General features: G+C 44.2%; 5 protein-coding genes, 1 long non-coding RNA gene and 1 pseudogene across 11 annotated transcripts in view; 5 read left to right on the top strand and 2 right to left on the bottom strand.

Moving 5' to 3' along the window:
* Positions 1-71, top strand: part of LOC123442797 (pentatricopeptide repeat-containing protein At1g66345, mitochondrial) — a 2369-nt gene extending 2298 nt beyond the window's left edge. The window contains exon 1 of the mRNA XM_045118943.1: positions 1-71. This exon is cut by the window's left edge and continues 2298 nt beyond it. The gene's annotated coding sequence lies outside the window, so the exon portion shown is untranslated.
* A 497-nt stretch (positions 72-568) lies between these two features.
* On the top strand, positions 569-2772 carry LOC123442796. The gene is made up of 3 exons (XR_006630530.1): positions 569-1014; positions 1109-1268; positions 2246-2772. It is a non-coding gene; the product is annotated as an uncharacterized LOC123442796 (long non-coding RNA).
* A 620-nt stretch (positions 2773-3392) lies between these two features.
* LOC123439422 lies at positions 3393-6301 on the top strand (annotated as a pseudogene).
* An 18647-nt stretch (positions 6302-24948) lies between these two features.
* On the top strand, positions 24949-26776 carry LOC123439421 (LOB domain-containing protein 41-like). Its single transcript, XM_045116138.1, has one exon. The coding sequence runs from the start codon at positions 25665-25667 to the stop codon at positions 26511-26513; it is 849 nt and encodes a 282-aa protein (XP_044972073.1). The 5' UTR covers positions 24949-25664; the 3' UTR covers positions 26514-26776.
* A 4652-nt stretch (positions 26777-31428) lies between these two features.
* LOC123442795 (tRNA pseudouridine(38/39) synthase) lies at positions 31429-38209 on the bottom strand. Of its 6 annotated transcripts, none has more exons than XM_045118938.1 (17): positions 38066-38209; positions 37897-37959; positions 37246-37389; positions 36982-37048; positions 36726-36798; positions 36496-36541; positions 36303-36413; positions 34644-34710; positions 34145-34235; positions 33874-33934; positions 33664-33794; positions 33445-33562; positions 33176-33299; positions 32597-32698; positions 32453-32533; positions 32051-32193; positions 31429-31930 (listed from the first exon to the last, which is right to left on the bottom strand). In XM_045118938.1, the coding sequence occupies exons 1-16, from the start codon at positions 38135-38137 to the stop codon at positions 32138-32140; spliced, it is 1407 nt and encodes a 468-aa protein (XP_044974873.1). In that variant the 5' UTR covers positions 38138-38209; the 3' UTR covers positions 31429-31930; positions 32051-32137. The 6 variants fall into 6 exon arrangements, with proteins under 6 accessions (XP_044974873.1, XP_044974872.1, XP_044974876.1 ...); XM_045118937.1 differs by having other exon boundaries at positions 31429-31869; XM_045118941.1 differs by having other exon boundaries at positions 31429-31869; positions 32453-32521.
* Positions 38210-41333: 3124 nt separating this feature from the next.
* On the bottom strand, positions 41334-43828 carry LOC123441436. The gene is made up of 3 exons (XM_045117874.1): positions 43713-43828; positions 41699-42623; positions 41334-41562 (listed from the first exon to the last, which is right to left on the bottom strand). The coding sequence occupies exons 1-3, from the start codon at positions 43826-43828 to the stop codon at positions 41557-41559; spliced, it is 1047 nt and encodes a 348-aa protein (XP_044973809.1). The 3' UTR covers positions 41334-41556.
* A 727-nt stretch (positions 43829-44555) lies between these two features.
* On the top strand, positions 44556-48056 carry LOC123442794. Its single transcript, XM_045118935.1, has 5 exons — positions 44556-44723; positions 45481-46406; positions 46496-46696; positions 47228-47423; positions 47643-48056. Exons 2-5 carry the CDS (start codon positions 45507-45509, stop codon positions 47825-47827), a joined length of 1482 nt encoding a protein of 493 aa, XP_044974870.1. The 5' UTR covers positions 44556-44723; positions 45481-45506; the 3' UTR covers positions 47828-48056.
* Positions 48057-71633: the final 23577 nt, after the last annotated feature.

Below are 71633 nucleotides of genomic sequence, written 5' to 3'. Positions count from 1 at the left end.
AATGTCATTCACATGTCTAGCATCGTACAGTATCAACTATCAAACTGACTTTGAATTCACTTATTGATTCACATCTTGCTGATGTTCAGTGTTTTTATGCTTGTTACTCCCCCCGTCCCATATTAATTGACGCTCAAACGGATGTATCTAGATGTATTTCAGTGCTAGATACATCTGTTTGAGCGTCGATTAATATGGGATGGAGGAAGTAGTATGCAAAACCATATCTTTGCATGCCACTCAGTTGCTCTCATTCTTTAGGACGTTGAATAGCCTGCATTTTCATATTCTGACCGGAAGGCCTCATTTCAGTCCACAGTTAACTTCCTATATTTCTGCCTGACCTAATTATAGCTTGCCCTCTTGCTTTTGGCATGTTATATCTGTGTCTGTATTTATGCATGCATGCAGTCAACTTCTAAAATCCCCTTGTATTCTACTCCCTCCGTTCCTAAATATAAGTCTTTTTAGGGATTTCACTAAAAGACTACATACGGAGCAAAATGAATGAATCTACGTTCTAAAGTATGTCTATATACATCCGTATATAGTCTTGTAGTGAAACATCTACAAGGACTTATATTTAGGAACGGAGGGAGTAGTTCTCTACTTAAATACGTGCAGCCTGCAAGTGATATGGGGCTGCATGACTGTTGAAGGTTGGCAGTAGGATTCTGTACGGCATATGACCGATAGCATCTGTGTATCTTTCGGCGATGGAACATTAGCTAGTTTTGTTTGCTTGACTGGTTATTGAAAACTGGGGGCTTCTTGTTTTCAAAATCAGGCTGTTTGTAATAATGAACATGCTGCTGTCATGTGATATCTCTTAAAAAGATATTTGTCCTTGTTCAAGAAATACAAAGTCTGCTGCAATTTAGTTTGCAGTTCTTGGGTCTCTTGTCTAATTGCACATGTGTGTAGGTTCTGGGATATGACCCGGCATCACACCTCAGCGGCACACAGTTTTTACCGCGTTGGTTTCTACTGCAACAACCAATGTATCTCCTGCAGGTTTGTCACCAGCCAGACTAGTGCTTGATTTTCCACTTATGCTGCCACTCTGTGCTAGATGGCCACGAATCTTGGCTCTTAACCACTTAAACAGTTGGTGTGTGAAGAAAATTAAGCTGATCGTGCTCCGGTAGCGCTCGGCGCCGAGAGAGGGGGATTGAGCCGAGCAGGGGAGCGCCTTGTGGGAACTTGCACGCAGGAGGCGATGGCAGGCTGTGGCATATGCAAGGACACGTGGCGGCTGATGGATTCAGGTACGAAGTGGTCAGCATAACCAAAACCTATATAGGAATAAAAGTCTTCATTAACTTGCCTGCTTTTCATGTTACCTGTTACTAGCAAAAGGGCCCGTGCGTTGCAACGGGAGAAAAATAACTATAATCTTCAAGGATGCTGATCATATTATGTCCTTAAAATTTTAGGACATTTCTTGAAATGCATGAACATTTTTTAAATTAGCAAACATTTTTTTCAATTGCACTCAAAAAATAATACACAAACTTTTTCCTCAAAATCATGGACTTTTATTGTTTTCACCAACATTGTTCTCAAAATTATGAACATTTTTCTGAATATGGGAATACTTTTACAAATATCCCGAGCATTTTTTGAATTCACAAACATTTTATGTTTTCTTCAAAATTCTATTTCAAAATTCTCAGTTTTATAAGTTGCAAAAGTTTTTCAAAAGTCGATATTATTTAAATTTTAAAAAATGGAACAGAAAATGAAAATAAAAAATGAGACTATAAACAGAGGCACGAACTGTTTTTAAGATTTTTACACGGACTTTTGTTTAAAATTATTGACTTTTTTCATTTCACAGATATTTTCTAAAAATTTAAACATTTTTGTATGTGCAAACATTTTTCAAAACTCCTGAGTAGTTTTTATTTTATTATTATTATTTTATTTCAAAATTCTCAGTTTCTTAAATTTAAGAAAATTTATTTGAAGTTCTAAATTATTTAAAGTAGAAAAAAAGGAACTGAAAAGTAAAATAAAAAAACTAAACTAAAAGAACAGGCGGCCACGCATGGGCCGGCCCAAATAGGTGTGCTGCATCTTTTTCCAATGCCCAGAGCGTAATATAGGAGGTGCCTACATGGGCCGGCCCAGTCCGGAGATAACGTTTTCTATGACTTATAAGTGGCAATTGTGGGTAATTTTCATCAACTTTATGGGCAATGTTAATGACGGACGACAGAAACACTAATTGCTTTATTAATAGGTAAAGATAAAGATTTGGATCACCAATACTGGTTTACTTCTATCGTTGGGACTTTTAGAAGGCCAAGATGAAATTTCATCCTAGCTAAAAAAAAGACTTTCACCAGTGGTCCAGCGCCGATGGTGTTTGGCTAGACACCTTGGTTGGCAACTTGGCATGGTCCAGCAACGCGTCATCTCTTTGATCCAGATTTAGAGACTTCAACCTGGTCGCGACGACCATCTTCTTAGCGGCTAGCTAGGGCTTATGGGATAGTGAATGTTCATTGTAAGATAGTCATGAGCCGAGCTAAAGCTCAACCTGGTGTACGTCGCCACCGACTACCCCAATGGGTATCGCTCCCACCTCGGTTTGGCTCCACCCCTTGACCCCTTCAGGCTCCGGGTGAAAGTTTTGATCTGCAGCAGCGTTCAGGATATGTTTTTGTAATAAGATTTTATCAACACCTTGTACTGACCTCGACTGCTTTGGCATTTATAGTCGTGATGTAAAGCCATTCATCTAGAAAATGATTGCACTCTAGGAAATCTGAATTCTAGTAGTAGTGACTGGGCACTCATAATTAACAAACTCTCATTTATAAAAATAAAAATAAAAATGTACGTCCATTGTATCGAAGCACTCTTATTATCATCCATGGTATGGCATAAAGAGATCCCCAACAATTAATGGGCATGTGCCAAACATGGGCCATGGTCATATGAAAATGCACAAGGAAACTGATAATACAGTGGAATTGGTTGGTGCAGATACCAGCAGCATGCGTGCTTAGGTGTCAAACTGAATTTCCGATAAGGACACGTCTCAGCAAAATGTGACTTTAAAAAAAAAAAAACCCCATCTCATCTCTCCATTTTTATCCCTTTCTCTTTCACAGTGGGTCCACATGCCATCTACTCCCTCTGTTCCTAAATATAAGTCTTTAAAGAGGTTTCATTAATGGACTACATACGGATGTATATAGACATGCTTATAGTATAGATTCACTCATTTTGCTTCGTATGTAGACTCCTAGTGAAATATCTTAAAAGACTTATATTTTGGAACGGAGGGAGTATGCCACATGACCTGAGTGATGATGGGGACCATTCATTGAATGTATTTGAGTCAACATGGTCTGTAGAGGCGGCTAGCTCGATTACGACTTACTACAAATTTCCAAGAAGAGCTGCCAGCTCTCATTGACCGACTCTAGCAACCAGATGCATGACCGGTAACATTGTGGCGGAGGATTGCCACACCATACATACGATATCTCAAGCCTAGTCTGCTCTTCCCATCACCACATGTATGAGCAGTCTAATATTCTCTCACGAGCATCGCGTCCAAAACCATGTTCCAGATGTGCGTCATGGTGGTCTCCCTTCTCATCGCCTCAGGGTATGTTGCGGCTGCTAGACAACAACATGCTCGAATGAGAGGTATTGCTATGAACTTTCCAGTGCTAAGTTATGCAGTTCAAGCATGCATCGATCTGGAAATAACCTTGATGGAATGCTAGATGTTTGTGTTACTGCATGCCTGCATCTAATATGAATAGGTTGTTCAACAGGCTTTGTTTTGCCTTGGATGCTTGTGATAGCCAACCTCTGGATAATATGCAGCAGCAGTGTTCAGGAACAAGTTCTTCTGCCAGGGTTCAGTGGCTCTGAAGAAGAATACGTCGATAATAATGGAATTTTTCTGCTGTCCAATGGCTCTGTATATGGCTTCGGCTTTGTGACCAGTGGTGTGTCTGAGAGCCGCTCCTATCTTCTCACGGTGTTGCACCTAGCCTCCACTTCTGTCGCCTGGACTGCCAATGCTAACTCTCCTGTTTCTCACACGGATACCTTTGTGTTCGACAAGGATGGTAATGCCTACCTGCTGTCTCAAGGCTCCACTGTCTGGACCGCCAATCTCTCTGGCAAGGGCGCCTCTATTCGGCTGTTGGACTCCGGCAATCTTATAGTGCTCGGCAAAGACGGCTCTTCTCTTGTATGGCAGAGTTTCAGCTATCCAACGAACACACTTTTGTCTGGCCAGAGCTTCACTGTTGGGATGACCCTTGTGAGCCAGTCCAGCACGCACAACATTAGTTATACACTTGGATCACAGCAGGGGACATGATGTTGTACGCGGGCACCCAGAACCCCCAACCTTACTGGTCTGCGCTGCAGGATAGAAGGTTCATCGTGAACAATGATGGCGGCATCTACTCTGCAAACTTCAGTTCAACTTCGTGGTGCTTCTATGATAAATCAGGGTCTCTTTTATCAGAGTTTCTCGTTGTGCAGGATGATGCCCATGGCACGTTGACTGTTGTCCTCAGCAACGATGGATCCCTTTCCTTCCGCGTCCTTGTTCAGACTGCCTATGGCACGGACCCGATTACTGCCCCAACCGCAATTCCGGAGGACTCATGTGACATGCCAGCCCAGTGCAGCCCCTACTCCGTTTGCATTAGTGGAACAGGATGCCAGTGCCTGTCAGCATTTAGCACAGCACTTAGCACCTTTCCAAACTGCAACCCCGGTCTCATATCACCATGTAACTCAAAAGCGGACTTTCAGCTAGCTCAAGTGGATAGTGGAGTTGGGTACATTGGCACTAGGTTCACCCCACCCTTGGCTGGAACAAACATCACAGGATGCAAGAACGCATCCATGGGCAACTGCTCGTGCATTGCCATGTTCTTTGAGCAAAAGTCGGGCAATTGCTTCCTTTTCAACTAGATCGGTAGTTTGCACATGAAAGATAGAGGGGAGCCTGCTTCTGTATCTTTCATCAAGGTATCTAGCACTAACCATGGCTCAAGGAATGGCGGCGGGAGTCACACCGTCATCACTTTTGTCATTGTGGTCGGACCGTTGGCTGCCATAGGGGTCCTTGTTTATGTTGGCTTCGGCATTTACCGTCGTCGCTGGAAGCAACCTTCACCATCGCAAGAACAAGACGATGGGTTTCTACAGACGATATCTGGAGCACCAACGCGGTTTACATACACGGAGCTCCGAGGAGCTACAAACAACTTCGCTCACAAGCTTGGTCAGGGAGGATTTGGATCAGTCTATCTCGGAACACTGCCAGATGGGAGCAGCATTGCTGTGAAGAAGCTAGAGGGCCTAGGCCAAGGGGAGAAAGAATTCCGCTCTGAGATGACAACAATTGGCAACATCCACCATGTCCATCTAGTTAAACTCCGAGGATTTTGCGTCGAGGGGTCACAAAGGCTTCTTGCGTACGAGTACATGCCCAAGGGGTCTCTAAACAGGTGGATTTTCAGTACTACAGTGGATGCCCCCCTTCTAGACTGGGATACAAGATTTCACATTGCACTTGGAACAGCAAAGGGGCTGGCGTACCTCCATCAGGACTGCGAGTCCAAGATCATACATTGCGACATCAAGCCTGAGAACGTTCTACTTGGCGACAACTTCCATGCAAAGGTAGCTGACTTCGGCCTTGCCAAGTTGATGAGCAGGGAGCAAAGCCATGTTTTCACCAGGCTCAGAGGCACACGGGGCTATGTTGCGCCCGAGTGGATCACCAACTACGCCATCTCAGATAAGAGCAACGTGTACAGCTACGGGATAGTTCTGCTCGAGATAATCAGTGGAAGGAGGAGCTTCGATCCTTTGGAAGCCTCGGAGAAGGCCCATTTCCCACCCTTCGCTTTCAGGAAGCTGGAGGAAGGCGATCTTTGCAACATTGTCGACGCCAAGTTGGCGTATGATGATGAAGATGACCGGGTGGAGATAGCTATCAGGGTCGCTCTGTGGTGCATTCAGCAGGATTTCTCGTGGAGGCCTTCCATGTCGAAAGTTGTCCAGATGCTCGAAGGCGTCTGTGATGTGCCACAGCCACCGACGTCCTTGCATGTTGTGGACAGGCTCCATCCGAATGCTTTCGAGCCGACTGATAGTCTACTTTCAGCTGTGCGGCTGTCTAGTCCCAGATGACATACTGGAATAGATGACCGGTTGCGCCCCCGGTATGCAAGTCGGCTATCCCTTGTTTTGGCAGCATACTGTATTTATTTTTTGTTGTGGAAAAGACTTCCCATATATTCGTCAATTGTCATGGCACTACAAAGAACATCAGAAGTATCAAAAATTACATTCAGGTTCATAGATCACCTAGCGACCAGGGACGGAGCTGCCTTGTAAGGATTGGGGTCAATTGACCCCAATGAAATTAGCAAATCCTTCACAAACTAAGTACTAATCACTATTCATTTATAGAAGATGGCCCTATTAAACTTTGTTTCTAGCTTCATCTCTGCTAGCGACGATTACAATCACAGCGAGCTGAAGAAATCATTGACAAGACACTGTATCTATCAGTAATATAGTACTAGGCCACTCACATCATCTTGTTGTCGGAAGAAATCACGTTATTGAGTTAAATTTCATGCATAAAGTTGGATGTATCAACTTTACTCTGTTGGGAAAAAAAATGTACGTGCATCTTTATTTGTTACTCTTCTTTTATTCTTGATAAAGGGCACTTTTTATTGACTCATAACACAATATTCATGGGATACAAACATAATGAGCACGCACCCGGTCCTTGCATTATTACGATGCAAATAACTGACACCAAGGATCACACCTGCAAAGGGCAAAGTAATACTGGAGTTATGCCTAGGCGGAGGAAATTACAAAAGGGAAAGAAAAAAAAGGAGCAACGATGATGCATGCCGAGTAGTTGCTGACCCAAGCTATGCCTGAAAAATGGTTCAGTGGCAAGGGCTTTTCTGCTTGCAAAATGTAACAGCGCATTCTACTGAGATCAACTATACATTGCAGGCAACTTGGGTGATTTGCACCCAGCAGGCATCAGAATTCACAGCAGAAACCCACACTTGGACCCCGCTCATGTAGGACATTTTACCTCGTTTCTTTTGTTTGCCACCCAATCTTCAATGCGTTTCCAGTAACCCTTCCACCGGCTGTGATGCATTTCAAAATGAAATCCGAAACAAAACAAAAAAGAAAGGAAAAGGACAGGATGTGTTTAAGGTAAGCGTATAAAAGAACATGCCTCTACTTTGTTGCAATCAACGGCGTAGTGGTCAGAGCCGTCACCCGGCATAGAGTCCGTCCCAGGTCGGTGTTTTCTGTTTATTTCATTTCTCTGCCCCATTCTCGGCGGAAACTAGTGAAAAAGTCCAATTCAATGGAAACATGAAAAAGAAAAACATCTCTCGCAGGAGCCTTTTCCCGGCAATAAAAGACATTTATGCAATTAAGTATTCCCTTCGTTCCAAAATAAGTGTCGTTGATCTAGTATAAAATTTGTACTAATTTAATATAAATATTGTGACACTTATTTTGGAACGGACGAAGTATAAAGTAAGGAGGTTTTCTATAAAAATACATGCCATGTCGTCTCCTGACAGGCGGGCCTCGCCGATCAAATACACCATTAATACGTGTTTATACATAACTTAGACCGTTTTGTTGTGGCTTGCCCCAAACATGATAGTGACATGAGAAAATTTTGAATAGCGGCACTAATTTGTAACAACTGCCATAGCAAATCACGAGTCCCTCCCGATAGAAAGCAAGCCTACAGATCACATCTTTGCGAAGACGGGAGTCGTGCTGCGATCTCGACAAAGGCTGCATCCAGGTGCCTGTGGTGAACTTAGAAACGGGTGGGATGATCATGGGGCTCCCCTAACCAGGGACGAATTTATAGGGGGGGGGGGGGGGGGGCTAGACACCTCCCCCTAACAAATTGATTCTTCTATTATGATTGTGGTTGTTGCAATCAATTTTTTTACTTCATATGAACTTTGCCTCCTTCATGAACAAACTTGCCCCCTATGTTGCCTTCGTCCCTGTCCTTAACGGATGCTACTGCCTGAAATCGGTGGAAGAGGGGACTAAAGGGACCTGACGAGGCGGCTCTAGTTTCGCTTGTGATCGTTGTCGCGTGCCAGGAAGCGACGGGACAACCTGCTGGTCATGGGGAAGGCCAGTGGTAATCCAAAAAAGCAGAAAACTAGTGACGCTTAAACTGAAGCCCATGACATGAAGGTGGTGGTTGTGGCTAATGAGGCGGCAAGGCTGGAGCGCTGGATGGCATGATTTTGGGGGCGACTAGTCTAGGGGCCATCGGCAACCTGACGGGGCTAATTGTGGAGCCTCATCAGACAATTTGTGATCTCTCGACCTTTATGCAAGCTCACTCCACTAGTATCGCTTTCCTTTGTGAAACTAGAAAAATCTAAGGTTAAGATGAAAAGATACCATTCTCAATTAGGTTTATTTTTTATTTATTTTTTGGAACGGAGGTAAAAGCTTTGCCTCATCGCATTAATAAATAAGGGGTTTGAAACATAGTTACGAGGTCCATTACTCCTCCACAAATGACCGACAACCAACAACCTACTCTCGCGGCATGATCGAACTCAGTTTTTTTTTGCTCCGGCAACTATACAAATCCTCACATCGCTCTTAATCGATGTAACCATCATATTTGGCATGGATGCTTTGTTCTGAAAAACCCTCGCGTTCCTCTCTTTTTAAATATCCCATACCACCAACAGAAGTAGAGAGGCCGTCGCCTTGTGTCTATGCCCCGTGTGTAGGACAGTTCGCTTCCACCACTCGTCAACGGAACTCATCCCGGCCGAGGTGTCGATCTCCAGCTCGTACAAGCCAAGCCATAGCTTGATCTCACGCCAATTAGGTTTAGAAGGCTTTGCAGCAGTTGATAGTGTTGGTCTTAGTGGAGGTCTGGCGCTCTATTGGCACGAGCGTGTATCTCGATGTAAAAGCTATGGAAAAAAGATATATTGACGCTTATGTGACTTGTTACAATGGTGAGCCCCCATGGAGACCGAAGCTGATGATGCCGGAGACGCAACACTCACAGTAGAACTGTTTCTCCTCCTTGACGTGGAGGGTGTCCTCATAGCCCGTGATGGTGCAGCGGTACACGACTGAGTAGTCGAAGGAGGATTTCAGCGCCACCTCTTGGTGGTTGACTGCTCCTACGGTGTTCCCTATCGTCTTGTCACGGGCAACAAAATCACAACCATTGATGGACCATCATTAGACACATATATGTGCGTAGCTAGTGCATATATGGATCATCACTAGCATGCATGCACTTACTTTTGAAAGTCAATACAAGGGCATCACATCGGAAAAGAATGTTCTTTCATTAGCAGCTAAGATCTTTGGCACCATGTTCATGTGATTAGATCAACTCCAACGGAGCTGTCCATTTCGTCCGTCGCCGTCCGTTTGGGTCCACGCAGACAAAAAGTTGGTCCAACACACCGACCCGAATAGACGCGCGTTCGTTTTTTGTCCGTCTGCCGACCCATTTCCGGTTCAATTTTGAGCCTGATTTGCGTCGGCGCGGACACGAAGCGGACGTGCGCGGCGCACGCATACTTCCCTCCCTGGACCGCAAGTCGACGACAAAGCGGCCACTTTTCCCTCCATTTTCCCCCAAACTCTCCCGCTCGCTCCCGCGCCCGCTCCCACCGTCATGGACGACGACTTCGAGGCTGCCGCCGCCATCGCCTCGTCCGTCGCCGCCGCCGAAGCCAGAGGCAAGGCCCGCACCCCCGCAAGGTCGCCGCGCCGCCCAAGAAGAAGAAGGAGTTGGCGCCCGAGGAGTGGGTCATGGAGTCGGCCAAGCGGAAGGGCTGGAGGCACGCGCAGGATGCAAAGGGAGAGGCAGCTGCCGCCATCGCCATCGCCGCCGTCGCGCGGTAGGAAGATACCAATGCCCGAGTGAAGGCGGCAACGAGGGAGGCCTTGTTGTACCTAGGGGTAAACCCTAGCCAGCACGGGCTTGTCAACGCCGTTGTTGCCGCGGCCGTGGCAAGTACAGGCTCGCCAGCATATCGTCGGATGATGTTGCCGGAGTCGCCGCGCGTGTCTTGCATGCAACCGATTCCCGGCTTCCATGTCTACCCACAAGGCAGCCGCTTCTCTGGGGAATGCTCACCGAAGGTGGGCATTGTGGCCCCTTCTACGCCTACGCCGGTGACCATCGACCTCAACGCCGCACCGGTGGCAGGCGGATCATCGTCCGGAGGCATGAGGAAACGCTAACATGAGATGCCAGCCGACATGCTCACCGGCACCTGCAATCTGTTCGACGAAATGCCGGCAGTGGTCGACGATGACACGGCCAACTGTTCCTTGAGAACATGATCTTCGAAGGCATTGCGCCGACGGCTGGTGCGTACAATTCCGATGAGACCCAAAGCCAGGACGGTCGAGCGCCATTCACACAAGCCACCAATGATCCACATGATGCCTTCATGCAAGATCAAGTCAGCCTAGACGGCTTCCCGCTCGACCATGAGTTCTCGGAGGACTACGGCCTTGAGGAGGAGGACGAGGACATGGACATCGATGGGGAGCCTTTGTTCGAGGACGAGCTCACCAACCAAACTGTTGTCGGGGCTTCGCCAAAGCGCAAGAGCAAGCAGACGAAGGTATACAGCCGGACGAGGACAAGTTCCTTTGTGAGTGTTGGAGGGACATTGGGCAAGACCTGAAGATCTGCGCCGAACAAAAGTTGTCAGCCTTATGGACTCGTGTACATCGTGAGTTCCATGAGCGCAAGAAGTTTCCCCCGTACCAAATGCAAACCAAGCTTGGATGGGTGTCACTTTCAAAGCGTTGGAGGGTGATTCAACAAGAGTGCAACAAGTTTTGTGCCACCTATGAGAGCATCAAGGCACGCTCCGTGAGCGGACTCGACATGCAAGACATGGTATGCATGCCCTCTCATTCCCTTTTGGTGCCACACACTTTACCCAGGGATTGCGTGTCCATTTGCTCAAATATGCTTGCTTGGTTTGAATTGTAGGTGTTCCAAGCTTTGGAGGCATTCAAGGTTCAGCACGACGGCAAAGCCTTCCATCTCGCCCATTGTTGGACTATCATCAACGGGGAGGAGAAGTTCAAGGCGCAATAGGCCGCCCTCTTGGCGCGTTGGGGGAAAGAAGCCGTGCAGGACCATGGTGGCGAGAAGGCCCGGCCACGGGGGAAGACCAACTCGAAGAAGGAGGACAGGCGGGACACGGCGTCGATCGCCTTGCTTGAAAGGGTGGAGGGCATGATAAGCAAGAAGGACTTGAGGGAGGAGAAGCACCGTCAAGAAAAGGAAGAGAAAATGCACGCCTTCATGGAAATCCAAAGGAGGAGGCTCGAGATGGACGCGGAGAGGCAAGCCAAGATGCTTGAGTTGGAGGAAGCGAAGCAAGCCAAGATGCTGGAGATCGAGGCCACCAATGCCAGGACCAAGGCGAAGAAGTGGCCCTCGCAAGTGTTGGGGAACGTCGCATGGGAAACAAAAAATTTCTACGCGCACGAAGACCTATCATGGTAATGTCCATCTACGAGGGGGGTTTCAGATCTACGTACCCACAGCAGAAGCGTTAATAAACGCAGTTGATGTAGTGGAACGTCCTCACGTCCCTCGATCCGCCCTGCGAACCGTCCCACGAACGGTCCCGCGATCCGTCCCACGATCCGCTCCGATCTAGTGTCGAACGGACGGCACCTCCGTGTTCAGCACACGTACAGCTCGACGATGATCTCGGCCTTCTTGATCCAGCAAGAGAGACGGAGAGGTAGATGAGTTCTCCGGCAGCGTGACGGCGCTCCGGAGGTTGGTGGTGATCTAATCTCAGCAGGGCTCCGCCCAAGCTCCGCAGAAACGCGATCTAGAGGAAAAACCGTGGAGGTATGTGGTCGGGCTGCCGTGGAAAAGTTGTCTCAAATCAGCCCTAAAACCTCCGTATATATACGTGGGAGGGGAGGGGCCTTGCCTTGGGGTTCGGCCGAAGGGGGGGGAGGAGGATTCCTCCTCCAATCCTAGTCCAACTAGGATTGGAAGGTGGAGTCCTTCCCTTCCTTCCCACTTCCCTTTTTTTCTTTCTCTTTGATTTTCTTATCTCCTTGCGCAGGGGCCTTCTTGGGCTTTCCCACCAGCCCACTAAGGGCTGGTGCGGCACCCCTAAGGCCTATGGGCATCCCCGGGGTAGGCTACCCCCCTCCTCCGTGAACATCCAAAACTCATTCGTCATTCCGGGTACATTCCCGGTAATTCCGAAAACCTTCCGGTAATCAAATGAGGTCATCCTATATATCAATCTTCGTCTCCGGACCATTCCGGAAACCCTCGTGACGTCTGTGATCTCATCCGGGACTCCGAACAACATTCGGTAACCAACCATATAACTCAAATACGCATAAAACAACGTCGAACCTTAAGTGTGCAGACCCTGCGGGTTCGAGAACTATGTAGACATGACCCGAGGGACTCCTCGGTCAATATCCAATAGCGGGACCTGGATGCCCATATTGGATCCTACATATTCTACGAAGATCTTATCGTTTGAACCTCAGTGCCAAGGATTCATATAATCCCGTATGTCATTCCCTTTGTCCTTCGGTATGTTACTTGCCCGAGATTCGATCGTCAGTATCCGCATACCTATTTCAATCTCGTTTACCGGCAAGTCTCTCTACTCGTTCCGTAATACAAGATCCCGCAACTTACACTAAGTCACATTGCTTGCAAGGCTTGTGTGTGATGTTGTATTACCGAGTGGGCCCCGAGATACCTCTCAGTCACGCGGAGTGACAATTCCCAGTCTCGATCCATACTAACTCAACGAACACCTTCGGAGATACCTGTAGAGCATCCTTATAGTCACCCAGTTACGTTGCAACGTTTGATACACACAAAGCATTCCTCCGGTGTCAGTGAGTTATATGATCTCATGGTCATAGGAACAAATACTTGACACGCAGAAAACAGTAGCAACAAAATGACACGATCAACATGCTACGTCTATTAGTTTGGGTCTAGTCCATCACATGATTCTCCTAATGATGTGATCCAGTTATCAAGCAACAACACCTTGTACATAGTCAGAAGACCCTGACTATCCTTGATCAGCTGGCTAGCCAACTAGAGGCTTGCTAGGGATAGTGTTTTGTCTATGTATCCACACATGTATCTAAGTCTTCATTCAATACAATTATAGCATGGATAATAAACGATTATCTTGATACAGGAATTATAATAATAACTTATTTATCATTGCCTCTAGGGCATAATTTCAACAGTCTCCCACTTGCACTAGAGTCAATAATCTAGCCCTCACATCACCATGCGAATTACATTGTAATAAATCTAACACCCATACAGTTCTGTTGTTGATCATGCTTTGCCCGTGGAAGAGGTTAGTCAGCGGGTCTTCGACATTCAGATTCGTGTGCACTTTGCATATATTTACGTCCTCCCCTTCGACGTAGTCGCGGATGAGGTTGAAGCATCGTTTGATGTGTCTGGTCTTCTTGTGAAACCGTGGTTCCTTTGCTAAGGCAATGGCACCCGTGTTGTCACAAAACAGGGTTATTGGATTCAGTGCGCTCAGCACCACTCCAAGATCCGTCATGAACTGCTTCATCCAGACACCCTCCTTAGCCGCCTCCGAGGCAGCCATGTACTCCGCTTCAGATGTAGAATCAGCTACGATGCTTTGCTTGGAACTGCGCCAGCTTACCGCACCCCCATTAAGAATAAATACTTATCCGGTCTGCGACTTAGAGTCGTCCGGATCTGTGTCAAAGCTTGCATCGACGTAACCTTTTACGGCGAGCTCTTCGTCACATCCATACACGAGAAACATCTCCTTAGTCCTTTTCAGGTACTTCAGGATATTCTTGACCGCCGTCCAGTGATCCACTCCTGGATTACTCTGGAACCTGCCTGCCATACTTGTGGCCAGGCTAACGTCCGGTCTAGTGCACAACATCGCATACATGATAGAACCTATGGCTGAAGCATAGGGGACGATGCTCATATGCTCTCTATCTTTATCAGTTGTTGGGCACTGAGTCTTACTCAATCTCGTACCTTGTAAAACTGGCAAGAACCCCTTCTTGGACTGTTCCATTTTGACTTCTTCAAAACTTTATCAAGGTATGTACTTTGTGAAAGTCCTATCAGGCGTTTCGATCTATCCCTATAGATCTTAATGCCTAGAATGTAAGCAACTTCTCCTAGGTCCTTCATAGAGAAACTTTTATTCAAGTAATCCTTTATGCTTCCCAAAAACTCCACGTTGTTTTCCAATCAACAATATGTCATCCACATATAATATTGGAAACGCCACAGAGCTCCCACTCACTTTCTTGTAAATACAAGATTCTCCAACCACTTGTATAAACCCAAATGCTTTGATCACCTCATCAAAGCGTTTATTCCAACTCCGAGATGCTTGCGCCAGTCCATAAATGGATCGCTGGAGCTTGCACACTTTGTTAGCATTTTTAGGATCGACAAAACCTTCGGGTTGCATCATATACAACTCTTCCTTAAGGAAACCGTTAAGGAACGCCGTTTTGACATCCATGTGCCAGACTTCATAATCGAAAAATGCAGCTATTGCTAACATGATTCTGACGGACTTAAGCATCGCTACGGGTGAGAACGTCTCATCGTAGTCAACTCCTTGAACTTGTGAAAAACCCTTTGCCACAAGTCGAGCTTTATAAACGGTCACATTACCGTCAGCGTCCGTCTTCTTCTTAAAGATCCATTTGTTCTGAATAGCCTTGCGGCCTTCAGGTAGTACTTCCAAAGTTCACACTTTGTTTTCATACATAGATCCTATCTCGGACTTCATGGCCTTCACCCATTTGTTGGAATTCAGGCCCACCATTGCTTCTTCATAATTCGCAGGCTCATTGTTGTCCAACAACATTATCGATAAGACGGGATTGTCGTACCACTCTGGAGTAGTACGCGGTCTCGTCGACCTGCGAGGTTCGACAGGAACTTGATCCGGAGTTTCATGATCATCATCATTAACTTCCTCCTCAACCGGCATCGCAACAACAGGGGTTTCCCTAGCCCTGCGCCACCATCCAGAGGGATGAGAGGTTCGACAACCTCATCAAGTTCTATCTTCCTCCCACTCAATTCTCTCGAGAGAAACTCCTTCTCGAGAAAAGCTCCGTTCTTAGCAACAAACACTTTGCCCTCGGATTTGAGATAGGCGGTGTACCCAACTGTCTCCTTTGGGTAACCTATGAAGACGCACTTTTCCGCTTTGGGTTCCAGCTTTTCAGGCTGAAGCTTTTTGACATAAGCATCACATCCCCAAACTTTAAGAAACGACAACTTTGGTCTTTTCCCACACCACAGTTCTCATCGTGTCGTCTCAACGGATTTTGATGGTGCCCTATTTAAAGTGAATGCAGATGTTTCTAATGCATAACCCCAAAACGATATCGGCAAATCGGTAAGAGACGTCATAGATCGCACCATATCTAATAAAGTACGATAACGACGTTCGGACACACCATTACGCTGTGGTGTTCCAGGCGGTGTCAACTGTGAAACAATTCCACATTGTCTTAAGTGAGTACCAAACTCGAAACTCAGATACTCACCCCCACGATCAGACCGTAGGAACTTGATCTTCTTGTTACGATGATTTTCAACTTCACTCTGAAATTGCTTGAACTTTTCAAATGTTTCAGACTTATGCTTCATCAAGTAGACATAACCATATCTACTCAAATCGTCAGTGAAGGTGAGAAAATAGCGATATCTGCCGCGTGCCTCCACACTCATCGGACCACACACATCGGTATGTATGATTTCCAACAAGTCACTTGCACGCTCCATTGTTCCGGAGAACGGAGTTTTAGTCATCTTGCCCATGAGGCATGGTTCGCACGTGTCAAGTGAACCAAAGCCAAGTGACTCCAAAAGTCCATCGGTATGGAGTTTCTTCATGCGCTTTACTCCAATATGACCTAAGCGGCAGTGCCATAAAACATGGCACTATCATTGTTAACTCTAACTCTTTTGGTCTCAATGTTATGTATATGTGTATTATCACTATCAAGATTCAATATGAACAATCCTCTCACATTGGGTGCATGACCATAAAATATATTACTCATAGAAATAGAACAACCATTATTCTCTGACTTAAACGAGTAACCGTCTCGCAATAAACAAGATCCAGATATAATGTTCATGCTTAACGCATGCACTAAATAACAATTATTGAAGTTCATAACTAATCCTGATGGTAACTGAAGTGAAACTGTGCCGACGGCGATTGCATCAACCTTGGAACCATTTCCCACGCGCATCATCACTTCATCCTTTGCCAGCCTTCGCTTATTCCACAGTTTCTATTTCGAGTTGCAAATATGAGCAACAGAACCGGTATCGAATACCCAGGCACTACTACGAGAGCTGGTTAAGTACACATCAATAACATGTATATCAAATATACCTGATTTTTCTTTGGCCGCCTTCTTATCAGCCAGATACTTGGGGCAGTTGCGCTTCCAGTGACCCATACCCTTGCAATAATAGCACTCTGTTTCAGGCTTAGGTCCAGCTTTGGGTTTCTTCGTCAGATTGGCAACACGTTTGCCGCTCTTCTTTGAATTACCCTTCTTTCCTTTGCCGTTTCTCTTGAAACTAGTGGTCTTATTCACCATCAACACTTGATGCTCTTTACGGAGTTCTGACTCTGCGACTTTCAGCATCGCGAACAACTCGCCGGGTGACTTGGTCATCCCTTGCATGTTGTAGTTCAACACAAAGCCCTTATAGCTTGGCGGCAGTGATTGAAGAATTTTGTCAGTGATAGCCTCTTGCGGGAGTTCAATCGCCAGCTCAGCTAGACGGTTTGAGTACCCAGACATTTTGAGCACATGTTCACTGACAGATGAATTCTCCTCCATCTTGCAAGCATAGAATTTATCGGAGGTCTCATACCTCTCGATCCGGGCGTTCTTCTGAAAGATAAACTTCAACTCCTGGAACATCTCATATGCTCCATGACGCTCAAAGCGACGTTGAAGTCCCGGCTCTAACCATACAAGACTGCACATTGAACTACTGAGTAGTCCTCCTTACGTGTTAACCAAGCGTTCTTAACATCTTGGTCAGCCGTAGCGGGTGGTTCATCTCCTAGCACAGCATTAAGGACATAATCCTTCTTCCCAGCTTGCAGGAGCAACTTAAGATTACGAGCCCAGTCTACAAAGTTGCTTCCATCATCTTTCAACTTAGCTTTCTCTAGGAACGTATTAAAATTCAGGGTGACTATCGCGTGAGCCATGATCTACAACACAAATATATTCAAAGTGGACTTAGACTATGTTCAAGATAATTAGAGTTTAACTTAATCAAATTACTTGCTAAACTCCCACTCAAAAAGTACATCTCTCCAGTCATTTGAGTGGTTCATGATCCAATTCCACTAGCTCAAGTCCGATCATCACGTGAGTTGAGGATAGTTTCACTGGTAAGCATCCCTATGCTAATCATATCAATTATATGATTCATGATCGACCTTTCGGTCTCATGTGTTCCGAGGCCATGTCTGCACATGCTAGGCTCGTCAAGCTTAACCCGAGTGTTCCACGTGTGTAACTGTTTTGCACCCGTTGTATGTGAACGTTGAGTCTATCACACCCGATCATCACGTGGTGTCTCGAAATGACGAACTGTAGCAACGGTGCATAGTCGGAGAGAACACAATTTCGTCTTGAAATTTTAGTGAGAGATCACCTCATAATGCTACCGTCATTCTAAGCAAAATAAGGTGCATAAAAGGATTAACATCACATGCAATTCATAAAGTGACATGATATGGCCATCATCACGTGCTTCTTGATCTCCATCACCAAAGCACCGGCACGATCTTCTTGTCACCGGCGCCACACCATGATCTCCATCAACGTGTTGTCATCGGGGTTGTCGTGCTACTCATGCTATTACTACTAAAACTACATCCTAGCAATATAGTAAACGCATCTGCAAGCACAAATGTTAGTTTAAAGACAACCCTATGGCTCCTGCCGGTTGTCGTACCATCGACGTGCAAGTCGATATTAACTATTACAACATGATCATCTCATACATCCAATATATCACATCACATCGTTGGCCATATCACATCACAAGCATACCCTGCAAAAATAAGTTAGACGTCCTCTAATTGTTGTTGCATGTTTTACGTGGTGACCATGGGTATCTAGTAGGATCGCATCTTACTTATGCAAACACCACAACGGAGATATATGAATAGCTATTTAACTTCATCCAAGGACCTCCTCGGTCAAATCTGATTCAACTAAAGTTGGAGAAACCGACACTCGCCAGTCATCTTTGAGCAACGGAGTTGCTCGTAGCGATGAAACCAGTCTCTCGTAAGCGTACGAGTAATGTCGGTCCGAGCCGCTTCGATCCAACAACACCGCGGAATTAAGAAAAGACTAAGGAGGGCAGCAAATCGCACATCACCGCCCACAAAAACTTTTGTGTTCTACTCGAGATGACATCTACGCATGAACCTAGCTCATGATGCCATTGTTGGGGAACGTCGCATGGGAAACGAAAAATTTCCTACGCGCACGAAGACCTATCATGGTGATGTCCATCTACGAGGGGAATTTCAGATCTACGTACCCTTGTAGATCGCACAGCAGAAGCATTAATAAACACGGTTGATGTAGTGGAACGTCCTCACGTCCCTCGATCCGCCCCGCGAACCGTCCCACGAACCGTCCCGCGATCCGTCCCGCGATCCGCTCCGATCTAGTGCCGAACGGACGGCACCTCCGCGTTCAGCACACGTACAGCTCGACGATGATCTCGACCTTCTTGATCCAGCAAGAGAGACGGAGAGGTAGATGAGTTCCCCGGCAGCGTGACGACGCTCCGGAGGTTGGTCGTGATCTAATCTCAGCACGGCTCCGCCCGAGCTCCGCAGAAACGCGATTTAGAGGAAAAACCGTGGAGGTATGTGGTCGGGCTGCCGTGGAAAAGTTGTCTCAAATCAGCCCTAAAACCTCCGTATATATAGGTGGGAGGGGAGGGGCCTTGCCTTGGGGCTCAAGGGGTTCGGCCGAAGGGGGGAGGAGGATTCCTCCTCCAATCCTAGTCGAACTAGGATTGGAAGGTGGAGTCCTTCCCTTCCTTCCCACTTCCCTTTTTTTTCTTTCTCTTTGATTTTCTTATCTCCTTGCGCAGGGACCTTCTTGGGCTTGCCCACCAGCCCACTAAGGGCTGGTGCGACACCCCTTAGGCCTATGGGCTTCCCCGGGGTGGGCTGCCCCCCCCCCCCCCCCCGTGAACATCCGGAACCCATTCGTCATTCCCGGTAATTCCGAAAACCTTCCAGTAATCAAATGAGGTCATCCTATATATCAATCTTCGTCTCCGGACCATTCCGAAAACCCTCGTGACGTCCGTGATCTCATCCGGGACTCCGAACAATATTCAGTAACCAACCATATAACTCAAATACGCATAAAACAACGTCGAACCTTAAGTGTGCAGACCCTGCGGGTTCGAGGACTATGTAGACATGACCCGAGGGACTCCTCGGTCAATATCCAATAGCGGGACCTGGATGCCCATATTGGATCCTACATATTCTACGAAGATCTTATCGTTTGAACCTCAGTGCCAAGGATTCATATAATCCCGTATGTCATTCCCTTTGTCCTTCGGTATGTTACTTGCCCGAGATTCGATCGTCAGTATCCGCATACCTATTTCAATCTCGTTTACCGGCAAGTCTCTTTACTCGTTCCGTAATACAAGATCCCGCAACTTACACTAAGTCACATTGCTTGCAAGGCTTGTGTGTGATGTTGTATTACCGAGTGGGCCCCGAGATACCTCTCAGTCACGCGGAGTGACAAATCCCAGTCTCGATCCATACTAACTCAACGAACACCTTCGGAGATACCTGTAGAGCATCTTTATAGTCACCCAGTTACGTTGCAACGTTTGATACACACAAAGCATTCCTCCGATGTCAGTGAGTTATATGATCTCATGGTCATAGGAACAAATACTTGACACGCAGAAAACAGTAGCAACAAAATGACACGATCAACATCTACGTCTATTAGTTTGGGTCTAGTCCATCACATGATTCTCCTAATGATGTGATCCAGTTATCAAGCAACAACACCTTGTGCATAGTCAGAAGACCCTGACTATCATTGATCAACTGGCTAGCCAACTAGAGGCTTGCTAGGGACAGTGTTTTGTCTATGTATCCACACATGTATCTAAGTCTTCATTCAATACAATTATAGCATGGATAATAAACGATTATCTTGATACAGGAATTATAATAATAACTTATTTATCATTGCCTCTAGGGTATAATTCCAACAGCAAGCATGAAGATGGGCGCGGAGATCATGAAGGTTGATCTGAACACCGTTATGGTTCGAGAAGATGCAGGCCGAAATGTTCAAGTTCGACCAACTGTGATCTACGACGGAGATCACATACCCCTTTTTTGGATGACGGTAATTGTGCTGGCATGACCACGGGCACACATGTCGTGCTGGCATGACCGGTGGCACGGACAAGACGGAGGGGATCGTTTGTAGGCGTAGTGATTTTAAGGAGGCAGAGGAACGGCGGGGTGGAGCGGACTGACGGCCGACTATGGACGAGGAGGCGGAGGGGGTGTGGGGAGCACGTGAAGGGGATCCGACCGGTAAGGCAATATGATGTCGGTGGGGGACGAGCGGTATCGAGGATAAACATGACGGGACTTGTTTACGATGGGAGTCGATTACGATGCAGCGTTACCAAACACATGCAACGTTTTGGGATTAAGCTGTAACTAGCAAAGGAGCCCGTGCGTTGCAACGGGAGAAAAAATAACACACATTCTTAACCTAATGGCTATAACTCTTTAATAGGTCCATGTCCGTTATTTTCACATGGCATTACATTCGTGTTGTTGACAATTACCTCAATGCTCATACAATAAAAACGTGTTTGAATGTGATTTGTCTTTAGGTGTTTCTCTCTCGTCTCCCTCCCACTCGCACGAAATAAATGAGAAATATGTGAGGTTTCTCAAAGATGTGCATGCATGGTTGTCGATTAATTAGTGAAAGCAGAGTCAGGAGTTATCGGGTAAGCACCACTATTATAAATTATGCAGCATATGCATGCTTGTCTTCGTTAAATAGACCAGCGGTCAATTAGGTTCTATCTCTTTGCTTCCATATTAGCCTCTCTTTTTGCTTCCTGATTTCCTCAGGAATTCAGCATCTCTTTCCTTTGACTTCCTAACACCCAACAAAGGTAAAGTTGTATATAAATCAAAGGGATTGTATCTAAGAGGCCGATGTGGGACAATTTAGCAACTTAATTGATCTTTGTATATACCTAATAAAAAATACAACGTAGCTTAGCTGGCCACTTCATCCTATAGAGAACTGGAGGTAAAAAAAAAGTAACCTGGGATCGAACCCATGCCTAACAGCCGTAAGGGCGACACCCCAGCTATTGGGCTAGTTAGATGGTTATAGCAGGTACGTGGCCCGCCTTGTCTTAAACCATGATTGGTGTAGCGTTTTTTTTAAAACAAAATCGTTTTTATCACTTATGAATGGCATTGATGGGATAATTTTTGCTAACTTCAAGAGCAAATTTAATGACGTATGATCAGAAACACTAATTGATTTATTATTAGGTAGAGATCGGGTGACGGACTAAAATCACCCAACCAAGCACCTCCATAGATACATACATCAGACTAGCAAATATGTTCGTGCGTTCAATGGGAAATAAAAATATTACGTCGTAGCCAAATAAATATGGCTCGATACCCTGACATTTGAGCGTATGCATGGACAGTTTTTTACTCAGTGAACATTCTTTGAATCGATGAACTTTTTTTTAAATGCAGTATAAATTTTGAAATTCGCATTTTTCTTGAGTTTCTGTGAACATTTTTTAAAATTTCACATGCATTTTCTTTGAATTCATGGATATGTTTTGAATGTTTTATATTTGTTGAATTTTTTTTGAAAATGTGAATTCTTTTATGATATCAGAACAGTTCTTTAAAGTCATCAACATTTTTTAGTCCGTGAACATTTTATGATTTCCTGAAACTTTATTTAAATTACCAAACATTTTATGATTTCATGATTTGTTTTTCCTAAACTCAAAACTTTTAAAATACAAACTTTTGAAAAATCCCGAAGTAATTTATAAAACAAATTGAAATAAGATTTTTTTTTCTATTTTTCAGAATATATTTGTTGAAATTGTGAATTCTTTTAGAATATGCAAACAGTTTTTTGAAAATCATAAACAATTTTGTATTCTGCAAACATTTTATGATTCCCTGATCCTTCTTTTGAATTCCTAGACATTTTATGATTTCATGAACATTTTTTCTATGTTTTGAATACATGATCATTTTAAAATCATGAATGTTTTATATTTTCTGAATATATTTTCGGAAATTGTGAAATCTTTTATAATATGCAAACAGTTTTTTAAAATCATCAACATTTTTGAATCCGTGAATATTTTATAATTTTCTGAAACTTTTAATTCCCAAACATTTTATAATTTCATGAGGATTTTTTTTCAAAACTCGAAAGCTTTTTGAAATCATCAACAATTTTTGAATCCGTGAACATTTTATGATTTCCTGAACCTTTTTTTGAGTTCCCAAACATTTTCTAATTTCATGGACATTTTCTCTCAAAACTCAAAACTTTTGAAATTCGGAATTTTAGAAAATTCCCAACTAATGAAAAGAAGGCAAAAACCAAATTGAAAGAATAAAACAGAAAATCGAATGAAAAAGGTGTAGGTTCAGGGATCGAACCTGGGACTCCTCGATGTTGCAGGGGCGCTCTAGCGAGTAGGCCAAGCTAGCCCTCGTTGCTCTCTAAGAGCATCTCCAAAAGGCGCGCTTCAACTGATGCCTAAAAAACGGATTTACAGCACGTGTTTGGCTTTTTTTAGGGCGTCGACGAATGCCGGCTTCAACGGTCGCAACATACTTTAACGCGCGCGATGCTCCAGCAGCCGCTGCAAATACACACCCAAAACTTGTCCAACACGCTAAATATATAGTCATTGTCGTCAACACCAACACGATAAAACATATAGATAATATAGATAATATAACATATAGATAATAAAACTAGTCCAACACATAGATAATAAACTAGTCCAACATGATAAAAAAAAACTATCATAGATAGATAAAACTACTCCGAGTCGTCACTGTGGGTGCTGTCCGAGGTAGATAGTCATGCGTCCTCCCAACGTCCATCGTCAGAAGTGAAGATGGACGTCCCACTGTTTTTGACGGCCACACACTGCGATATATCGAGTAACTTGCGTCGACGCCTGTCCTGCCGCTCCTCCCGACGCCTTGCCGTCCTCTCCGCCCAGAAGGTATTCTCGGTGACGACGTCCTCCGGGTGGCGCCGGCGCCACTCCGCCATGGTTCGCTCGTCCTCCTCAGCGACGAGGAGCCGGCGCTGCTGCCGACGGTGCTCCTGACGGTCCTGGTCTGATATCAGACGAGGCGGAGGGGCGAGGGTCTGCGCCTGCTCGCGCGTGTAGACATCGTGGAAGTTCATCTGCACATGAGGCCTCCCTAGGCGCCTCGCCGCCGCGTCGTACGCGCGAGCGGCCTCGTGTGAGGTTTCGAAGGTGCCGAGGCCGAGGCGGACGTCGCCGGACCTGATCTCGACATAGTAGACGCCCGATGGGCGCTCGCGGACGCCGCGGCAGCCCGAAGATCCACGGCGGCGTGGCGGCATGGTGGCAGAGGGAGCGGCAGAGACAACGGCGAGGAAGCGGTAGAGGGTGCGTGGCTATGGGCAGCCTCGTGGCGGGCGCGGCATTTTATAGGCGTGCTGAAAGCGGTGCGTCAAATCTGACGCGCGGCCGCCCGCTTTCTCCCGTGCGCGCAATAGTTTACCGCGCGCGTTTTTTGACGCCCCTGTCGGAGATGCTCTAAGGTCTCACCTTATAAGTAACGATCCGGACAATGACTTTGACAGAAAATAAAATCGAATCGTTTTCTTCACTTACGGGTGGCATAGTGGGTAATTTAATACAACAATAGGAACAATTTTAATGACGTACGATGAGAAGCACTATTTACTTTATTATTAGATTAGATACAGATATAGAACATATGTGCTTCAATATAAATTACTATTAAAATAATGCACTTCGCGAGATGAAGGAGGGCTACATATATCGGATATATGACATATGTAGTTCAATATAAATTACTATTGAAATAATATAGTTTGGGAGATGTAGGGGGGCTATAACCCCTGCCTAACATATCGTGTGGAGAGGGGGCCCTAGATCAATGAGTTACGCCTGGAACTGTTGTGGGCTTGGGAAACGGTGCATTTATTTTGATCATGTTTATGCATGTCCAAATAATTAATCTTCAAGTAACAAAACAAAATAAATTAATAAAAACTAAATAAAAATAAAAGTTGTGCTACGAACTTGGTAAAATGAGTAAATGCCGAAAACAATGCATTGAGAACATGTATAAGTGCTAGATGAATATGTTATGAGGTATTTTTGCACTAGAATATATTCTAAAAAGTATGTATAAAATTCACTTATCATGTACACAAGACTTCTACTATGCAGACCTCATATCCGGGAGGTTTGTCTAGTCGAAGCTTAGTACGATGACTTTTCAACGACTATAAAATACGATCACAAGCCGTCACTGGCGATGGTTGAGGCTGTTTGGCTATCCGAGAACATGATTGTAATTTTATTATTTTTTGAGATGTATTATTATACCCTCAAATGATAAAGTGTTAGACGTGTCGCACGAAGCAATCCGGCCTTAATTTTTTTACAGCTAAATTGTCATCTAAAAAAATGACATTTGAACATAAAGTTGCTATGCTTGATAACTAAAGCTGCGATCCTCATGCCACTAAACTCATCAAGGGACACCACACGCGCACGCTCAAGACTATCACCTTCGTTTTTCGTCCATCCATCTTCAAAACAGATACTAATAACGAAAAAAAATAACTAAAGACTCGGTGCGCTTTTTCGCGTCAAACAACGTGCGGTTTACCAAGAGATGGTGATGCCATCCACTGCAAAAACCAGGGGACGTGCAACTTGTTTCTCCAACGGGGATGTCATGCCATCACTCCAACCAAACAAAATCAAACCGTGGTACGTCGCAAAGTCCACCGAAAGTGCCGCCTCCAGTTTCACTGCAAGCCGAAGAAAAACCCATTCCCCTTTTGGAACACTCGTGCGACGCGGCTCCGTGGTACCGGGCCGGGGGTGCCGCTGCTGCAGGCTGCAGTGGACATCTCCCATTGTTTAGTCGGCATCTCCCGTTGTTTTGGCAGCGGCGCCGAACCCGCCCTCCCAAAACCATGGGCGCCCACCCAACCTATAAAACACAGATCATCATCATCATCCTCACCAATTCACCATCGCACACCAATATTCCAAAGAAGCAAAGAAGATCATCGATCGACCGACCCATCTCCAACAACTCCGGCGCCGACCGATCTCCAAAGGAGGGAGGAAGAAGAGGAGGAGGAGGATGCGGATGAGCTGCAACGGGTGCCGGGTGCTGCGGAAGGGGTGCGGCGAGGGCTGCACCATCCGGCCCTGCCTGGAGTGGATCCGGAGCCCCGACGCGCAGGCCAACGCCACCGTCTTCCTCGCCAAGTTCTACGGCCGCGCCGGGCTGCTCAACCTCCTCGCCGCCGTCCCCGACGCCGGCCTCCGCCCGCCGCTCTTCCGCTCGCTGCTCTACGAGGCGTGCGGCCGTATGGTCAACCCCGTCTACGGCTCCGTCGGCCTGCTCTGGTCCGCCCAGTGGGAGGCCTGCCAGGCCGCCGTCGAGGCCGTGCTCAAGGGCCGCCCCATCGTCCGGGTCTCCTCCGACGCCCCCCTCGCGCCGTGCGACATCCGCCACGTCGCCAAGCCCGACCGCCCTGCCGCGGCCGGCACGCTCCCCGGCGTCTCGCGCGCCGGCCGCACCAGGTTCAAGCGCGCGTCCTCCTCCACGGCCAAGACCAAGAGCAGCTTCTCCGACGCCAACAAGCACGACGATGGGCTCGACCAAGCGCCGAGCCACGAGGAGTCGGCCGGCAGCCACGTCGAAGACGGCGGCATGGCAGTCGAGCAGGCGAGGGAAGAAGAGTCGTCCGAGGGCACGGAGGTCGACGCGGGCTCGCACGTGAGCCAAGCAGAGCACAGCCCCGCGCCGCCGGTGGCCAAGGACGAGGAGGCACATGGCGACGAAATCGGGCTGGAGCTGACGTTGGGGATCCAGACGGTCGCACCGCGGCTGGTGGTGAGGTCGCCGCCGGCATGCTTCGGCGCCAGCAGCTCGAACGCCCAGTCCAGCCACATCGGCCTGCTGCTTGAGCTGCCGGTGTCATAGAGACGCGGCCGGCGGCAGCGCCGTCCTTCATACTAGCTGAGATATAGAGTCATAAGTTTTGGGATCGTGTCGATGTCGTGCTCCTTCGGTGGTTTTCGTTTCTCTTTCCCCATTTTAGAATAGAGAAGAATGAAGATAGCAGTAGAATCTTGTACCATGTACATCTGCTAAGTGCCTTGTTATCAGGGCCTCTCTAGATACATCTCATCCCCCCTGTTTCTTATACTCTAGAGCAATTTGAATGAAGCGACCCATTTCGTCCACCTGCGAGCGATTGAATCGGCGTGGATAAAGGTGAAGGCCCAACTTGTCGATCCAAACGCAAATCGCATCCGTGCCGACCTATTTTCGTTTCAAAATTACGTCTGGAATGCGTCGGCGCAGACGCAAAGCGCGTCTCCTTGGAGTCCGTCGCGTCCCAACTTGTAGGCCACCCAACCGTCACCTGTCGTCTTATTTATGACGACCATCGACAGCGGGCCCACTTGCCAGCCTCAAGAAGCGTCCTTTTTTAAGCACGCATGCGGTGGGGGGCGGCCTCATCCACTTCTCCCGTCCACATCTGCCCCCCCCCCCCTCCCCACCACTCCTTTTGCTTCCTCGTCGGCGACAGGAAACCCTAGCCCGCCATGGGCATCTTCGGCAGCAACAAGGGCAAGGGCAATGGCAAGGACACCCCCGGCGCCTCGTCCTCCCGTGCTCCCCTCCCCCTCCTCCTCCACCGCCGGCACATTTCCGCCCTGAACGTCGGCGCCTGCACATCCCGCTGCACCAAGCGCGGTGGCACTGAGAGTATATGCAGCCCCTCCCCTACCCCGACGTCATGCTACCGCACCATTGGCACCTGGATCCGCAGCGGATCCCGATGCCGGCGGTTCCGCGGAGCCAGCGGGCGCACGACGACGAGGTGCGTCGGCGCCGAACGCAGCTCATGCCGGAGCAGCCTCGACTGCCTGAGTACACCGCCGACTCTCCCAACTGGGAGGCTTGGTTCGCCCTCGAAAACGAGGAACACGAGGTGTCGACGTCGTCCCGCCGCCGTTCCCACTGCCGCCCCCGCAGGTACAGCCGGAGGACATGGAGGCGGAGGCGGAGTACCAGGCCGCCCTCAAGGAGCCCTGCAGCAATGCCGACGCCCCAGCAGACGCCGGAGAAGGCTGCCCTGGCAGCGTACCAGACGGCGTTCGGGTGGGCTGGCCCTGCTCCCGCCTTCATCGACCTCACCGGCGATGGTGACGCGGCGCCGACGCCAAGGGCAAGGGCAAGGCCGACGACGTCTACGGCAGTGTGCGAGGCGGCAGAAGGCGGGCGTAGACTTTTTTTTAATGTTTTAATTACGTTTAAGTGGACTTTGGCCGACGTTTGACCGGCCACTTATGTTTAATTATGTTTATTTTAAGTTCATTCCATGCGAGCATTTCTTTTTCATGCCGACACATTTGGGCCAGCCTTCCCGTTAGACGGTCAAGCCGACCAATTTCAGAATGCACACGCACACATCCGTTTGGCCGACCCAAACAGACAAAAAACGGATAAAGCGCGCGTCCGTTTGGGTCGCCCCGTTGAAGTTGTTCTAACTTGCCAATAGGTTAGACTTAGTTTCTAAGTGGTGACTAACCTTAAACTAACAGGGTTAAATGCATTTTTCAGCTCTTGTGTGGCCGGATTCAATGTAGCTGGTTCTTGCATGGCCGGGGGAGAAAAGTAATTTTTTGATAGGCCCCATCACAACTAGCTCAAATTAGCATCTCTTGAATGGGATAGTTTTTTCGATGGATTAGATGTAACTAACTTTAATCTAGCTCTGATGTTTTGATATTTCAGAAATATTTAAGTTTAACTAGCTTAAACTAACTTTAATCTCTCATGTTTTGATAGGCCCCACCACAACTAGCTCAGGAGCATGGTATGTTACTCACAGGAACGAGAGTAATTAATAACTATGATGTGCTGATTTCAAGTCCTTAGAGCAGGTTTCTGGATATACCTCATGGCGGGTGAGGCAGGTACGACACCATACCCGTCTCCTCTCGACAAACCGACACTCTTCAAATCCCGTCCTTATCTACAGTGGTAGATTCAAAAATTGAACTTAGTCGAGCGAAATATTTAAGATATACATTTTCTAATTGACAAATACAAATCCAGAGCGAGCAGCCTGAGCGCCTTGACGTTCTTTTGTCGGAGGTGACGAGTGTTCGTTTTTGCCTTCATGAGGGACCGGCGATACACCTAGACAAGGAGTCATTCGTCCTCGTCGAGCTCCGCCGGCATCCCGCGCCGGCGGTGCGCGACTGCTCCACCGTTTTCCTCTCCCTTGCTCGCTGCCTCTCATGATAGGCGAGCGCGCCTTTGATTCCGGAGTGCGCGTGTGGGCCGTCGAGGAAAGAAGGCGGCGAGAGGGCGGTGCAGACTGCGTAGTCCTGATGGAGTTGTGCGTGGGTTCGAAGGGTCCAACTCCTGCGTCCGCACTTCACCGGCGTGGGAGCTGCGACAACGCTCCGGAGTCAAAGAGGGCGGAGTGAGGGTTTTGTGGGACAACGGTGGGGTCGGTGGTGGGTCAAGCCTGTCAGCTAGGACGTGGCGGACGTGCCGAACGTGACTGGGTCGCGCCTTAGATTTGAGTTGGATATTAGGGGTGCCAAACAGCCCACGCGTTTGAGGTGACTTTGAAAGGTCCGGTTGGGCCGCGTTTTTATGACCGGTTATTGACCGGACGGCCCGACCAAACGTTTGAAACGGATACGAGGGGTCCGATAGTTTCATTATCTATACCTATTAATAAAAGAAATAGATATTCTTAGTCTGTCATGCTATTTATTTATAGAAAATCCTTGATGTTTCTGACATTAAACCCATAGTATATATTAAATGTTTTTAAAAATACTCATATCTTCTAAACCGTAACTCCAAATTTAACATATTATATATGGAATTTGATTAAAAAATATATAGAATTTAAATATGATGTTATTTTACCTGCTAAATATTTAATAAAAATACTATCTAGGGTCAAATCTTAATAAATAAGTTATTATTCGTCTTTCTTTCATACCGGTACTCATCGGGATTGGGGATGAACACGTCAACAAAATGAGGACCGGAGATGAAACCGAAGGTCACTTACCCGTTTCTTTGTATGTATTAAATCTACATGCAAACCGTGTTAAAATAGAAGACCTGTGAAATTATGAACTGCATTTTTTAGGATAAGACCATCTTTGTTTGTGCCAGAACTACAAATTCTCAGATTATAGACCATTTTTTATAAATTAAGAGCATGTTGTACTTTTTTCTTCCATTGCAACGCACGGGCCTTTTGCTAGTGTACTATATACGGGATGTATGACATATATATATTTTAATAAAGCAAATACGGTTTCTGGTCGTCCGTCTTGGAAATTACCCTTAAAGTTTGCATAAATTACCCGCCATACCACCGGTAAGTAATAGAAAACGTTTCACAAAGCGAAAAATCTTGGACTGGGCCGACCTATGTAAAAATCTCCTATATTACGCTCTCCACGCTGGGAGAATATCCAGCACACCGTACGGGCCGGTCCATGCACAGGCGCCTGCTTTTAGTTCCGTTTATTTATTTATTTTCAGTTTCGTTTTATTTTTTTATTTTAAATAATTTAGAACTTCAAATAATCTTTAAAATTTTAATAAATTGAAAATTATAAAGCAACATATTTAAAAAATTAAATGTGTGTGACTTCAAAAACTGCTCGGAGTATTGTAAAATATACTCGCATATACAATAAAATATTTGTAATTTTAGAAAAATGTTTATACAATAAGAATAGTCCATGATCTCAAATACAATTCCATGTATTAAAAATTATTAAAGGCATTTAACAAAATGCTTTCTAATTCAAAATATATTAATGCATTTAAAAAAATGTGGTCATAAATGCATTTAACAAAATGCTTTCTAAATCAAACGATGATATGTGAACATAATGTGGTCACCATCATTGGAGATTATGTTTTTTTTCTTCCGTGACAACGCACGGGCCATTTTGCTAGTCTATAAAGAGACTTGAAGAGGGAGTAGTTTGGTGCCATGGGGGCCTTCGTATGGCCGCTCTATCCATTACAAATGCCACGTGTATTGGCCTTTATACAAAACGAACTGTATTTTCTGTATACACTGATTTCGTTGGCCAATACTGGCCACACCGTCACTGCTTAACAGGGACAAATATGAGGAGGGCCGGACGCGTCCAGGCACCGTTCTAGCCCACCCCACCCCACCATCATCCTCACAAAAACCCAACCCTCTCTGAAACTGTAGTCACTCTAGTCTCACCTTCTGTCTTCTTCACTTCTCTACCAAATCTCTCCCGCCTGATCCGCCATGGTCTAAGTCCGAACATGGCTCCGATAGTGAGACCGATCCCATGGATTGGGACAGTCTCGTGAGGGAGGAGGATGTCGGCTCTGGCAGTGATGCGTCGGACAGCGACGAGCTCGCGCTCTAGATCCGGAGCAGGACAGGCGTCTTCCCGTTCCCTCCCGCTCCAACACTGCCGGAGCAGCGTTTTTTATACTCATTCCATTTCTAAATATAAATATTTTTAGATATTTTATTAAAACTACACACAGAGTAAAATAAATGAATCTACATTTTAAATATATCCATATACATCCATATATAATTTTTATTTAGGAAGGAAGGGAGTAGTACGTATTTTATATTCTGTTACACTCAAATAGATAATCAAAGTTTGACCCAAAATACGAGTGGGCCTAATAAAAAATCCGGACTAAGTTACTACTGTATATTATTTTTTTCCTAGCTCTGCTCAATACGGGGAACTACTACTCTCTTACCATGTGCATTGGTGTTCTATACTACACCATAAATTCACAAATTCTGACATACCGGGGTCGTCTGGCTGTAACGATCAAATCAAAACTAGAACACCTGGCATTTCAGAATTTATGGATCTTTTGGAGGACATCACGAGATGTTTTCAGGCCTAAGAAAAAAGAAATGGTACGAGCCACCACCACGACACACTGACACTGCACAAATGCAAAATAAAAAGTGGCCATCTTGCAGCCCATCGATGGTACAAAAGCAATACAAGGAAAGGGACCAAGCATTGCCGCTTGAGAAATCAAAAAATGATTCTACCTTGTAGCGACCCAACTTCTGCTTGATCGCATAGCAATAGTAAGTTGGCAACAACAAGACAGCGCGGTGTAACGCTGATAACGGGAAGCGGGGCGCAGTTATCAAGGCTTGTCCGAAGGCTGGCAGGTAGCAAAGGGTGCCAAAGCTTGAAGCACAGCAGAATGATGAACTTCTTTTGTCAAATCCCCGTCCCAAATGTAACACTTTAGCCTGTCACATTACACGGTAAGAACAAAAGCTTCTTGGAGATGTTGCGGTGAGGAGATTGCCCCTAAACAAGTATTTATAAGTAAACTATACATGAGCATGCATGCAGGCATTTGTTCGCAAATTTTGCGGAAGTGAATAAACATATTTATCAAATTGATTGGAACAGAGAGTCAGAAATTACCTTGATGCTAGATGACTATCACACTCAGCCAGTCAGCCGCACCGATCTTCAAAGGCCAAACTCTTAATGTGCTACTTAAGTTGCCACTCAACTACACGTTGCTGACTTAGCTTTGACTCTTGCTCTGCGTTCCTCGTAAGAAGCTGGAACATGAAAGTATTAGGAAATGCATTTTCACATATATGATACAAGAGGGTTGAAATCAAATGTGTTGAAATAAAGAGGACATCAAGCGTTGATGCCAAAGAAGATAATTATGCGTAAAGTATCGGAGCTATTATACCCAAAGTTGAAGAGTGTTGATTCTCGACAGAGACTGGTGTAAAGGCAGAGCATTTGTTCGCTCATAACAGATGTAAAGACAAAAAATGCTTTGCAGATTCACACGATAAAAAAACTTACGTTCTGTTTCCCGTGACAGGAGAGGGATATGTTTTCTCTTCTTCTTAGGGGATTCAGATGGATTAGCCTCTGCATTGACATCTAACTCCTTTCAGATCAATAAGATATTACATCAACTTTACACAAAGATCTAAATGTATGTACCTGGAATACACAAACAGGTCAAAGCCTCATCAAATATGGCAGCTTGGAGCATATACTGATGGTATTCATCCTTCAAGTGTTCAATCAAAGCCTGACTGGCATCTAAGCAGGAATAATAGTGCACTGGAATTAGTTACATCACACAAAAACTAGAATTATTGCATGTAGATAACAAAAAACCCAGATGATCTTCACTTTACTCAATATAACAGAACTGACATCAAGTATTTCCGAAATGAAGGTTTGGTTTTTGTGAAAATGTCATTACCATGCTCATAAGTTATATGAGATGAGTATATTTCATTTACTGTCAAGCAAATGGTATCCGAATGCTGACAAGTCTTATTTAATTCTTAAGCATGCATAATTAGCCAAAAAAGGATGATATAATGCTCACTGTGATCTAAAATCTCATTATTTTTACAATATAACCAATATATTGGAAGCAGCAGGAAAATCAGAATTCACTGAGCAAGGAATGAAGACCCGATGTTAGCAGATCATAGTACAACAATATTTCAAGGCTGAAAATGCTCCCTGAAAGGTATATGGTCAAACGCCAAATTTTCAGAGACATACCTGATGAACACATGAAATTGACTCTATCGAATAGACAAGATCGTAGAATCAATGGGAGCTCTGGTGCCATTGTATATTGAGGTTTTCTAGGTGTCTTGGTAATATCCAGCAATGAATCAACTACCTGTACCAAAATAAACGAGCTGTCGAATGTAAATAATCCAAACAAATGACAAAAGGGAACTTTTGCGCCAAGTTCAATTGTGTAATTCATTTCACTGTTCGAGAAAACAAAAGGATGCTTCAGAAAGAGGGGAAAAAATACTCACACAAGGTGATTCAAGGCCTTGACCTACAAGAAAAAGAACAGCTACCATGCAACGAACTTGATGCCACAGAAAGGCGCTACCCCTGATATTCATGGACCATAGCTCATCATGGTTGGACCTTGAAAATACAGAGCACTTCCATTATTTAGTCCAGGTATTACATGCATCACATGTTTGTAACTAGAAAGAAAGGAGTGTTTGAGAGAAATGCAATTTAACCTTTGGTCACACGCAGAAATAGTAAAATCTGTAATGCATCGCTTGTAGTTGCTCACGTTTGCTGCGTCCATCTTACAGAAATTCCTTAAGTCATGTTCCCCGATGAATTTAAATGCAGCTTCCTGCATTTTCTGTTGACAATTAAAAGTCAATGGCTCGGTAAAAATGGCAAATGTAGCAAAGTACAGAAATCGAGGATAACATAGTTACCGATACATCCAAGCCCCCCTTCCAAAACAAGTACTTATATTCCCTACCCAAGCAGGAGAATCTGCAAAAAAAGAAGTGGGTCAAGAAATAAATTTCCAATTACCCAGGAACAGAGTACAACTAGGCAATAAATAGCATGATCAAAAAGAGAGATAAGAGAAAAGGAAAGAAGCAAGGAAGAAACATCTAATCTTTTGTCGAATCCATTTGGGGAAGAGTGCCTCTTACACTCAGCAACCAAAAAAGTACTAAACATAGAATTCAAGCTAACCTTGCGAGAAAGTCTGCTGAAACTGGACACCAACCTATTACACGTATATCTCGTGGAAGATTTCTATTCAATACACTTACATAATCGATTTCTGAAAGGAAAAATAGAAGACAATTTTTAGTCTGGCAGAGGATGATTGCATGGATGGGCAAGATGCTAGTGAGATGTCTGACTTTGAATGATGAAAACGACGACGAAAATAGCATATTACAACTGCATTTGGTATTCTGGTGGACTATGATAATCCCATTTGTCCAACCAGCTTTTTCTTATTCTAGTGTTTATTTGATCGCTTTTGCGTACTTTTGTGGCTAACTTTCCAAAATAGATTACAAAATAAGCACAGTTTAGCAACGCAAACTGAGCTTACAATTTATTATAACAGGAGAATGCTAGAGACTTATCCCAGTATCAAGATAACAATTTGATTGAGCAACAAAGATTATGCCATTGCTTTATTTTTTGCTTTATGGAGAGCTACAAGAAGGCAGAAGCATACCAGATCTTTCACCCAATACATTCCCTCCTGCTTCTTTAAAATTTGATCGCAAATATAAGGAGATTACCTGCATGTTGCAACATGGTGTCTTGGTTCATAGACAAAGTTGTATTTCCAAAAAACCACTAATTTCTGCACAACTCCAAAACAACACTCTCCCCGCACCTAAAAGAATGTGCCATGAGGGTTGCATAATAACAAAGCCTCTCAGTCCCAAAAAAGTTCAGGTAGGCTAGAGTTATAACCCATAAGATTTTGAAACCTAGTCATGGTTCTAGGCTTCTAGCATGTGGATAGCTAACTTCCACGCCCCTGTCCATGGCTAGTTCTTCGATGATATTTCAGTCCTTCAGGTCTCTCCTTATGGACTCCTCCCATGTCAAGTTTGGTCTACCCCAACCTCTCTTGACATTATCAGCACGCTTTATCCTTCCACTATGCACCGGCGCTTTTGAAGGACTGTGTTGTATATGCCCAAACCATAATAGACGATGTTGGACAAGCTTCTATTCAATTGGTGCCACCCCAACTCTATCACGTATATGATCATGTGCGATGCATGCATAAACCTTTTACATCTTTCACCAATTATGTCTTTAGAAGTTTATGGATCAGTCACATGGAAATAACATAACTAATTGGCCTTGAATAGTACTTCCGCACTATTATACTGGTAAGGGTCAGCTCTTACCTACGCATAGGGTACCCACTCTATCGCTAGTTTATTTGTGCATGGACATTGTAAGTTTGTAACATGACATGCTCATTTTGTTTCAGAGATGTACTATGTAATTAACGCATTGTTTAAACCATCAATGTGCTTAGTAAAAAAACATGAATGGATATGCTAGCACATGATGCTTCATTTCTCTATAAATCACCCACATTGAGTGTAACATGCAGGGTATTGTATGCACACGTTACTTCTTTACATATTAGATATTACATTACGGTCTTCTGTAGCAATGTTTTTGCTAAAAAAACGATGATGATAATTGCATCATGGAGACAACGGAACACTAGTTATTTTCCCCAAGATTCCTTGACAGAAAAATTGAGCAAGGAGTCTGATAAATTTGTTTCTATCCGGAGGTTCCTGCTCACAAGAGTGACTGCTTCTGTGTTATGGAGGGCTGTAGGATAGGTGCCACAGTAGGAACAGCAGAGCTTTGACAAGGAGACCATGAATAAGATTGGTTTATGCTCTGCTTAATTCGTTCCTCATAAAGGACCCCCTTTATATAGAGGCCTAACAACCGAAAGAAAACAACAGTCATAGATCTTATCTCTAATTAGCTTAAGGCCCGAGCTAAAAGATATCTTCCTTGTTTCTTAAAAAAAAGTCCTAATTTCAAGATGTCAAGTACATAGTTGTGACATTACAGCGATCTTATCACATAGGTGCTCATGTACTTCTACATAATATTCTATAAACAGTACCCATACCAGTTTAAAAGGCACGATTTCAGTTATAGAGACTTGAAACTTTGAAAGTGCTACTTAAACATAACAAGAAGAGACAGAAATAACTCTAGAACATATATGAGCTAGTACTATCAGTAATTTATAAGCATATACGAGACAAGAACTGAATAATACATAAATTATCATCTGTGAGCTGGCAGTCCAACATTGAGCTACCTGCACATATGCAGTTACCTGTCCAGTAGCAGAAACTCCTTTGTCAGTTCTTCCACACCTAGAATAGCATGCATCTTTAATACTTCCAACCAGTAATCTTGCTCTTTCAAGTGCTTTGAATATCTCAGACTGAGAGGACCAAGATAGAATCCCTTAAGAAAACCTTAGATGCCTTTGGAAAAAGCAAAGAAATAGTTCATAGGAGAATTACCTCGACCGTTGGCTCTGTGTGGGCTTCTGAAGCAAAGCCATAGAATCTGCACAACGACGACAGTAGTTGAAGAAAAGCATGAAGAAGGGACTAAGCACAACCAAAAGGGTTACAGACAAAAATAAACAAAGAAGGAACTGAGAGCAGATGCAGGTGTCAGTACAATTCCAAGTAATAGTAAAAAATACAGTGCAAACTAAGCATTGACTTCCTGTGAAATACAATCACACCTCTGGCCAAAGTACATGATTTTCAGAGCAATTAGTCGCTTTTGGCAGTGGCTTACATTCCCTACTTGGTGACCTGTCAGGTAAACAAATAATCACTGATTATGAAATAGTTGGAGCGGGGAATATATCCCGTTAATATCAATAGATACATCCTGAACTTAATTTATATCTAATCGAGTGGCAAACAAAAAAACTGACAGAGTTCATCAATAAAAAAAGTGCCTTATAATTAATGCAATTAACATGTCTTTTATACCTGTTCTTTTAGAATGCTTCCTTCGAATTTTAGATAAATCATCATGCCCTTCCCCTTTAACATCACACTACAAGTCAGATGCATATCCAAGAGTTAGATCAGATAGAAAGCAAAGTGATGTACTCCCTCCGTCCGGAATTACTTGTCGCAAAAATGAATAGAAATGGATGTATCTAAAACTAAAATGCATCTAGATACATTCATTCCCCCAACAAGTATTTCGGGACAGAGGGAGTATATGATAGCTAGTTTCAGAATGTGTACCAGTACTTGATTTTCAGTAGATATCATCATGTGATCGAACGGAAGGCTTACGTCATAGTCTGAGATTCTACTTTTCTGTGATTTCACATTCTTCTGTACTTGCTGATCACGGTTCTCAACTAAAGAAGGCGGTATATTGTCCTCCTATAAAAGTGGAAAGTTAAGAAAGCATCGACAAATCAATAACTTGATGTTACGCAACAAGCATCAACACCATTCAAACTCGTAACGTTATGCAAGTATTGCTGCATAATAATTAACAGTGCTTAACTTTAAATTTATGTGCATGATGTAGTCACATTTATATTATTGCCACTAACTATACTTATTGAGTACGCATATGTGAAGACATTATGAGTCCTGATGACATAGAGATCTACTAAATTTACTTGGCAAAGAGCTCATATACAGTACAAAAGCAATTAGCAATATCATCCGCATAAAATCCAGGACTTTAGAATTACTCTCCAGAGCTCATGCTTAGCATACGCAGAGCTCTCCCTTAATCTCTACCCTCCAGCAACACTAGTGACTGAATAGAACAGACATAAGTGGCATGGCAATCACCGTTCATAGCAATGGCCAAGGTGAAATCTATCAAGGCTGCCATCTATGTAAAAGAATGAAACCGCTCGAAGCTTCTTGTCTTACCTTGGAGCCGCAGCTACAGGTGGAAGCAATCTGGGCCAGCCTCTGGTTCTCCCTCTCCAACTCCTAACCACATCGAATTCACCAAAACATAGCAATTAACCACATGCGCGAGAGAGGGGGGGGGGGGGGGGGGGGGCGAGATAGCGCAGTAACAGCTAGTACTCCGCACCAGTACGCGCAGCCGGAGCGCGGCGATTTCCGTTGGCACAGCCACCGTGTCGCCGCCGTCACCCGCCGCCATGGCGCCCGACTATCGGAGCCCTAGCCTCGCCGGGCAAGAGATGGGCCTGGATTGATTAGTTTGGGGGCGGGAGACGCGTGCCGATAGCACCAACCCCGGCCCGTTAAGGACCGCGCACTAGGCAAGGCCCGAGGGGCGCATACAAAAAAAAAAAAAAAACCGGCAAGGGGCACATGACAATTTTTTTTTTTTTGACATTTACATGGAAACCATTACCGGAGGTGCACAGCCGACTCGCTGGCCACCAACTCAACAAGGAAATCAGGAGGAGCATCTTCCCAACCCACACAGGATGCATCGGCGTGCAGGCCATGTTGGGCAAGTCGAGGCACATTACATATTTTAGTACTCCCTCCGTTCCTAGATATAACTCTTTTAAGCGATTTCACTAAGGGACTACATACGGAAGAAAATGAATGAATCTACATTTTAAAGTATGTCTATATACGTCCCTATGTAGTCCTCTATTGAAATCTTTAAAAAACTTATATTATGAAACGGAGGGAGTACATGACAGCGCGTAAGTGATGTGCCGAGTCATCGTCATGTGTTTTGTGTTGAACGCTTTATTTAGGTTTTGAATTTTCTTTCATACGAGTTTCCGGTGTTTGAGCGGGTTTTTTGGGTTTTGTTTTTTCTGTTTTCACCTTAGCCCCTCTTTGGTTGACATGGTAGGAATATTGTTGGAATAGAAACTAGTAGGAAATGAGATGTCATATATCTCAAAGGTAAACGTTTGGGACCGGAGCGTCGGCCGAATCTTGGGCCGGTTTGCTCCTCGCGTGTGCCATCGCTTTTGCGATCAGTGGCTACGATTCGTGGGATCCAACAAAAAAATATAGCTCAACCTTATCTCTTCTTGCATCGAACGGTTTCCATGGCCCTAATCATATGGTTGCGGGCCGACTGACCCCAATTTGGTGACAAGCACAGTTCTCCTCTTAAAAAGGAAAAAATGTGTGCTTCCTTAAAAAGTACATATTACTTCCGTGAAAAGAACAATATGCACTTTCACAAGAAATAGAGATTTGCTTCCGCAAAAAGCACATATTAACTTGTCCAAAAAGGGTAAAGAGGTAAAGAAACGAAATCGTGCTTCGAGACTCACATTTTTTCTTTCTTTTCTCTATTCATTTTTCTCAGTTGCGGGGTTTCTTGTTATCTTTTTTGTATTTTGTATATTTCCGGTATTTGATTTTTGTCTCTAGGTTGTTTTGGGTTTTTTCATGAAAAAGTTTGTTAAAATCTAGTAATTTTGAAGACCTCAATGCGAAAAATTCAACAATGAAATCGATTTGAGATTTGGACGCACGTTCAACATACAAAATGTTTTAAATAAATGAACCTAGAAAGAAAAGGAAAATGCGACAAGTGACACACATACAGAACATCACTTGTAAGCGTCTCAAAAGGTGAAAAGTGATTTTTACAAAGGGTAGTCCTTAACTAATGATTTTGATATTATATAGTGTTCGATTCAACCTGCACGGATCAAGATGGTGTGTTATCCGATTGAACCTTGTTGGCATACCCCAGTTCACTAGGATAATCGTTGCTCTCTAAATTCACCATCTTGTACCCTAAGAAAACACCTTTTTTTGTGAGGAATGCCACACGTCGGCCGGTGGATTTTTTTAAAGGATTCGTTGCCTCGCGTACCGTCAGATATATAACACAATCAATCAGCTATATCTTCCTCTACTTTGCAACATAGGTCTTGTTACGAATTTTTTTGCAACACAGGTTATGTTGCTTTTTTAAATATAGATTGTGTTACGGAATTATTTTTTACAGCATGGGCTGTGTTGTAGAAAAAAAATAATTGCAATAGGTCATCTTACAGAAATAAAAAAATTATAACATCAACCACTGCAGAATCTAGTCTCAGATCGGTTTGCAACAAGAGGCTAGTTATGAAACCTCTTCTGAAATAATAGACAAAAGTGAACATGTAGGGGTTGGCTCCCGACCATCTGATTAACAGCCCATGTAACGGACATGAAGGCGACGGACGCTCGTACAAAGATCGCTCGGCCAAAGGAAATCATTTATCCTCTTCTATAAATAAGTAAAGTATATGTATTCTCGTTAATTATGATTTTTAAAACATTTACAACTAGCCAAACAAATAGTCTAGATTGGACACATACCGAAAAGAGAAAGAAAAAAGTCTACCCAACTAAGCTTATGTCTAGTTTGTCTGACCCCCATAGAAACCCACGTCCACCACATCATCCTAAATTTCACCCAATCCACCAAGGTCCCACATGCAGCCACATTTATTTTCCCCTTTCTCCTCTCTCATTTTTTGGACAAGGTGTGTGTGTGTCACCATTGTGTCAGGGACCGAGTCTCGACCACTCACCATGCGACTATGCGTTGCGTCGACCCATCGTCAAGTATAGCTTACATTGCTTTGGGCTTGCTTACATATAGGTTATGTTTAACTAGTTGTATATCTAAAAAAAAACTATTTTATTAGCAAATCCTTGAAATAGGCAACTAAGCTTAAAATTTGTTGTCTCCTATCCTCCCTTTCTAGCCGATTGGGTCGATTCTTTTAACCAACAAAGCGAGTGTTAGTCTTGCGGTTCCTCATGTTTAGCATTAGGAGCGTGAACACTTGTGGTGCGGAGGTCAATCGTTGCTAGAAGGGAAGGCGTGATGTGTCACGCAGTCTTTTTTATTATAATGTAAAAATAATTTTCTCTTTCTTTGTTGTGTACTACCGGTGCAAAGAAGCTTTGTATGTTTTATCGCCTAGAAAGAAAGTATAGTACTAGTCATCAATCATACACTTGCATGCGCTAAATATTCTATTTTCCATTTAAGGGGGATTCATCTATCTACGACGACGAGCCATCAAATAGGACATGTAAATCTATCAGACCATTTATAAACATCTACACAAGAATATGAAGGTAGCACACAAAAAAATGAGCACGATATACGAGTATACTTTGTGCTTTCTCTTACTAATAAGCCACGGCGCACACCAATGATATTTTTGTTACTATATATCTTTGCATACATGGAGACTTTGGAGGTGTGACCCCAACCGGAGACTTGGGGGGGGGGGGGGGGGGGGGTTGCAGACTGTATGTCGTTGCTTGGAATCTTTGTAACTAAATTGTTTTTCCCATCTAAAGGATTGGTAGAGTGGAGAAACTCCATACAAGAATGACCTTGTCTTATTGAACATTTTAGTTACTTCTTGACGCCAAACTAGAACCACAAATACAAAATGTGTCAAGATGAGGAAGTGTTATACAATTTTTATATCTCTAAATTCTCACGGGTAGTAGTGGTTCAAATGAAAGAACATGGTCAGCATACAAAGTGCTCACAAGTCATAGGGCTCCATTTGTTAAAACTTCAAATTGTTAACTCAGCTCCGGTAAAGTCCATTTGCTCACTTTTTAGTCCTGGATAAAATGACAGTGGATAAGATACAAGTGATATGGATATCCAAATGTACATGCAATTATTTGTCAAGTCAAACTTTGAAGCATGTCTAATAGAAATTGTATATGTAACACTATACAAGCTAACATAGTATACCTCATCATTATCGTCATCATCATCTCCCTTCTTTAGGCGAGTTGTTCCACCCTCTCTGCTTATAGGTATCTTCATGTGCCCAAAGGGAGTATTCACATCAATATGCCCCTTTATGGTGTAACCAGTGCCCTTTCCCCTTATCATATCCCACATAGCAGACCCAAAATCCTTAGGCCTGAAGCTGATCGGCAAGTTCATGGTGGTTACTTCCTGCTTCTTGATATTTGTAGATTCTTTCGTCTCAGCAGAAGCAATGCTCACATTGGAGAGCCAGATCTCATAATCCAGGGCATTAAGTCCTAGGTCAAAGTCATTCTTGTTGTCGAGATTCAAATGTAGAGTCGCGGTCGCCTCCTCAAAAGAGAACTTCTCAAACTTGATCTTGCTAATATCAACATCTGGTTTGTAAGGCACCGGAATCTCACCAGCTTTCTCAAGAGGTAAGGAGATCCTGCCGATGACTGGAACATCAACATGGAGAATAACTTTGATCAAGTAAGGGATGATGCTCCCGGGCTTTATGTCACCGTATGTGCTCTTGATGTCATCATATATGAGTAGCACAGGGATTTTGACAGTCTCCGAGCCATGAGCATGGATGGTTCCAGCATCTGGGATTGTTCCAGACATGAGCTTTCTCCCTTCGCTTTCAATAAGGTATTCAATGTCGACAAGAGGGATGGGTACCGGGTTTGGGTTTGTAATCATAACATCAGCGATGAGCTCTACCTTCTCAAGACTGATTTGAGGTATGTGGATTCCAGTGACGTCGGCAGTAGGCTTTCCAAAGCTGACAACTTCTTCAATCTTTTCACCGATGTCTTGGATGAAATCCTTAACTTTGTCGAAGAATCCTCCTTCTCCGTCATCCTGGTCTTTGTCAACTTTCTTTTCTGTCACTTTTGGGCTACCCGAGGATGACATGCTATATATGATAAAGATAATAGTTAGCTTACCAGTTATAACAAATGTAAAATTTGGAGAACATATATTAAGTATAACTACATGACAATGCATTGAGAAAGAAAATAATACTGACAAGATAGCTTGAGAATCAACATGAAAAAATAGAAACAATAAAACGACCTAGCGCTTGGCAGTACACAAAAATAGCATATTTAGAACAGAAATGACTATTCCAGTGCTACATCCATATATTGTCTTGCGTCTAAGAGAAACTCTTGTAACAATGTCTAGCTCTAGGAAAATAAGGGATGACATTAGACATTCACGGTATCGAGGCTCCATGTTTTCTTATCATTTGCATTCAACATATTTATTGATTTGGAAGAATAAATACAAATGATATGACAAAAGCTTGACATCCCTTTGATAATAAGGGGTATGCTACAATTAAGTGATAGGATCGTGACAACAAATTTGAACTGGTGTCAATTATGTACATAGGTATCATTCAATGTTCAACGTTAATATGGGTTATGACAATGCAACTTTTCAAAAGAGTGATGCTATACATACGACGTTTTACGTCCGATTTTTGTACGACGCTGGGTCACGCACGCAGCACACAGGCATCGATGACCTTGGTTGTCCGACCAGATTCAGATTTAACGTCATTAGCTTTGGCCACGTCGTGTCGTACCAATATCGGACACCAAACGTCGTACGCAAATCACTTCTCTTTTCAAAACCAGCCTTTGCCAATTTTATTTTGGTTGGCTAACTAACATTTTCTATCTTTGTGGTTATTTTTCAGAGGAGATCATAAAACAAGTTCAACACAACACAGTTCAACAATAGCAAATTGAGCTATGCTTGGCCTTGGTGTTAATAAATGGTTAGGTACTTATGTTTAGGTTGAAACGTGTGGTCCGAGTTTAATATAACAATGAACTATACAATATAACTGAAAAAGACTAGACATAACATTTAGTCTTGAGACACGAGATCATCCGAGGGGCAATCCGATTACGCGGCAGGGCTAGCCTTAAACAACAAACTCCAACTTCATGCGAAAAACATACACACATGTCGGACACAAATTTCAGCAAACTCCACGTTGTGAAATACAACCTTCGCCATCATGAATCTGCCTTTGCTAGAACCTCCGCGCATGTCGGGCTTGGAGGACGCCATCATGAATCCGCCTTTGCTAGAACCTCCGCGCATGTCGGGCTTGGATCCTCCCCGCGGTTCATTAACCAAAGCCAACCAACAAGGTCCATATGCATGGGTCTTCGGATTTGTTGATCGAAAACATCGGCACGTATTTCTCCCCACGAACGTGATCAATCGATGCCGGATCAAATAGATGGTACAACGGAATGAGGAAATCGAACCGACAAAGTAACGCGGTAAGGGAAGGCAAGAATGGGAATGGCCTCTAAGTAGATTTTTCGATGAAAAACTCGCGAGCGAAGTGTATGGCAAGGATAACGGTGGCGACGGATTCGAGCAAAGAATGAAAAAGAAGAAGAAGGCAATCACATCTTCCTTACGACAATCGATTTAAAAATCTTAAAAAGAAAAGAGAAAAAAGGCAATGCATTAACATCGGGACGATGTCGTCAGTTATAGGTAGGATGATGGAAGGTCTGTTTGTTACCTGATGAGGAGGGGGGACGCAGGGAGAGAGCGAGCCGAGCAGCGTCCTATGGGAGAGGAGGGAGCGAGGCGAGAGAGAGGTGGATGGATCAGTTTGCGGAGGTGAGGAGGCGAATTGGCGACCAGAGGAGAGGAGGAGGAAACGGCGGGGAAGAGTGAGGGCGCCGGAGCAGTTTGCGGGGGAACGCATGCACAGTAAACCCGGCCGGGCCGGAAACTTTCCGCGGTTTATTTATTATTAATCCACGGCGCACACACGCAGCCCAAAAAGAAAAGAAAAACCAAACGAACGAACTAGCTAGGCGTACACGTAAGCTGATCCAATTCCAATTCCTTCTCGTCTCCCCTTTTCCCCTTTCTCTTCTTTCCCCCACACCACGACGACGCCGCCGCCCAGCTTCTTCCCCGCCGGTTCTTCGTCTTCGTCGCGCTCCGGCTCTCCTCCGCCCCCGCGTCGCAGGTGCGCCGTCCATCCACGACGCCTCCCCCCCCCCCCCCCCCCCCCCCGCGCGCGCGTTCCCTCCCTCTCTGTGTCCGCCGTGCCTGCCGGGGGGTTCTTTCTAGGGTTCGTCGACTCGCGCTGCCGACGTTATCGCTGGATTATTCGGTAGCCTAATAATAAGTAAATAAATCAGTAGCTGGTACGAACCGAGTTCATTTTGATTCGCCTTGTTTGCGCTCGTGCCTGTTCTTGCCTTAGCTGGCCATGGCCCTACAAAGGGCGAACCTTTGTCCTTACATCTTTATTGATCCTCTGTATCAGCTGCGGTGGTTGGGTGCATCCGTCACATTGAAATTTCCCGGCGGCGATGGTTGCCAATTGTTGTTGTTGTTCAACACAATTAGTTGTGGAAGATTGTGTGGCTTCAGCAGACCAGTACAGCCTTTTCTTATGTAACATAGCTGGTAAATTAGTTTAATTTTTACCAATGCTAAATTAGGTGATATTAGTCGAGTCTTTCGCTCATGCCTTGTGTGGAATCAAAAGCTGGCTTTGCCCACAAAAGATTTTGGACGAGAGTGGCCATACAACGTTCGCCATTTCTAGTAAGTAGTAACTGCAGTACCACCTGTCGAGTCACACATCACACTGTAGAACATCCATATAGTAATGACTCCCCCCCTCTCTCAGTCTAGCAATTTACCTGTATTTATTGTTCATCTGGTTATTGTGATTGTCTATGCTGATAACTGTGGTACTGTTTTTCTCTTTTCAGGAAATTATATTTAGTCACTGGTGACCATGACCAACTCTAGTGAGGTTCCCTTTTATCACTCGTTGCCCGTAAAAGGAGCTGAAAGCAGTCTCAAGGATCAGATCCACTCCAAGGTTATGGGCACGATAGGCAATGTCATCAACTCAATTGATCCAAAGTCGTTGCCTCAGCAAGCATGGGAAACAGCTGGAAATGCCGTTAACTCCCTTGAGTCAAAGTTATCCGGGCAAAAGCCGTTTGATTTTGATGGTGGAAATGATTTCCTTGATGGATATGAATGCCCTGATGATTATTGGGACCCGGAACTGCAGAGGGCAGAAAAGCCAGTAAACATTAGAAACCTGCTGGGTGGCATAGTTGCTATCATTGGTCGCACTTGCAAAAATGATGAAATTCAACAATCAAAGGACACTAAGAGTAGCGTCTCATTCTTGGGGTCAAGTAGTGATGGAGATACATTCTTGCATACCTCAGTCTACGCACCAAGTGCTCCTCCATTGCTTGATGAAGAAGCCTTGAGTTACAATATTTATAGGGTTGTTTTAGAGGCAGAACCACCAGAATGGCTGCCCGATAGTTATGCTGACTCGTGCATGCAGTGTTCTGCTTCTTTCACTGCCATTACTTGTGGAAGGCATCATTGTCGGTTTTGTGGAGGGATATTTTGCAGGGCATGTTCAAAAGGCAGATGTCTTTTGCCAGCCAAGTTTCGTGAGCGAAACCCACAAAGGGTCTGCGATGCATGTTATGATAGGCTTGATCCATTGCAGAACTTACTGATAAATTCTGTCAGCAACGCGACACAAACTGCAAAGCATGATGTTATGGATTGGACTTCTGCCAGAGGGTGGTTGAATTTGCCAATTGGATTAACATTGGAACACGAGATATACAAGGCGGCAGTGTCCCTTAGGAGCTACAGTCAGGTGTCCAAATTATGTCTCCATTTTCTCTGCCATATTTACATGTTTAATGGCAATACCTACTTAATAATTAAATAAATACTGCAATGCAGGTTTCAAGGATAAACCCGGGAAAATCTATTCCGCATGCAGTCCTTAGTGGAGCAAGTGGACTTGCTATCTTGACAGTTGTAAAAGCTGGTGCATTTCTTACATACAAACTTGGAACTGGCTTAGTAGTTGCTCGTAGATCAGATGGATCATGGTCTCCACCGTCTGCTATAGCTTCAGCTGGATTAGGATGGGGAGCACAGGTTAGTAACTTGGTTGTAGAATTCTTCTATGTAACTTTCATGTGGTCAACATCTAATCCATCAATTGATTAGATACAACATCTTTTACTGTTAGACTGATTCCCTTTTATGTGGGGATAATTGCACCCATGACCTACTACTTGCATGGCATAGGGCGAATGGTGCAAGATAAAAACTCGCGAGCCTGCATTTTCTATCCAAACCACACACTTGTTGCATGTCTTAGGATGGAATGATGCATACATTATTTCCATCAGTGTTCTTTCCTAAGTGAAACACTGAAACTGTATTTGCATTTAGGTAGATTTCGACCTGTTTTCCCCTTGTTTTAGATAAATCATCAGGTGGAAGTTTCTTCGTTTGTGTAGAACATTGTCTGGGGGTTCTACTGAGCAAAAACATGTTGGACAGTGACTGTTGCCTAAAATTGATAATTTATGATTTCATACATGGTTCTTTGTACTTCCCTAGTAATTTCAATATTACGTGTTCAAATCTCTTGCATGTTACATGTTTTATCTTAACATACAGGTTGGCGGTGAGTTGATGGATTTCGTCATAGTGCTTCATGGTCCTGAAGCTGTGAAGACCTTCAGCAGCCGAATGCATTTTTCAATCGGTGCAGGTTTAAGTGCTGCAGCAGGACCTGTTGGCAGAGTATTAGAAGCTGATGTGAGAGCTGGTAATAAAGGCTCCGGAGTTTGCTATACATATAGTTGCAGCAAAGGTAATGTTCTTGTTCAATTCTATTTTTAGGCTCCTTGTATCATGTGAAGTCCAGCTCTGTTTGTATTGGCGCATTTTTTTTTTTGAGAAAATGCAAAAGCCTACAGCTAATTATGAAGAACTATGTACAAGTGTCAATCTTCGTAATAGTCCATCCCGCTCATGCACCGGTGCTGCCAAGCCTACAACTAATTTGTTATGGTTTTCGATGACTTCACAGGCGCATTTATCGGGGTTTCACTAGAAGGGAACATTGTTTCCACTAGGATGGACGCCAACCTGCGGTTCTACGGCGATCCGTATCTGACAACCAGTGATATACTTATGGGGAATCTGGATCAACCAAACGCTGCTAAGTTTCTGTACAAAGCGTTGGATGACCTATACTCGGGTCTGGATTGTTAGCACGACGAAAAAAAATCACAATCTGTACATATTTGATTTGATTCCGAGTGTAGCTAGTTGTGTTGATTCTCTTGGCAAAAAAAGTTATGTTGATTCTCAAAATGCTTCAGTCATTTTGGTGGGGAGGGTTTGCTCCATCGGTGTGAATCAAATGCCAGATAAACAAGGACGAACTGTTGCCCTAGGATGTAAGTATGTAAAGTTAATGCTTTCTTTTGAATTTGATCAATAAAATATGTATTGTACTACCTCTACCAAAATATAAGATGTTTTTGCTGTTCAATTTGAACAGTAAAACGTCTTATATTTTGGTACAGAAGAGTATTAAATAACGGGTTTGCTAATCCTCAATCGATTGAGAATTAACTCAACACGATAACAGTCCCATCTGTGCGCCAAGATCCATGCAATTACACATTGCATCTTTTTGAGGAAAAACTTTCATGGCGGGTTAGATTATATTTATTCGGGCATAATAGGTACATCACATCATAGCAAATATTAACCAAAAAAAGGAGGAGGATACCCATTCGAAACAGTAGTTTGGGAATGGACAGCAGCAATAGCTATTCTATCAGCACCATTATTTCCTTCTCTAGGGCAATGTTGTTAGATGATTAAAATTGCAAGAAAAATGTTACATTCTTCAAAAATGGCAGTGGCCGGACCAATGGAGTTCGTCCTGATGCATTCCACAACTTTTTTTTAGTATAATAAAATGGGTTTTCCCTTGATTTCCATTAAAAGAAACCATTAGAGATTCTTATTTCCCCTGCTGCATTACACAGCTATCTACTGCATTTCTTATTTTCTCCGTGCAAGTTATTTTTGAGACCTTTTCCTCTCTGTTAGTTTTTCTCTTTTGGAGAAATTTTCTCTGTGTAAGTATGTAATGTAGGAATCTCCTATCGCCGCTCTTTGCGGCAGGGAGTCGGACAAACACACAGGGGAGGGGAGGCCAGGGATTTTAATGGCCTGACCCGTTAACCCTTCACTGATCTCGGTTTTGGCACCTTCTAGAGCTTTCTAGCCGGGTTTTCAAGGTTTGGAAAACTTCTACAAGGTTCCCGAACCATTTTTTTTTAATTCCTGTTTCAAAAAATGTTTTAAATTTTCATTTTTTTTCAAATAAAAAAATATTTTGATTTTTAAAAAAATGTTCTAAATTTCAAATAGTTGCCGTTTTTAAAAAATAACCATAAATTCAAAAAATGTTTTTTTTTAAAATAATGTTTAGTATTTTAGGTAAATGTTCGCTATTTTTAAAAAATGTTCGAAATATTAAACTTTTGTTCAAATTATAAACTAAGTTAATGTTCGAAAATTGTTCTTAAATTTCGAAAAATGTTCTTGATTTTAAAAAATGTTACAAATTTAAAAAGTTGTCGTTTTTCAAACATTGTTTAATAATTTAAAAAATGTTCTGGATTTTCGAAAAATGTTATTGTTTTACAGAAAATCTTGACTTTAAAAAATTGTTGGTGTTTTAAAAAATGGTTCGCTTTTATGAATTTGTTTAGGGTTTTTAAAATCGTTCTCATTTTCAGAAATTCTGAAGATTAAAAAAATGTTTGTGCTTTAAAAAATTGTTCATGCTTCCAAATTTTTTTGGGTTTTTTTCAAAATTGTTCTCCGTTTCAAAATTTTGTTCTCAAGATTCAAAAAATGTTCTTGCTTTAAAAAATATTGTTCGTACTTCCAAATTTGTTCAGGATTTTTCAAAAAAAATCTCAGTTTCAAAATTTATTTTCAAGATTCAAAAAATGTTAGTGCTTTAGAATTTTGTTCGCGCTTTCAAATTTGTTTTCTGTTTAAAAAAATATTCATGTTTTGAAAAAATGATGGGGAAATTCAACATTTGCTCATTATGAAAAAATGAAAAGAATGAAAAATCAAACCAAAAAAGAAAAAAGAAAGGAAGTAAGCAGAAAAGGAAAAAAGAAACAGAGAAAAGAAAAAGAAAAGACTGGGTCGGCACAATCGGGCAACCACCTTGTGCGCGTGGGGGACTTCGTGCCGTAGAATGCGGCAGGTAGGAGCGCCTTTTTATTTTTTGTGTTCTTTTTGCGGTCCGTGGCTTTACTTTTGTACACAGGGCTTGTCCAACGCCAGGAATTTGTGTTTTTGATAATAGAAAAAACGCTGTGACAGAAACTAAGAGCTTAAACTTGATACTGATCAATTAAACATACTCATAAACTTAATAAGAGTTTAAAATTTAGTATCGATCAACTAAACATACTCATAAACTTCATAGTTTAATACTTTGCAAAAGGCAGTGAAATAATGAAACTACTTTTCATCAAGGATTATCCTCACTTGACAAATCTTCTTCCGATTGCTCTCTCTATCGTTTTTAAAGTGAGCAACGTTTGTTTGTAGGTCAATCATATGTGTCCTGAGTTGTTTTTTCTCCAGCTTTAGTTTATCCCTCTCCTCCATGAACTTACTTCTCAGTTTCTTCAGTTTGTTTGACTTAGCAAGGACATTAGCACCCTCTGTGAGCAGACTATCCCTTTCATTCTTCACCGCGACATTGTTTTCTGCCAGTTTTTTGATGCTCCACTCTGACTCCTCTAAGAGTCACTAATTCCATTTCACATCGTACACCGATTCATTGTTGCTTGACGAATTGTCCATATGTGTTGTTTTAAATTATGTACACAAGGCAAATAAAAACTTGTAATGAAAGCTCACCATCTTAGAATGAAGAATTTTAAAATAACCTCGAGAATTTTGAAAGCTCATATGTGTGCTATGAATCATTGCATAGTGGATCCTAACATGCATGATCTAAACTTTTTGGTTCTTTGCTTTCAAATTTACTAAGAATTAAACATTAGTTTAATCCCTTGCTTTCAGATTTGTTAGCAAGAACTAAAACATAATTAAGCACTGTGTTTCACAAGCATATGATAGGCTTAATTACTGGGCATTATGAATTACAGTAAATTTGGAAGTGTGCTCTTTTGAATAGGTTGTCATCCATTCCATAGGTTTGTACTTAGTGTTTAGCACTGCAAGCCCATTTTTCATAGATCAAATAATTCTTTTCCTAAAAAAACCTAAGTCTATGAGATAGATCCTACCAAAATCCACTAGCAAGTTCTCTATTTTGACCAACCAACCCCACTACCTTCTGTGACTACAAAAGAGGTAGATCTCAACTGCTGCAGGTGGCGGCGGCTGCGCTAGTCCGGCAGCAACGCGCGACAGGGTCGAGAGGTAGAGGCGCGCGCTGGTCCGGAGGCGACGTGCGGTAGGGTCGGGAGGTGGCGATGACGGCGGGCGAGAGAGAGGGGCCGGGGGCGGGGGGAGACGAGAGAGTGAAATGTGACCTAATTTTTCTTTGACTGAGCCAGAGGGCTGTTAAAATGGACTAATGCTGGCGTGGAATAATGGACGACGACAACACAATCTATACGAGAAAAAATATATGCAGTTACATGTGTGATGAGATATAAGCGCAACGCCAGCACTATGATTGTATCACTGTTGTACAAAATTTTCCAACTACGACACTATCTTAAAAATACAGTGTCGACATTGCTTAGAAATGACGTGCAACCAACATAAGTTATGGTAGCCGTTTCTTCGCTAGTGCTATAACCCACATTCCTCGACCCTCAATAGGTTTCACCCTTTGAGGCTGCATAGATTTTCTCCCCCCTTTCCCTTTTCTCTCCATTCGCACCCTTCTTCCAGTAGCGATGGCCGGCGATACAACCATGGCTGCCAGGACGCCGTCACCCAGATCCTTCGCCGGCAAGCGGACGATTTTGGGAACACATACCAAAATTATCAAAGTTGTCGAATTTTGTACTACGTGTGTACCTGTATTCGCCTAGTTTTACATCGCATTGACCCCACATTTTGCATTTAGTATTTTTTTGGTAAAACAACATCTGCTTCAGTGTTTGAAGATGTTGGGAAGCAATAATGGTGGTGATGAGCCCGCAAGAAGCTCAAAGAGGAATGAACGAACCGACGAGGATCTCGTAAGAAGCCCGACAAAGGAATTTTTTTTTTGCAGTGGGGGAGAGTCAACTGAGACATCGGTTTCAGGTTTGCTACTCCTCCTTTTCTGCACATGTTTCTTATATGAGCACTCATAGTTGTGTTGCTATCATGTTTTTTTTATATCTAGTCAACTTGCATAAGAACTCAAATCAAGGTGCCTGGAGTGAGCTCAGTGAAGATGTAGCATCAAATTTTCCTAAAAGTGTCGTTTTACTCGCTCTGTCCGATGGTGATTATATGTGCTCTTATACTCTTCTTGCTTGTCCAAATATACACCCAAGCATTGTTAGTTACATCCAAGTGAAGATAAGCATTGCCGTTTTACAATTTCCCAAGTCTCTATAGGGGACAAAAATCCAATTCATGTGCTTCTTGTTGGACCGACACTGTTACTCAAAAAGGATTACTAAACCATGTGCACTTGCATGTCATCAACTACTTCCAAAGCTTATTCCGCCTGCCCTAATGTTTACAAGGCAAGTTCAATCTCTACTTGTATGCACAACCTTCGTTTGTAGAATAGAAAGAGCCTTTGTATACACCAAATCAAATCAAGGCATTCTAGATGTGCATATCGAATAATCCTAGTGGGCAGGAGACACGACCAAGAGAAAACAGTACTCCATCGTGTCGCTCCCGCGAGAGACCGAGGGGGAACCCTAGCCGTCTGGGCTAGTCCGCCGCCTCGAGCTCCCTCCCTCACCGCCGTCGGTGTGCGCAGCCGATCCGATCGGCGTAGGCGGCGGCGGGGATTTCCCTTCTCCTCGTTCGATGTCGTGCGGCACGGGACGATGGGTTCGGCGACGGTGTCATGCGGATTCAAGGCACGGCGGCGCAACAGCTCCCGGCGGCGGCGCGTGGCGGCGCGGGTGGAGATTGGCTGGGCGTGGCGTGTTGGTCGGCTGGACGTGCTAGAAGATGAAGGTGGGGCTGGGCGTGGCCGGTGGCGGTGGCAGTGGCGGCGTTCAGCCTGGATCCGGTCTTGGCGGTGGTGACGGCGACGACTAACCCGAATTTGACCATGGTGGTGGCGGCGTCTGCTCCGCCGGGGATGACGGGCCAGGCGGTGGGTCTTTGTGACGGCACCGGTGACGGCGGATCTTGGGATCCCTTGACCGGGCTCGTCGCAGGATCTGGTACTAGCTGCGAGTCGGGGAGACATAGTTGCCGGTGAACACGAGCCGACGGCGGACGATGGCGGCGTTCTGCGTCGTTACCTTGATGAAGGCTTCGTCCTGTAACTACTGACGATCCACTCGTGTTGCTCGAGGGGAAACCCTAGGATCTGGTTTTCCAGATCGGACGATGGCGGCATTGCGGTGTCGTTTCTCTCTAGGGAGCATCGTTTGTGGAGCAGCGCTGGAAGACACAAGCAGGAGGTGCAACGTCTTCGTCCTGCACGGAGCTTCGGTGGTGATGTCAGGTCATGCCTGGCCGACAGGTGTTACGCATGACAGATCTTACAGAGTCTTCGCGTCTAGATGGACGAGCGCAGGGAGGTGGCGCTGTTGGGCGTCGACGGATGGCCGGACTTGCTAGGATATGCGGATTTCTCTCCTGAAGATGGGTAGCTTCTAAAATGTGTGCATGTGGTGTACGCTTTAGGTCTGCTGCACCGGCTGTTAGTTCCGATACGTTATGTGGATGGATCGGCGAAGACACCGGTTTTAGATGTGGGGAGTGAGTGCACTCCACATTATCGCGTTTTGTAGGTGTGAGTGGGGGCTTCGGATGGCTCGATGTATGTTCTTATGAGATCTTTGTTGGATAAGTAATAAAGATGGCTGTATGCATCGATTGATGACCTCCTTTTCTTAAAAAAAACTCTTGAGTTTGCAAAATCGGGATCAATGAAATCTTCATGTTTGCCAACAATTGGAGAAGTGATATTATGTCAACAGAAATTATATAGCATGCACATGTCACCAATGTATTACGAACACAACTTGCAAGACACATTTGATAACTGTTAAAATTATATTTCTACATGTGTGCTTCCTTAATACTAATACACTGGAAACAACTATTATGAGATAAGTTGCATCATACAGATCTCTATCATGATATTTAATTGTAATAAAATATCACACACAACTATAAATGTGTACACAATATAATTTGTGCAGTTGTCAATATTAAATAAAAAGACAGTTTTAACACGTAGTTTAATTTAGCAGGAGCAAAAAAATCTAGTGATATATATTATGAATGTATAACAACCAACATTATAATTAAAATTTAGCAACAATATCATGTGTTAACTATGTCTGCTAAGTAATACAAAATATACTCGTTAAAGTTTAGTATGATATTCTTAAAGAATTATAAAAGTTTAATACAAAAACAATTATTTTAATTTCCTCTAGAACGAAAATGTGTAACTATATCATAATAGTTCACAGTCAATGATTTTGGATGGTGTTGTGCAACTAGATCATAATGGTGTAGAGGCCCTCCTTGTTGTTATTTATGCTCTCACGGAGTTGTCACAAGATCTTGAGATTTGTGCTAGTTTTGAAGATCGCCAAGGCGGAGTTCGACACAACAAGAAAAAACCATGCTATTCTTAACAAATAGTCTGCTTGTTATGGAGGAGGTCAATCTTCGAGTCTCTATGTAGTGGCACATCCATGCGAGCTCACACGTCTAGAGAACCGAGGTGCTTCGGCGGTGGTCTTCGCACGAGCCCTGCAAAACCTCTTTTTGAGGAACTTGTGAGGAACCTCAGATTGCTGATTGTGAGGAATTTCTTAGGAAAATTTCTTGGGGAGAAACTAGAGAGGTAACACATGCTAGCGTTGGAAGCATACATTTTCCTGTCATTCATTACTTTGCATTATTTATAAGAAGATGTTTAACTAGTAAACATGACCTCTGTATTACTTGTGCTCCTGATTTAAGCATCCCGAAATCTGTTGTGCTGATGAGTCCAAATTTTCTGACTATTTTACTAGAATTTTTGTGCCTACTCTGTATGCTTTGTGAAATTTTATCATGTTCGCGTACTTCTTTTGTTATTTTCCTTGGGAGTTACTTTTGGGATCAAATATTGGTTTATGGAAGAAATCTCTGAAAATGGTAGTGGAATCACGAAATTAAAGTGATAATCACCTATCATAAAGAGAAGTAAATTGGGAAAAGGAACAACCGCTACAGGACATCCAAAACAGAAGGCAACATTCCATACGACCGCGCACGCCTGTATGAGCGGTCATATGGAGTGCCTTTGCCGCCGCCTCATCAACTATTTTCACCCCGTGAAGACGGATCGGGGATTAGATGCCTAGAGACACCAGAAACTGGCCAAAAGCAGGAATCCTAGCCGCCGAGATGATTTGGAAGGAGGGACTGGCCAAGGGAGGCGTTACCTCCACCTATCCATCAAGAGGGTTGCATCATCATCTCCATCATCATCCTCATCACCGCCATCTCACTTTTCCCCCTTGTAACCTCAAGAACCCTAGAGGAATGACTTGTATATTACATGTGTGATCTATTCATGTTCCCCATCATAGGTGAGATGATGTTTATTGCCTCCATGAGTGAGTAGTCCCCTTTGTTCTCGGGGTATGAATGAACCCTATTGTGTAATAGGTTGTTTGGTATTAGGATTAGATATCTTCTTTGCATGTTTATGTTGATAATCTTCTTGATGTTGGGTGAAGTCGACCATCCAACGTATGCCAACTTTGGATGGAAGGTTATTACTGTTGGCTTGTTGGGGAACGTAGCATGGGAAACAAAATCTTTCCTACGCACACGCAATACCTATGCATGGTTATGATCATCTACGAGAGGGGAGAGTGAATCTACATACCCTTGTAGATCGCTAAGCGGAAGCGTATATAACGCGGTTGATGTAGTGGAACATATTCGCGATTCAAATCGCAGCCCGTCCCGCGATCTCATCATGATCCATCCCGCGATCCCATCACGATCCATCCCGATCTAGTGCCGAATGGACGACACCTCCGCGTTCAGCACACGTACAAATCGAGGACGATCCCCGCCTTCTTGATCCAGAAAGAGGGGCATAGAGGTAGATGAGTTCTCCAGCACAGTGGCGTGGTGGTGATGGTGGTGGATCTATTCCAGCAGGGCTTCGCCTAAGCGCTGCTGAAAACCGATCTAGAGGAAGAACTATGATCTAGAGGAGAGGGTAGCACGTGGCTGAAAATTCTGTGCAAAAACCCTAAAAAACTCTAGTATATATAGGAGGGAGGAGGCTTGCCCACCAAGGGAAGCCTCCCTTGTCTTGGCCGAAGCAAGGAGGGAAGAGTCCTCCTCCAATTCCACTTAGAGGAGGACTCCTCTTCCACTTGTCCACCTCTTTTGGATTTTCCTCCTTTTTCCTCATGGGACTTCTTTGGTTGATTGGCCAGCCCACCAGGGGATATTGCGGCACCCTAAATTCCATGTGGCCCTCTCAGGGAGAAGTGCTCCCACTAGGTGGACCCCCGGAACCCATTCGTCACTCCCGGCACACTGCCGGTAATGCCCGAAACCTTTCCGGAATCCAAATACCAACTTCCTATATATCAATCTTCGTTTCCGGACCATTCCAGAACTCCTCGTGACGTCCTGGATCTCATCTGGGACTCCGAACAACATTTGGTTACCAACATCAGTAATTCAACTATACCGAAAACGTCACCGAACCTTAAGTGTGCAGACCCTGCGGGTTCGAGAACTATGTAGACATGACCTGAGACATTCTCTGGTCAATAACTAATAGTGAGACCTGGATGTCCATATTGGCTCCTACATATTCTATGACGATCTCTATCGGTTGGACCTCTGTGTCAAGGATTCAGTTAATCCAGTATGTTGTTCCCTTTGTCTTTCGGTATGTCACTTGCCCGAGATTCGATCGTCGGTATCTGTATACTGTTGGGGAACGTCGCATGGGAAACAAAAATTTTCCTACGCGCACGAAGACCTATCATGGTGATGTCCATCTACGAGAGGGGATGAGTGATCTACGTACCCTTGTAGATCGTACAGCAGAAGCGTTAGTGAACGCGGTTGATGTAGTGGAACGTCCTCACGTCCCTCGATCCGCCCCGCGAACAATCCCGCGATCAGTCCCACGATCTAGTACCGAACGGACGGCACCTCCGCGTTCAGCACACGTACAGCTCGACGATGATCTCGTCCTTCTTGATCCAGCAAGAGAGACGGAGAGGTAGAAGAGTTCTCCGGCAGCGTGACGGCGCTCCGGAAGTTGGTGATGACCTTGTCTCAGCAGGGCTCCGCCCGAGCTCCGCAGAAACGCGATCTAGAGGAAAAACCGTGGAGGTATGTGGTCGGGCTGTCGTGGAAAAGTCGTCTCAAATCAGCCCTAAAACCTCCGTATATATAGGTGGGAGGGAGGGGACCTTGCCTTGGGGCTCAAGGAGCCCCAAGGGGGTCGGCCGACTCCAAGGGGGGAGGACTCCCCCCCCAAACCGAGTTGGACTTGGTTTGGTGGGAGGGAGTCCCCCTTCCTTCCCACCTCCTCCCTTTTTTTTCTTTTCTCTTGATTTTCTATTCTTGGCGCATAGAGCCCTTTTGGGTTGTCCCACCAGCCCACTAAGGGCTGGTGTTCCATCCTCAAGGCCTATGGGCTTCCCCGGGGTGGGTTGCCCCCCCGGTGAACTCCCGGAACCCATTCGTCATTCCCGGTACATTCCCGGTAACTCCGAAAACCTTCCGGTAATCAAATGAGGTCATCCTATATATCAATCTTCGTTTCCGGACTATTCCGGAAACCCTCGTGACGTATGTGATCTCATCCGGGACTCCGAACAACATTCGGTAACCAACCATATAACTCAAATACGCATAAAACAACGTCGAACCTTAAGTGTGCAGACCCTGCGGGTTCGAGAACTATGTAGACATGACCCGAGAGATTCCTCGGTCAATATCCAATAGCGGGACCTGGATGCCGTATGTCATTCCCTTTGTCCTTCGGCATGTTACTTGCCCGAGATTCGATCGTCAGTATCCGTATACCTATTTCAATCTCGTTTACCGGCAAGTCTCTCTACTCGTTCCGTAATACAAGATCCCGCAACTTACACTAAGTTACATTGCTTGCAAGGCTTGTGTGTGATGTTGTATTACCGAGTGGGCCCCGAGATACCTCTCCGTTCACACGGAGTGACAAATCCCAGTCTTGATCCATACTAACTCAACTAACACCTTCGGAGATACTTGTAGAGCATCTTTATAGTCACCCAGTTACGTTGCGACGTTTGATACACACAAAGCATTCCTCCGGTGTCAGTGAGTTATATGATCTCATGGTCATAGGAATAAATACTTGACACGCAGAAAACAGTAGCAACAAAATGACACGATCAACATGCTACGTCTATTAGTTTGGGTCTAGTCCATCACGTGATTCTCCTAATGACGTGATCCAGTTATCAAGCAACAACACCTTGTTCATAATCAGAAGACACTGACTATCTTTGATCAACTGGCTAGCCAACTAGAGGCTTGGTAGGGACGGTGTTTTGTCTATGTATCCACACATGTAAATGAGTCTTCATTCAATACAATTATAGCATGGATAATAAACGATTATCTTGATACAGGAATTATAATAATAACTATATTTATTATTGCCTCTAGGGCATAATTCCAACAGTCTCCCACTTGCACTAGAGTCAATAATCTAGCCCTCACATCACCATGTGAATTACATTGTAATAAATCTAACACCCATACAGTTCTGGTGTTGATCATGCTTTGGCCGTGGAAGAGGTTTAGTCAGCGGGTCCGCTACATTCAGATCCGTGTGCACTTTGCATATATTCACGTCCTCTCCCTCGACGTAGTCGCGGATGAGGTTGAAGCGTCGTTTGATGTGTCTGGTCTTCTTGTGAAACCGTGGTTCCTTTGCTAAGGCAATGGCACCAGTGTTGTCACAGAACAAGGTTATTGGATGCAGTGCGCTTGGCACCACTCCAAGATCCGTCATGAACTGCTTCATCCAGACACCCTCCTTAGCCGCCTCCGAGGCAGCCATGTACTCCGCTTCACATGTAGAATCTGCTACGACGCTTTGCTTGGAACTGCACCAGCTTACTGCACCTCCATTAAGAATAAATACGTATCCGGTTTGCGACTTAGAGTCGTCCGGATCTGTGTCAAAGCTTGCATCGACGTAACCTTTTACTGCGAGCTCTTCGTCACCTCCATACACGAGAAACATCTCCTTAGTCCTTTTCAGGTACTTCAGGATATTCTTGACCGCTGTCCAGTGATCCACTCCTGGATTACTCTGGAACCTACCTGCCATACTTATGGCCAGGCTAACATCCGGTCTAGTGCACAGCATCGCATACATGATAGAACCTATGGCTGAAGCATAGGGGACGGAGCGCATATGCTCTCTATCTTCATCAGTTGCTGGGCACTGAGTCTTACTCAATCTCGTACCTTGTAGAACTGGCAAGAACCCTTTCTTGGACTGTTCCATTTTGAACCTCTTCAAAACTTTATCAAGGTATGTGCTTTGTGAAAGTCCTATCAGGCGTTTTGATCTATCCCTATAGATCTTAATGCCTAGAATGTAAGCAGCTTCTCCTAGGTCCTTCATAGAGAAACTTTTATTCAAGTAATCCTTTATGCTCTCTAAAAACTCTACGTTGTTTCCAATCAGTAATATGTCATCCACATATAATACTAGAAACGTCACAGAGCTCCCACTCACTTTATTGTAAATACAAGATTCTCCAACCACTTGTATAAACCCAAATGCTTTGATCACCTCATCAAAGCGTTTGTTCCAACTCCGAGATGCTTGCACCAGTCCATAAATGGATCGCTGGAGCTTGCACACCTTGTTAGCATTCTTAGGATCGACAAAACCTTCGGGTTGTATCATATACAATTCTTCCTTAAGGAAACCGTCAAGGAACGCCGTTTTGACATCCATCTGCCAGATTTCATAATCAAAAAATGCAGCTATTGCTAACATGATTCTGACGGACTTAAGCATCGCTACGGGTGAGAAAGTCTCATCGTAGTCAACTCCTTGAACTTGTGAAAAACCCTTTGCCACAAGTCGAGCTTTATAAACGGTCACATTACCATGAGCGTCCGTCTTCCTCTTAAAGATCCATTTGTTCTGAATGGCCTTGTGACCCTCAGGCAGTACCTCCAAAGTCCACACTTTGTTCTTATACATGGATCCTATCTCGGACTTCATGGCTTCCAGCCATTTGTTGGAATCTGGGCCCACCATTGCTTCTTCATAATTCGCAGGTTCATTGTTGTCTAACAACATGATTGATAAGACAGGATTACCGTACCACTCTGGAGCAGCACGTGGTCTCGTCGACCTGCGTGGTTCGACAGAAACTTGAACTGGAGTTTCATGATCATCATCATTAACTTCCTCCTCAACCGGCGTCGCAATGACAGAGGTTTCCCCTTGCCCTGCGCCACCATCCAGAGGGATGAGAGGTTCGACAACCTCGTCAAGTTCTATCTTCCTCCCACTCAATTCTCTCGAGAGAAACTCCTTCTCGAGAAAAGCTCCGTTTTTAGCAACAAACACTTTGCCCTCGGATTTGAGATAGAAGGTGTACCCAACTATCTCTTTTGGGTAACCTATGAAGACGCACTTTTCCGCTTTGGGTTCCAGCTTTTCAGGCTGAAGCTTTTTTACATAAGCATCACATCCCCAAACTTTAAGAAATGACAACTTTGGCCTCTTGCCATACCACAGTTCGTATGGTGTCGTCTCAACGGATTTTGATGGTGCCCTATTTAAAGTGAATGCAGCTGTTTCTAATGCATAGCCCCAAAATGATAACGGCAAATCAGTAAGAGACATCATAGATCGCACCATCTCTAATAGAGTACGATTACGACGTTCGGACACACCATTACACTGTGGTGTTCCAGGCGGTGTTAACTGTGAAACAATTCCACATTGTCTTCAGTGAGCACCAAACTCGAAACTCAGATATTCACCCCCACGATCAGACCGTAGGAACTTGATCTTCTTGTTACGATGATTTTCCACTTCACTCTGAAATTGCTTGAACTTTTCAAATGTTTCAGACTTGTGCTTCATCAAGTAGACATAACCATATCTACTTAAATCGTTAGTGAAGGTGAGAAAATAACGATATCCGCCGCGTGCTTCCACGCTCATCGGACCACACACATCGGTATGTATGATTTCCAACAATTCACTTGCACGCTCCATTGTTCCTGAGAACGGAGTCTTAGTCATCTTGCCCATGAGGCATGGTTCGCACGTGTCAAGTGAATCAAAGTCAAGTGACTCCAAAAGTCCATCAGCATGGAGTTTCTTCATGCGCTTTACACCAATATGACCTAAGCGGCAGTGCCACAAAAATATGGCGCTATCATTGTTAACTCTAACTCTTTTGGTCTCAATGTTATGTATATGCGTATCGTTATCAAGATTCAATATGAACAATCCTCTCACATTCGGTGCAATGACCATAAAAGATGTTACTCATAGAAATAGAACAACCATTATTCTCTGACTTAAAAGAGTAACCGTCTCGCAATAAACAAGATCCAGATATAATGTTCATGCTCAACGCAGGCACTAAATAACAATGATTTAAGTTCATCACTAATCCTGATGGTAACTGAAGTGACACTGTGCCGACGGCGATTGCATCAACCTTGGAACCATTTCCTACGCGCATCGTCACTTCATCTTTCGCCAGCCTTCGCCTATTCCGCAGTTCCTGTTTCGAGTTGCAAATATGAGCAACAGAACCGGTATCGAATACCCAGGTACTACTACGAGAGCCGGTTAAGTACACATCAATAACATGTATATCAAATATACCTGATTTTTCTTTGCCCGCCTTCTTATCTGCCACATACTTGGGGCAATTGCGCTTCCAGTGACCCATACCCTTGCAATAGTAACACTCCATTTCCGGCTTAGGTCCAGCTTTGGGTTTCTTCGTCGGATGGGCAACAGGCTTGCCGCTCTTCTTCGAATTGCCCTTCTTGCCTTTGCCGTTTCTCTTGAAACTAGTGGTCTTATTCACCATCAACACTTGATGCTCTTTACGGAGTTCTGACTCTGCGACTTTCAGCATCGCAAACAACTCGCCGGGAGACTTGTTCATCCCTTGCATGTTGTAGTTCAACACAAAGCCTTCATAGCTTGGCGGCAGTGATTGAAGGATTCTGTCAGTGATAGCTTCTTGCGGGAGTTCAATCCCCAGCTCAGCTAGACGGTTTGAGTACCCAGACATTTTGAGCACATGTTCACTGACAGATGAGTTTTCCTCCATCTTGCAAGCATAGAATTTATCGGAGGTCTCATACCTCTCGATCCGGGCGTTCTTCTGAAAGATAAACTCCAACTCCTGGAACATCTCAAATGCTCCATGACGCTCAAAGAGACGTTGAAGTCCCGGTTCTAAGCCATACAAGACTGCACATTGAACTATTGAGTAGTCCTCCTTACGTGCTAACCAAGCGTTCTTAACATCCTGATCAGCCGTAGCGGGTGGTTCATCTCCTAACGCAGCATTAAGGACATAATCCTTCTTCCCAGCTTGTAAGATTAGCTTAAGATTACGAGCCCAGTCTACAAAGTTGCTTCCATCATCTTTCAACTTAGCTTTCTCTAGGAACGTATTAAAATTCAGGATGACTGTCGCGTGAGCCATGATCTACAACACAAATATATTCAAAGTGGACTTAGACTATGTTCAAGATAATTAGAGTTTAACTTAATCAAATTATTCGCTAAACTCCCACTCAAAAAGTACATCTCTCTAGTCATTTGAGTGGTTCATGATCCACTTACACTAGCTCAAGTCCGATCATCACGTGAGTTGAGTATAGTTTCAGTGGTAAGCATCCCTATGCTAATCATATCATCTATATGATTCATGATCGACCTTTCGGTCTCATGTGTTCCGAGGCCATGTCTGCACATGCTAGGCTCGTCAAGCTTAACCCGAGTGTTCCGCGTGCGCAACTGTTTTGCACCCGTTGTATGTGAACGTTGAGTCTATCACACCCGATCATCACGTGGTGTCTCGAAACGACGAACTGTAGCAACGGTGCACAGTCGGGGAGAACACAATTTCGTCTTGAAATTTTAGTGAGAGATCACCTCATAATGCTACCGTCGTTCTAAGCAAAATAAGGTGAATAAAAGGATTAACATCACATGCAATTCATAAGTGACATGATATGGCCATCATCACGTGCTTCTTGATCTCCATCACCAAAGCACCGGTACGATCTTCTTGTCACCGGCGCCACACCATGATCTCCATCAACGTGTTGCCATCGGGGTTGTCGTGCTACTCGTGCTATTACTACTAAAGCTACATCCTAGCAAAATAGTAAACGCATCTGCAAGCACACACGTTAGTATAAAGACAACCCTATGGCTCCTGCCGGTTGCCGTACGATCGACGTGCAAGTCGATATTTCTATTACAACATGATCATCTCATACATCCAATATGTCACATCACATCATTGGCCATATCACATCACAAGCATACCCTGCAAAAACAAGTTAGACGTCCTCTAATTTTGTTGTTGCATGTTTTACGTGGTGACCATGGGTATCTAGTAGGATCGCATCTTACTTACGCAAACACCACAACGGAGATATATGAGTTGCTATTTAACCTCATCCAAGGACCTCCTCGGTCAAATCCGATTCAACTAAAGTTGGAGAAACCGACACTTGCCAGTCATCTTTGAGCAACGGAGTTACTCGTAACGATGAAACCAGTCTCTCGTAAGCGTACGAGTAATGTCGGTCCAAGCCGCTTTAATCCAACAATACCGCGGAATCAAGAAAAGACTAAGGAGGGCAGAAAAATGCACATCACCGCCCACAAAAACTTTTGTGTTCTACTCGAGAAGACATCTACGCATGAACCTAGCTCATCATGCCACTGTTGGGGAACGTCGCATGGGAAACAAAAAATTTCCTACGCGCACGAAGACCTATCATGGCGATGTCCATCTACGAGAGGGGATGAGTGATCTACGTACCCTTGTAGATCGTACAGCAGAAGCGTTAGTGAACACGGTTGATGTAGTGGAACGTCCTCACGTCCCTCGATCCGCCCCGCGAACAATCCCGCGATCAGTCCCACGATCTAGTACCGAACGGACGGCACCTCCGCGTTCAGCACACGTACAGCTCGACGATGATCTCGGCCTTCTTGATCCAGCAAGAGAGACGGAGAGGTAGAAGAGTTCTCCGGCAGCGTGACGGCGCTCCGGAGGTTGGTGATGACCTTGTCTCAGCAGGGCTCCGTCCGAGCTCCGCAGAAACGCGATCTAGAGGAAAAACCGTGGAGGTATGTGGTCGGGCTGTCGTGGAAAAGTCGTCTCAAATCAGACCTAAAACCTCCGTATATATAGGTGGGAGGGAGGGGACCTTGCCTTGGGGCTCAAGGAGCCCCAAGGGGGTCGGCCGAGTCCAAGGGGGGAGGACTCCCCCCCAAACCGAGTTGGACTTGGTTTGGTGGGAGGGAGTCCCCCTTCCTTCCCACCTCCTCCCTTTTTTTTTCTTGATTTTCTCTTCTTGGCGCATAGAGCCCTTTTGGGCTGTCCCACCAGCCCACTAAGGGCTGGTGTGCCATCCTCAAGGCCTATGGGCTTCCCCGGGGTGGGTTGCCCCCCCGGTGAACTCCCGGAACCCATTCGTCATTCCCGGTACATTCCGGGTAACTCCGAAAACCTTCCGGTAATCAAATGAGGTCATCCTATATATCAATCTTCGTTTCCGGACTATTCCAGAAACCCTCGTGACGTCCATGATCTCATTCGGGACTCCGAACAACATTCGGTAACCAACCATATAACTCAAATACGCATAAAACAACGTCGAACCTTAAGTGTGCAGACCCTGCGGGTTCGAGAACTCTGTAGACATGACCCGAGAGACTCCTCGGTCAATATCCAATAGCGGGACCTGGATGCCCATATTGGATCCTACATATTCTACGAAGATCTTATCGTTTGAACCTCAGTGCCAAGGATTCATATAATCCCGTATGTCATTCCCTTTGTCCTTCGGTATGTTACTTGCCCGAGATTCGATCGTCAGTATCCGTATACCTATTTCAATCTCGTTTACCGGCAAGTCTCTCTACTCGTTCCGTAATACAAGATCCCGCAACTTACACTAAGTTACATTGCTTGCAAGGCTTGTGTGTGATGTTGTATTACCGAGTGGGCCCCGAGATACCTCTCCGTTCACACGGAGTGACAAATCCCAGTCTTGATCCATACTAACTCAACTAGCACCTTCGGAGATACCTGTAGAGCATATTTATAGTCACCCAGTTACGTTGCGACGTTTGATACACACAAAGCATTCCTCCGGTGTCAGTGAGTTATATGATCTCATGGTCATAGGAATAAATACTTGACACGCAGAAAACAGTAGCAACAAAATGACACGATCAACATGCTACGTCTATTAGTTTGGGTCTAGTCCATACCGTGATTCTCCTAATGACGTGATCCAGTTATCAAGCAACAACACCTTGTTCATAATCAGAAGACACTGACTATCTTTGATCAACTGGCTAGCCAACTAGAGGCTTGCTAGGGACGGTGTTTTGTCTATGTATCCACACATGTAAATGAGTCTTCATTCAATACAATTATAGCATGGATAATAAACGATTATCTTGATACAGGAATTATAATAATAACTATATTTATTATTGCCTCTAGGGCATAATTCCAACATATACCTAGTTCAATCTCGTTACCGGCAAGTCTCTTTACTCGTTCTGTAATACAAGATCATGTAACTAACTCCTTATACACATTGCTTGCAAGGCTTGTTGTGATGTTGTATTACCGAGTGTGCCCTGAGATACCTCTCCGTCAAACGGAGTGACAAATCCCAGTCTTGATCCATGCCAACCCAACAGACACCTTTGGAGATACCTGTAGAGCACCTATATAGTCACACAGTTACGTTGCGACGTTTGATAACACACACGGTATTACTCCGGTGCCCGGGAGTTACATGATCTCATGGTCATAGGAACATATACATTGACATGCATAAAATAGTAGCAATAAACTGACATGATCATATGCTATGTTCATAGTTTGGGTCTTGTCCATCAATGATGTGATCCCGTTGTCAAGTGACAACACTTGTCTATGGCCTTGGAAACCTTGGCTATCTTTGATAAACGAGCTAGCCAACTAGAGGCTCACTAGGGATAGTGTGTTGTCTATGTATCCACACATGTATTTGAGTTTCGAATCAATACAATTCTAGCATGGATAATAAATGATTATCATGAACAAGGAAATATAATAATAACCAATTTATTATTACCTCTAGGGCTTATTTCCAACAGTCTCCCACTTGCACTAGAGTAAATAATCTAGTTCACATCACTGTGTGATTGTAATGAATCTAACACCCATATAGTGTTGGGGAACGTCGCATGGGAAACAAAAATTTTCCTACGCGCACGAAGACCTATCATGGTGATGTCCATCTACGAGAGGGGATGAGTGATCTACGTACCCTTGTAGACCGTACATCAGAAGCGTTTAGAGAACGCGGTTGATGTAGTGGAACGTCCTCACGTCCCTCGATCCGCCCCGCGAACAATCCCGCGATCAGTCCCACGATCTAGTACCGAACGGACGACACCTCCGCGTTCAGCACACGTACAGCTCGACGATGATCTCGGCCTTCTTGATCCAGCAAGAGTGACGGAGAGGTAGAAGAGTTCTCCGGCAGCGTGACGGCGCTCCGGAGGTTGGTGATGACCTTGTCTCAGCAGGGCTCCGCCCGAGCTCCGCAGAAACGCGATCTAGAGGAAAAACCGTGGAGGTATGTGGTCGGGCTGCCGTGGAAAAAGTTGTCTCAAATCAGCCATAATACCTCAGTATATATAGGAGGGAGGGGGAGGGAAGAGGCAGCCTCAAACCCTCAAGGGTTGGCCGAAATTGGAGGTGGAGGAGTCCTACTCCAATCCTACTTGGAGTAGGATTCCACCTTCCCACTTGGAAACTCTTTCCACCTTGTGTTTTTTCCTTCTCAAACCTTATGGGCCTTAGTGGGAACTTATTCCAGCCCACTAGGGGCTGGTTTATCTCTTCCCATAGCACATGAGACCCCTTGGGGCGTGACACCCCTCCCGATGGTCCCCGGCACCCCTCCCGGCACTCCCGGTACACTACCGATGAGCCCGAAACTTTTCCGGTGACCAAAACAGGATTTCCTATATATCAATCTTTACCTCCGGACCATTCCGGAGCTCCTCGTGACGTCCTGGATCTCATCCGGGACTCCGAACAACATTTGGTAACCAACCATATAACTCAAATACGCATAAAACAACGTCGAACCTTAAGTGTGCAGACCCTGCGGGTTCGAGAACTATGTAGACATGACCCGAGAGACTCCTCGGTCAATATCCAATAGCGGGACCTGGATGCCCATATTGGATCCTACACATTCTACGAAGATCTTATCGTTTGAACCTCAGTGCCAAGGATTCATATAATCCCGTATGTCATTCCCTTTGTCCTTCGGTATGTTACTTGCCCGAGGTTCGATCGTCGGTATCCGCATACCTATTTCAATCTCGTTTACCGGCAAGTCTCTTTACTCGTTCCGTAATACAAGATCTCGTAACTTACACTAAGTCACATTGCTTGCAAGGCTTGTGTGTGATGTTGTATTACCGAGTGGGCCCCGAGATACCTCTCCGTTACACGGAGTGACAAATCCCAGTCTTGATCCATACTAACTCAACGAACACCTTCGGAGATACCTGTAGAGCATCTTTATAGTCACCCAGTTACGTTGCGACGTTTGATACACACAAAGCATTCCTCCGGTGTCCGTGAGTTATATGATCTCATGGTCATAGGAACAAATACTTGACACGCAGAAAACAGTAGCAACAAAATGACACGATCAACATGCTACGTCTATTAGTTTGGGTCTAGTCCATCACATGATTCTCCTAATGATGTGATCCCGTTATCAAGTGACAACAATTGCCTATGGCGAGGAAACCTTAACCATCTTTGATCAACGAGCTAGTCAACTAGAGGCTTACTAGGGACAGTGTTTTGTCTATGTATCCACACAAGTATTGTGTTTCCAATCAATACAATTATAGCATGGATAATAAACGATTATAATGAACTAAGAAATATAATAATAACTAATTTATTATTGCCTCTAGGGCATATTTCCAACAGTCTCCCACTTGCACTAGAGTCAATAATCTAGTTCACATCACCATGTGATTCCAACGAATCCAACACCCATATAGTTATGGGGTCTGATCACGTCTTGCTCGTGAGAGAGGTTTTAGTCAACGGTTTTGAAACTTTCAGATCCGTGCGTTCTTTACAAATCTTTATGTCATCTTATAGATGCTGCTACTACGTGCTATTCGGAAATGCTCCAAATATCTACTTTACTATACGAATCTGTTTCACTACTCGTAGTTATTCGGATTAGTGTCAAAGCTTGCATTGACGTAACCCTTTACGACAAACTCTTTAACCACCTCCATAATCGAGAAAAAAATCCTTAGTCCATTAGTTACTAAGGATAAATTTCGACCGCTGCTAGTGATTCAATCATGGATCACTCTCTGTACCTCTCAACATACTTTGAGTCAAGGCACACATCAGGTGCGGTACACAACATGGCATACTTTAGATTCTACGGCTAAGGCATAGAAGACGACCTTCGTCTATTCTCTTTATTCTGCCGGGGTCGGGTTTTGAGTCTTACTCAAATTCACACCTTTACAACGCAACCAAGAACTCCTTCTTTGCTGATCTATTTTGAACTCCTTCAAAAACTTGTCAAGGCATGCATTTTATTGAAACTTTCATTAAGCGCTTTTGATCTATCTCCATAGATCTTTGATGCTCAACGTTCCAGTAGCGCAATCCAGGTATTCCTTTGAAAACTCCTTTCAAACAACCTTGTATGCTTTACAGAAATTCTACATTACTTCTGATCCACAATATGTCACCCACATATACTTATCAGAAATTCTATAGTGCTCCCACTCACTTCTTTGGAAATACAAGTTTCTCATAAACTTTGTACAAACCCAAAATATTTGATCATCTCATCAAAGTATATATATATTCCAACTCCGAGATGCTTGCACCAGTCCATTGAAGGATCGCTGGAGCTTGCATACTCGCTAGTATCTTTAGGATCGACAAAACCTTCTGGTTGTATCACATACAATGTTTGCTCAAAGAAACCGTTGAGAAAACAATGTTTTGACATCCTATGTGCAATATTTCATAAATAATGCATCAACAACTAACATAATTCTAACAGACCTTTAGCATCGCTACGAGTGAGAAAGACTCATCATAGTCAACAGTTTGATCTTGTCGGAAACATCTTTGCGACAAGTCGAGCTTTTCTTAATAGTGACTTATCACTATCATTGTCTGTCTTCATTTTAAAGATCCATCTTTACTCAATAGTCTTATGACCATCAAGTAGTTCTTCCAAAGTCTACACTTTGTTTTCATACACGGATCCTCTCTCGGATTTTATGGCTTCCAGCCATTTGTCGGAATCCGGGCCCACCATCGCTTTCTCCATAACTCGTAGGTTCACTGTTGCTCAACAACATGACCTCCAAGACAGGGTTACCGTACCACTCTGCAGTAGTACGCGACCTTGTCGACCTACGAGGCTTGCAGTAACTTGATCCGATGCTTGATGATCAACATCATCAGCTTCCACTTCAATTGGTGTAGGCGCCACAGGAACAACTTCCTGCGCCCTGATACACACTGGTTGAAGTGATGGTTCAATAACCTCATCAAGTTCTACTACCCTCCCACTCAATTCTTTCGAGAGAAACCTTTCCTCGAGAAAGGATCCGTTTCTAGAAACAAACACTTTGCTTTCGGATCTGAGATAGGAGATGTACCCACCTGTTTTGGATATCCTATGAAGATGCATTTATCCGCTTTGGGTTCGAGCTTATCAGACTGAAACTTTTTCACATAAGTGTCGAAGCCCCAAACTTTCAAGAAACGACAGTTTAGATTTCTCTAAACCTCAGTCTATACTGTGTCATCTCAACGGAAATACGCGGTGCCCTATTTAAAGTGAGTGCGGTTGTCTCTAATGCATAACCCATAAACGATAGTGGTAATTCGATAAGAGACATCATAGTATGCACCATACCAAATAGTGCGTGGCTATGACGTTCAGACACATCATCACACTATGATGTTCCAGGTGGCATGAACTGCGAAACAATTTCCACATTGTCTTAACTGCGTACCAAAACTCGTAACTCAGATATTCATTTCCATGATCATATCGTAGACAGTTTATCCTCTTGTTACGAAGAACTTCACTCTGAAACGGAATTGAACTTTTCAACATTTCAGACTTGTGATTCACTAAGTATATACTCCTGTATCTACTCAAATCGTCAGTGAAGTAAGAACATAATGATATCCACTACGTGCCTCAGCACCCATTGGACTGCATACATAAAAAATGTATCACTTCCAACAAGTTACTATCTTATTTCATCTCAATGAAAACAAGGCCTTGCTCATGTGGTATGATTTGCATGTCACTAGTGATTCGAAATCAGGTGAGTACAAAGATCCATCAGCATGGAGCCTCTTCATGCAATTTATACTAACATGACTCAAGCGGCAGTGCCACAAGTAAGTGGTATTATCATCATTAACTCGTATCTTTTGGCACCAATATCATGAACATGTGTAACACTACGATCGAGATTCAATAAACCATTGAAGGTGAATATTCAAGAAAATAGAGTAACCATTATTCTCCTTTAAATGAATAATCGTATTGCAATAAACACGATCCAGTCATGTTCATGCTTAACGCAAGCACCAAATAACAATTATTTAGGTTTAACACCAATCCCGATGGTAGAGGGAGCGTGCGACGTTTGATCATATCAACCTTGGAAACATTTCCAACACGTATCGTCACCTCGCCTTTAGCTAGTCTCCGTTTATGCCGTAGCTTTCATTTCATGTTACAAATCACTTAGCAACCGAACCGGTATCCAATACCCTCATGCTACTAGGAGTACTAGTAAAGTACACATCTACATCATGTATATCAAATACACTTCTTTCGACTTTTGCCAGCCTTCTTATCTACCAAGTATCTAGAGTTGCTCCGCCTCAGTGACTGTTCCCCTCATTACAGAAGCACTTAGTCTCAGGTTTGGGTTTAATCTTGGGTCTCTTCATTAGTGCAGCAACTGTTTTGCCGTTTCACGAAGTATCCCTTCTAGCCCTTGCCTTTCTTGAAACTTAGTGGTTTTACAAACCATCAACTATTGACGCTCCTTCTTGATTTCTACTTTCGCAGTGTCAAACATTGCGAATCGCTCAAGGATCATTGTATCTATCCTTGATATGTTATAGTTCATCACGAAGCTCTCACGGCTTGGTGGTAGTGACTTTGGAGAACCATCACTATCTCATCTGGAAGATTAACTCCCACTTGATTCAAGTGATTGTCGTAATCAGACAATCTGAGCACACGCTCAACGATTGAGCTTTTATCCTTTACTTTGTGGACAAAGAATCTTGTTGGAGGTCTCGTACCTCTTAACAAGGGCACAAGCATGAAATCATAATTTCATCTCTTTAGAACATCACTTATGTTCCGTGATGTTTTACAACGTTTTCGGCGCCTTGCTTCTAAGCCATTAAGTATTTTGCACTGAACTATCGTGTAGTCATCAGAAACGTGAATGTCGGAT

The sequence above is a fragment of the Hordeum vulgare genome, chromosome 3H (genome assembly GCF_904849725.1).
Source record: "Hordeum vulgare subsp. vulgare chromosome 3H, MorexV3_pseudomolecules_assembly, whole genome shotgun sequence".
NCBI lineage: Eukaryota > Viridiplantae > Streptophyta > Magnoliopsida > Poales > Poaceae > Hordeum > Hordeum vulgare.
This window is presented reverse-complemented; position numbering and strand designations above follow the sequence as displayed.

Coding starts and splice junctions, on each gene's coding strand:
- LOC123442795 (XM_045118938.1), bottom strand. CDS start 38,137: ATGGCGGCGGGTGACGGCGGCGACACGGTGGCTGTGCCAACGGAAATC. Junction 37,960..38,065: donor CGCTCCGGCTGCGCGTACTG/GTGCGGAGTACT, acceptor CGATGTGGTTAG/GAGTTGGAGAGGGAGAACCA. Junction 33,935..34,144: donor TCAGCAGACTTTCTCGCAAG/GTTAGCTTGAAT, acceptor CTTTTTTTGCAG/ATTCTCCTGCTTGGGTAGGG.
- LOC123441436 (XM_045117874.1), bottom strand. CDS start 43,828: ATGCGCGGAGGTTCTAGCAAAGGCGGATTCATGATGGCGTCCTCCAAG. Junction 42,624..43,712: donor GTTGTATTTCACAACGTGGA/GTTTGCTGAAAT, acceptor TATCATATATAG/CATGTCATCCTCGGGTAGCC.
- LOC123442794 (XM_045118935.1), top strand. CDS start 45,507: ATGACCAACTCTAGTGAGGTTCCCTTTTATCACTCGTTGCCCGTAAAA. Junction 46,407..46,495: donor CCCTTAGGAGCTACAGTCAG/GTGTCCAAATTA, acceptor ACTGCAATGCAG/GTTTCAAGGATAAACCCGGG. Junction 46,697..47,227: donor GATTAGGATGGGGAGCACAG/GTTAGTAACTTG, acceptor CTTAACATACAG/GTTGGCGGTGAGTTGATGGA.
- LOC123439421 (XM_045116138.1), top strand. CDS start 25,665: ATGCGGATGAGCTGCAACGGGTGCCGGGTGCTGCGGAAGGGGTGCGGC.